At 33.2% G+C, this 59525-nt stretch overlaps 4 protein-coding genes across 8 annotated transcripts; 2 read left to right on the top strand and 2 right to left on the bottom strand.

The window, feature by feature from the left end:
- Positions 1-8759: 8759 nt before the first annotated feature.
- LOC18093980 (scarecrow-like protein 22) lies at positions 8760-12912 on the bottom strand. Of its 3 annotated transcripts, XR_002978236.2 has the most exons (3): positions 10043-12912; positions 9283-9360; positions 8760-9150 (listed from the first exon to the last, which is right to left on the bottom strand). XR_002978236.2 is itself a non-coding variant. In XM_024586977.2 (2 exons), exon 1 carries the CDS (start codon positions 12382-12384, stop codon positions 10069-10071), a length of 2316 nt encoding a protein of 771 aa, XP_024442745.2. In that variant the 5' UTR covers positions 12385-12912; the 3' UTR covers positions 8760-9150; positions 10043-10068. The 3 variants fall into 3 exon arrangements, 2 of the variants coding, with proteins under 2 accessions (XP_024442745.2, XP_052312458.1); XM_024586977.2 differs by lacking the exon at positions 9283-9360; XM_052456498.1 differs by lacking the exons at positions 8760-9150; positions 9283-9360 and having other exon boundaries at positions 9699-12366; positions 12602-12911.
- Positions 12913-35243: 22331 nt separating this feature from the next.
- LOC18093979 (autophagy-related protein 8f) lies at positions 35244-38086 on the top strand. 2 transcript variants are annotated; one of them, XM_024605960.2, is made up of 6 exons: positions 35244-35396; positions 36002-36043; positions 36135-36190; positions 36948-37000; positions 37606-37724; positions 37828-38086. In XM_024605960.2, exons 2-6 carry the CDS (start codon positions 36007-36009, stop codon positions 37929-37931), a joined length of 369 nt encoding a protein of 122 aa, XP_024461728.1. In that variant the 5' UTR covers positions 35244-35396; positions 36002-36006; the 3' UTR covers positions 37932-38086. The 2 variants fall into 2 exon arrangements, with proteins under 2 accessions (XP_024461728.1, XP_024461733.1); XM_024605965.2 differs by having other exon boundaries at positions 35278-35443.
- Positions 38087-40895: 2809 nt separating this feature from the next.
- Positions 40896-42781, top strand: LOC18093978 (uncharacterized). The gene is made up of 4 exons (XM_006368139.3): positions 40896-41227; positions 41355-41580; positions 42009-42070; positions 42418-42781. The coding sequence occupies exons 1-4, from the start codon at positions 41120-41122 to the stop codon at positions 42571-42573; spliced, it is 552 nt and encodes a 183-aa protein (XP_006368201.1). The 5' UTR covers positions 40896-41119; the 3' UTR covers positions 42574-42781.
- Positions 42782-43905: 1124 nt separating this feature from the next.
- On the bottom strand, positions 43906-50149 carry LOC18093977 (uncharacterized). Of its 2 annotated transcripts, XR_008057637.1 has the most exons (5): positions 49706-50149; positions 48205-48284; positions 48031-48115; positions 45287-45432; positions 43906-45189 (listed from the first exon to the last, which is right to left on the bottom strand). XR_008057637.1 is itself a non-coding variant. In XM_006368138.3 (4 exons), exons 1-4 carry the CDS (start codon positions 49937-49939, stop codon positions 45397-45399), a joined length of 435 nt encoding a protein of 144 aa, XP_006368200.3. In that variant the 5' UTR covers positions 49940-50149; the 3' UTR covers positions 43906-45396. The 2 variants fall into 2 exon arrangements, 1 of the variants encoding a protein (XP_006368200.3); XM_006368138.3 differs by having other exon boundaries at positions 43906-45432.
- Positions 50150-59525: the final 9376 nt, after the last annotated feature.

The raw sequence follows: 59525 nt of genomic DNA, 5'->3' as shown, positions 1-59525 counted from the left end.
AACCCGGTGACCCGGTCAAAACCCGGGCCTTGGACCGGGCCGGGTCTGAAAACTATGGTCTCAAGTGCTGAGAAACCTTATAAAATACAAAATTACTAGTTGGATGCCCGCGTTACGCAGCGGACTCACCTTTTATTTTTATAAAAAATATTGTAAAAATTTATAATACAAAAAATAATATTTTTTTAATAATAATAATAATAATAATTTTTAAAAATTTATTAATTATTTTGTTAATAATATTAATTATAATAAAAATAATAATATTTATAACACAAATGATAATATTTTTAATATTCGTACTATCAATTATAATAATAATAATAATATGTATAACACAAATAATACTATTTTTTATATGAATATTTAGAATTATAATAAAAATAATTATATTAAGAATTCCAAGGATGATTATAACACAAATAATAATATTTTTTATATGAACACTTTGAATTATAAGAGAAATAATAATATTTATAACACATATTATTATATTAAGACAACCGACGTGGGGTTGGGCATGGACCCGTCCAAACCAATATGGGGATGGCCGAGGACGCGGCCAGACCCAACATGAGGTTGGACACGGACGTGTCCAAACCCAGTGTGGGGTTTGGCCTGGACGCGTCCAGGTCCACCCTGGGGTTGGCACCGATCGCGTCCAGCCCACCATGGGGTTAGGCATGGACGCGTCCAGGTCCACCATGGGGTTGGCTGGGGACGCGTCCAGCCCCACCGTGGGGTTGGGCGTGGACACGTCCAGGCCATCCTGGCTTTGGACGGGGACGCATCCAGACATATCGTGGGGTTGGGCGTGGACGCGTCCAAGTCCACCATGGGGTTGGCTGGGGACGCGTCCAGCCCCACCGTGGGGTTGGGCGTAGTTGCGTCCAGACTCGTCATGGGGTTGGGCGTGGACACGTCCAGGCCATCCTGGCTTTGGATGGGGACGCATCCAGACACATCGTGGGGTTGGGCGTGGACGCGTCCAGGTCCAACATGGGTTAGCCGCGACCGTATCTAGCCCAACGTGGAAGTGGGCGTGGACGCGTCCAGGCCAACATGGGGTTGGTCGCTGTCTCGTCCAACCCAACGTGGGGTTGGGTGTGGACGAGTCCAAATCCAACATGCGTTGGCCACGATCGTGTCCAGCTCCCTAACGTGGGGTTGGGCGTTGATGCGTTCAGACCACCATGAGGTTGGTTGTGGTCGCGTCCAGACCAAGCGTGGGGTTGGGCGTGGACGCGTCCAGACCATCATGGCTTTGGACTGGGACGCGTCCAGACCCACCGTGGGGTTGGGCATGGATGCGTCCAGGTCCAATATGTTATTACCACCAAAGAAAAATCATATAGTTAATTTGAAAGATAAAATTAAAAATTAGTATTATTATTATTATTATTATTTGTGCCATAAATATTATTATTTTTATTATAATTGAAGTTATTAATATTAAGTACTATTATTTGTGTTATAAATATTACTATTTCTATTATAGTTCAAATCATTAATATAAAAAATATTATTATTTGCGGTATAAATATTTTTATTTTTATTATAATTAAACGTAATAATATTCATTTTTTTGTAGTTCAAACTATTAATATCAAAAATATTATTATTTGGGGTACAAAGATTATTATGTTTATTATCGTTGAAAGTATTAATACTAAAAAACATTATTATTTTTGCCCTGGCGCCACGTCAGGTCTGACCCTTAGCCCTAGGAACAAGGCAAGCTGTCCCAACGCCACGTGGAGGCGGGTCTGACCCCGCAAAAGGGCAGGCAGCCCAAGCGCCAGGTGTCCACACATGGGGGCGTGGGCCTGGCTCCCACCCAGGGCAAGGGAAATCAGCACCACTTGGCGCTCGGGCCTGACCCAGCGCATAGGTAGGTAGCCAAGCACCAGGTGTCCCCATGTAGGGGTGCGGGCCTGGCTCCTGCTAGGGCAAGGGAAGTCATCCCCAGCGCCACCTGGCGCTCAGGCCTAACCCAGCGCAATGGCATGCAGCTAAGTGTCAGGTGTCCCCATGTGGGGGCGTGGGCCTGCCTCTCGCTTAGGGCAAAGGCAAGCAGCCCCAGCATCAAGTGGCGCTTGGGTCTGACCCAGCGCAAGGGCAGGGCAGCCCAAGCGCTTGGTGTCCTTACATGGAAGCGCAGGCTGTCTGACGCCCAAGGCAGCCGCACCAAAACTTAAGCCGGTCATTTTCTTCTCATCCATCCATTCAATGTCAAATGCATCCCGGTGAAAAGACATCCTTATCTCTCTCTTGCTATTTTTGCAACTCTTTATAGCAAGGGCTAAGCTATCAATATACTACTCTAATCTACAGTATTTTAAGTCTAGGTAAACAGTAACGAGAAAGTAAATCCTTTCAGTATATTGTATAAAATCACTCAATGTACTGTCAACCAGGGGGCGGATCCGAGAACTATTTTAGGGTGGCAAACTAGGAAAATATTTCTAGTTTTATGAGGGGCGTATTATAAATCTATTTCTTTGCAGGGGAGGGGCGGAGCTCCCACCAGCCCCCCCGTCCCCGCCACTATTGTCAACCCTACCTTGCTGTAGGTTATAAACTAAGCTCGGCGGATCTAAAGTGGAGTCTCGCTGGAAAGTCAAAAAGCAGAGATGAAAAAGTCTTACAGGTGCCAATATGGGAGGGAAGGGAGGTGCATCCCTAACCTGGGTTCGATATAAGAATTCCAATCACCCACTCCAAAACCACTAGGCATAAGATGCGCTCTTAGCCTCGTGACTTTCCTTCCTCTAGTAAGGGTGAGATTCGACAACCCGAGACAAAGGCTCTAGGTCAAGGATAGGTCTAGGATTCCTTGAATTTCCCCGTCTATAGGTCTCTTTGATTCTTTCCTTCTCCATTAAGAAACTTAAATCTTAAGAATATTGTGGTCAATTGTCAACTTTTCTCTATTAATGAAATGTGCAAGATCTATTTTTTCCTTCTTAACTCCAATGAAATATATAATTGATGATTCTTTAAATATCTTTATTGAAACTTTTGGTGTGATTTTATTTGAATCTCTATGTTCTATAAAAGATGATCCTGTAATTAGTAAGAAAAAAATGCATAAAAATCTTAAATTAATATAATGTTAGTCCTCATCAACTTGCTTTTTGTATCCTGCCTTGTTTGTGATCTACAATAATAAGTTTGAGTTTGATGTATTTACTTCACCTAATTTCAACATAATAAAATCTGTGATATAAACATACTAATTGGTTGGATGTCGTTTGTAGAAAAGAACACAGGAGGCCATGAAAGTGACCTTTCTACGAATGCTTGTTGACCATTGTTGAGATCACATAAAGTTTCAAAGACAAGGTTGGAAAACAAAGGAGGGAAGTGGGGATAGAAAGATGGAGGGGAAATCTCAGATTTGGAAGCCGTCCAAGTAAGAGTTTTGTGGAACCAAAGCTCCACTAATAAGTTGTATGGTCCAAAGAAAAAGGAAAATGGACCAATATGGCTGTGAAAATGAGATAAAATGGGAGATGGGAGAGAGATTTGAGGCCTACATTTCAATTACTTTTTGTCATGCATGAGTGCTAACTTTTGTGTTTTAGCATAAAAGAAAGGGAAATCAAGGACCGCGTTTTTATAACGCAGACAAAGACATGCCTAAAGAGAGAAAAACAATGGAGGAAACTTGGAGAGATTGGATGGGAGAAGATATGGTGGCAAAGCATCTACAAAAGCCAAGCAAAAGGTTGTGTCCTGTGTGACAACAACCTGAGCTTTTCTTGCATACGCATAGCAATCAAGCCATGTCTTTTTCCTCCTTCTTGTACTTTAGCCATTCTGCCACTTATTGTTCTATTTTGGCTTCATTGTCATGATTATCTGTTTAATTTAGTCTTATGGTTTGCAAGCTGTGCAATGCAGAGGCAATGAGACGTGACTTTCACAAAAGCCTCGGCCACTTATTTATCTAACCAAAAGTTATCGTCTCAGGTTAGAACGGAATTTGAGAGCCAATATCTGCAGCGGGCTGCTCAGAGTCCATTGACTCTGAAACCTGCTTGCATCCTGGCAAGAAAAGGAGGAATGTTGATTATTTCCATTTGCTTATTTAATGCATGGTTACTGCGATTGTTGGAATGGTTTGTTAAATGTGGGCACGGTTGCTCTGTTTAACCAGGGACACCAATATTGGGTTCAGAAAATGAATAAGGTTTTTATTTGGTAAAGAAAAAGAAGGAAAGATGACAGGTTTGCAGCTTAGTACTAAAGTTTTTGATTGCTAGGTTGGTGGAAGAAAACTGCAGACATGGTTGGCCAAGCAGAGCGTTGATTGAGGGTGACCCACTCTCCATTTCCTTGCTCAACATGATCATAGGAGGAGAGCCAATTTCCAGTTCATGAGCCCGTCCATCTTGTCCAAACCAAACCCTCACTCCTAGGAGGCTTCCTGATCACAAAAGCATTTTGGCACATGAAAATGAAAAGTGATGGATGATTACACTTTACACGAGAAAATGTGTATTAGAGCTTCAAAAATAAAGCTGGAATTGCTAGCTGGCGAGTTGGGTGTCTAGAATTTTGTCTCTCAATCTCTTCCTAGTGCATAACATGTGGAATCTGTATTGTTTATTAGATATGAGCTGATGATGATTTGCCATGAAAGCTGATGGGGTAAGTTTTCAAGAGCCCCTCACAGAGTGGGGTGTTTTTTTTCCTCCCCTTTCTCTCCGGCCGTTGCTTCCCCAAAATGTATTTTCTTCTTAATGGTGATGAATTCGAGTTTTTTCAGCATCGGTCGAAGTTTATATAGTCGTTAACTCTAAAACTCGTAAGATTAATCGAGGTACATCCAAATTGAACCGGGCATTCACATAATTAAAAAAAATATAATATTTTTCCACTTTAGGATATGCAAATGCACTTTAAATTTAGCCGGAACATATTCTTCGATTTGAAGCAAGAGGGAGCCACATTGACACATTATATATTGTAGGGAACTCTGTTTAAAGGCTTACGAGATATTTTAACCAGAATGACAGCGTGATTGATATAGATCTGACATCATTGGGTAATTTTTTTTTATCTAAGTTCTGTAGTTTTAATGAAGTTCCTTCTTTTAACTTGGAACAATCTTCAAACTCCATCTAACAGGTACATTTACGTGGAAAATATTACATGGATCAGATAAATAAGATTAAATATGAAAAGAAATCCGTGAGTGAAGCCTGAATATATCAAGTATAGAGCCTAATAAAAATATTGATAATAAAAAATTAAATATTGAATCAACTTAAATTTGATCAAAAAACAATTATGTTTGTTATACTCGAAAGTTGTTGTTCTTTTTATTTTAGTTATTTTTCTATTTAATTTTGAGTTTTAATTAGTTTTTCGTATTGAACCCTTTAATTAAGGGGTTTTAAGTTTTTTTTATTATTATTCAGATTATTAACAAATATATAAAAAATATCAGGGATCTTTTTTATTATTATGCAGTATTAAGGATTGAGAATCCTAATTTTTATCCAACATTATACGCTACACATCATACATAGACTTAAAGCATACCATGCCATTGATGGGGTTTGCATGCGGCAGGCATGGAGCTATAACAAGCACTTAAATTCTCTTTCCATTCAAGTTACGAAGGATGCATGCATAGAAAGCTTCCTTTTGTTCCATGGCATGGGGATACCTTGCTCTCCTAGTTCCAAGACTTGATACCTTTGTTGTCTCCTGTGTCCATTTATGTTTAAAGGCCTGTTTAGGTTAAGTTGAACTATTTTTTTATTAAATATTTTTAAATTGTTTTAATGTGGTGATGTTAAAAATAAATTTTAAAAAATAAAAAATATATATATTATTTTTAATATACTTCTAAAGTAAACTTTAAAAATCAATATTTATAACAATTACAAACATACCCTCAAAATAAACAGTTTTAGCCACAGGACGACATTTGTTGGCTCTCTATTTTTTGTTATTTATTATTGCAAGTAAATAAAAATTCAACTGAGCCTCGATGAATGGGCCCACCAACCATCTTCAGAATTCATGTAATTATAGTCTATAGACCAGAACAGAATAATCGTGTTAGGGCCCACTTGAACCACCGCGAGATTAAATAATTCTTGTGATCAATTGAAATATTTAAAAAAGAAAACTCTGCTTGACGGAGAGAATCCAACACCATATTGTTACGTAATTAATTTGATAAAAAAATATGATAATTGAATTATGCTTCCATGGAGTACAAGTAATCGTTTCCTTCAGGCAAAACTCCAACAAGAATTCTCAGAATAAATAACAATAATAAGGTATTTTAATTGTTTTTTCACAATAAAATGACTAAAATATTATTTATTTATTTTTTTTAAAAAAAAAACATGAACTGTCATGCATGCTGACATTGTTTCGAATTTTCTCTTTCAATAACACAGTAAAAAGACTATATTAGCAAATATCACGAGACACCAATCTATTAAAATAATATTTTGAATGGCTCGCATCGACGAGTCGACACGTCTCTGTCAATCGAGGCAGACGCGTACAAACCCGTAAAGGTTGCTGGACGCTTTGGCTGGGCTAAAGGTCCGGGCCTTGGATTCTCCGTGAACTCTTTTCCCTTCAATCCTAAAATTAATGTCTCTTTCAGCCAGCCTAGGTCAAATGTTTAAAGAAGACAAACTTTTGATTCGCTTGTATCCCTTCATTTAATTCACGTTCTCTAAGACGAACAAGGTTTCTTGGATTTTCTTTTTTACTGTATTCTTTAGGGTTTCAGTTCAGCTGATTCTTACTTCTATTTAGCACTCTAACGAATGATTAACAGATTATAGACACACAAACACACACACACAATCGAGCCTAAACCCTAACATATTTTATGATGTTATTTACAAAACTGTGAGCCTCCATTTGGTTGATTGGCTCATCCTTGACCATGGAGCCAAGAGACAATTATTACAGGCAGGTGGACGAAAAATCATTTCAAGAAAGCGACTGGAGCTTAGGAAAGGGCACGAAGAATTCTCGCCTTTATTTATGTTAAATTAATGGAAGTTTTCAATCTTCTCTTCAGCGGATCTTGAGCCCCTGTGGATTGATGGAAGTGATGACGAAGGCATCGACCTATTACACCAACAAGAGACTTAGTGGAGCTACAAGACCCCCACAGCCCCTTATTATTATATTGAGAAACTCAAGATTGTATCTGTTTGATTAGATAAAGTTTGCTTTATCAAATTAAATAAATCTCTAACCCGTATCGAGGATTTCTTTAGGAGCGAGCTCGTTTCGAAGAAGCCGACGATTCAGTAAACAATCAAAATTTATTTACTTTGTAAAATTGGTGAAGGAACAGAGAAGGCATCTTCTCTTATTGCTATGGTTTGCTTTACTCCCCTCCTATTCAATTATTAATGTCCATATGATTTAGAATCCAGAATTAAGTGGGTCATGTTGCTGTTTTACCATAAGGTTGCTTTAGAGAGCAGAAACAACCTTTTTCATTTTTTTTACTATTATTATTATTGTTATCAATGGTTAATTGGGGTATCTTCGTGCTAATATCTTCTGACGAAAACCAAGAATCCACACCCAAATTAATTTATCCGCAGAGAACTCGCCTGCAGAGACCTGACTCTTCTCATTGTGGTAAAAAAAGAAAAGAAAACTCCTTTGAGCTATGCTTTTGAATGATAAAAAGACGAGGACTACATGGATGGCAAGAGGGCATTCACCAGACACCCAGCCTGCTGTCCATGTCTAACCACCACAAAGCATATGCGACTGGACAAGGCAAAACGTATAGAAAATATGGGATTAAACAAAGCGCCTACAAGCTGAAATACAGAACAAGGATATGAGTATAGTAAGCAAGCAGAGCTTCAATTATTAGATGTACTCTTTTAAAAATAGCAAATTCATTGACAATGAATTTGTAACACTTGGGAACTCAATAATAATAATAATAATAATAATGTAGCATTTTGATTAAGAAAGAAATGAGAAAGACGCGTTACGTGTTGTTGGGTGCAATACATGCAAAGGTTTCAGACACGACCAGATTCTACAAAGCCATGTGTTGTTATTTTAAATGGTCATGATTGCTTCAGAATGCTATGCTAATCTTAGGTGTCTTTGTTTTTTTATTTTTTATTTTTTTGCCGCTCAAGGTTATGGCATACAATCGCCTCTGTTAATTTATTTATTATCATTGAAAACACAGAAGTCAGCTAATCGAATAGCATGCTTTTCTAGCTTTACTTCTCTAAAGCATGAAGGCAATGAAGGAACCCTAGCCAGTTCCAGTGACAGAGAGAGAGCAGAAATTACAATGTAAAGATGTCCTTCCAGTAGGGATTTCCAGATCTATCCTCGGCCATCATATACTAATCAGACATCAACGCAGCCAACCAAGGGATTCAACAATTATAAAGAGTAACTTATCTAGGAAAGGATTCATTTCCTATAACTTGTGATTCAGATAAGGCATAAACGTTGTGGTTTTTGGATCGTGCTGCTACCATAGAAAACATTCAAAAAGCAGAGCCAAGAGATTGCAATCACATGAGATTCTAACATCTAAAACTACCAATAAACACAGATCACACCTGAGTAGAAAACCCAGAAACAAGCAAGCATGGTTTTTAACCACGATCTTCTTTGCAATGCAAGGAATCCAGTGAGGCCAGAAGTTATGTATGAAGGTGCAGAAACTAGTTTCAGGTTTCTAAAGTTGTAATTTGCAGCTAGCTATGAGATATCGATCATGATTTCAAAAGCATCCAAGGCAGCCATAAAATGTATTTCATTAAGTTGCATCATGAACTAAACAACACCAGAGTATATATATTGATTCACTGGAAGGATAGATAAGTGGGTGTAGATCCTGATGTGCAAGGTCCTTATATCGATCATGATTTCAAAAGCATCCAAGGCAGCCATAAAATGTATTTCATTAAGTTGCATTATGAACTAAACAACACCAGAGTATATATATTGATTCACTGGAAGGACAGATAAGTGGTGTAGATCCTGCTGTGCAAGGTCCTTCGCTGCTTCAGACCTTCGCTACACCATTATCAAATTTGACAGGAACAGACTAAAATTCAGGGCATCGCAACAAGAAGGAAATGGGCTCAACCTAGATACATGGGAAATCTGCAAGAGTTGAGGCGGGCAGAAATTAGAGAGTGCTTCTAAACAGTAAACGATGAAAGCTCTCGAGAGTGAATTTGCTGTAGCCTAATTAGACAAAATTACAGTAATTTGAGTTTACAACATTTCACTCACCCCTCCAGCGAAAATAAACTCTTATGCCATCCACCTTTAGTGAAGGACGACTGAACAATCGACAGCACACGAGCGCACCTTAATTGATAACAATGATCACAAGAACTTTAAATTATAGTATATTTCTCTGCCCGTAAATGCTCAATTTACTTATTAATGGTGAAGCAACCCAAGACACAAAAGTGGATATCTTGAGACTCAAATGATAACAGCACTGGATGTGTATTTCCTTGGTTTCTGGCTTGGTTTATCACCTTATCTCTCTTATCATGCTCTAATGAAACCTCTACATCATCTCTATTACTTCCTTAAATGCAATGTCAGTAACAGTAGTGACAACGGGGAAAACACAAGAGTACCAAATCGGTACACATTAGGAAACATAATGCCATATTGTTCACTTAAAAACGTTAGAATTCTGGTAAGTTCACTTTCCATTTCGAATTCTCATCTGTTGTCAAGTACACAACAAAATACAACCATCTTAACAGACACAAAAGAACCATTTTGCCATAATAACATCAAATTACTATGCAGCAGATATCCATTTCCGAAACAAATCATACCCTAGATTGTCTAGTTAGATGTTTTGTTCTACTGGGACGAGATAAACACAAGCAGAGGAGACTCACAAGCTAGACAATTCATATCAAGTCATTAACAGAGGGACCAACAATAGTACAAAATTTATTGACACAAAACCACATTTGTAAATCGAGTTGGAACCTCTAACAAACTGTGAGCTGATAAAAAAACCAACCTCCTTGCTTGTCATAATGTTACTGCTCAGCATCTCCATGCTGAAGCTGACATAAGCTCTCTACGCTGCCAACAAAGCACAAGCAATGCCTGCCGCTTCTCCACATGAAATCCCCTCACTGGAGTCCTCTTCACCACACATTCTGCCTGAGTTTCGGTGAAGTTACTGAAAGTTACAGGAGAAAAGCCAACAGACGCAAAGATTGTCTTCCAATTTGGCATCTTTTCTGGTGCACGAAGACGCCCCAACACAGTACTTTCAATCCTAGGCTGGAGCAAAAACCTCTCAATCTTGTTCACTGCATCCGTAGTTGCATTAACAGCATCCAATGATTCCAATAGGTGTACATAAGATTGGAGGGCATGGAGAATATGTTGTGGGAACGGAAGATCACTTCTGTCACACCCTCGGTCCAAAGACACCACGATCTTCGGTGAAAGTTGCTTTATAAAGCGCAGCAGTGACGGTAATGCAGATGGTTGATTTGAAGAGCACCAAATAGGGAAATTCACCACAACAGCCTCATTTTCATTTGTTCGGAAAAAGGGAAGAGAATAACAGTTTTGCTCCAAGGAATCAAAGTTAATCACATCAAGTTCAAAACTCAGACCAATCTCATTAGCAAATTGAGTTAAGTTATCACGCATAAGACCAAGTTCAACAGGATGGTGAGTCGAAGGAGAGGCAAAAGCAGTGGTTTTCAACGACCGGACACCTCTATTTCGCGGAAGTTCCTGCATGAAAGAGGCCCATTGAGCGCCAAATCCAATATCAAAGTCCACTATGTGAATACTATCTGCATCATCAACTGCTTCAAGGAGAGCCTGATTGCAAGTGAAGTTGACAAATTGGATAAGTGGAGAAACCTCAGATAAGACTTTGTAAGCACTCATTTTGAAGATGACATCAAATGGGGTGGGGCTCCTAGGCGGTGGGGCAGTGACTGAGTTATTATTCATGAGAAGGAGCAATTGAAGAGCCTCCTTGAAGTAGAAAGCTGCCCTGTGGAAAGGCTTTCCAGTGGGGGAGAGCTGTTGATTGAGCCGCGCCAATATCCCTTGCGCGTGTAAGAAGTTCCCAGTCCCTACCAACTCTGCTGCCTTGCAGAGCTGGTCCAACAAAGCATGCTGTTGCTGTTGCTGTTGCTGTTGCTGGACTCCTAAATCTTCCTTCTTCACCATCAATGGCTTCTGTTGAAGTTGTTGGTGAAGAAATTGAACTCCCTGTGGAAACCCCAGTTGCTGTTGTTGGTGTTTTCTTAGCAAAAACTCTTGCCCAGGAACAGAGAATGGTGCTTTAGGGATTACATGAGAGATTGGGTCTATACCACCAGAATTGTGGCGCTTGAGTTGGGAATGGAGGGGCCGATTTTCTTGCTGGGAAAATGGTAGTGGCAAGAAAAGGTTGGGATTTTGAGCGTGCGGATTATGAGACTGTTGCTGGTTCATCAATACCTGTGGATCTAGTATATGCGGCTTCTCCTCCGAGGCCTCGATTTGTTGCTGCTGATTATGATGATAAACCATACCCGGAGGCAAAGAAAGTGGAAGTGATACACTGTTAGATGAAGAACTAAAAACTGGGCTTTGCACGCTAGAGTTGTTGTTTCCGAATCCAACATTTTTGTAATTGACCAACCCAGAAAAAGAACCAGGAGCAACTAAACCAGACCCAACATTTGAAACCCCAGGACCAGGAAAAGGAGCCAAATTAGTACCAATGCTTGACACCCCACATGGAATTCCACTTAAGGACTCAAATCCATGTCCTTGATCAACAATCCCCAATCCACCACCACCGGCACCAGCATCAGCATTGCCATCATATTCCAGCTGATTGTTTCCACTTTGCAACAGCTGCTTTAGCCCAAACTGTGTGTCATCCACATCCCCAGCTATCCACCTCAAAAAGGATTGTTCTTGGCTCGGCTCTGACAGCATATTCTCCCAATCTTCTAGTCCAAGTCCACATCTTGCTCCTGATGAAACAAACTCTAGTCCACTTGGGATTGGCTGCAACTCTGTAGCCCATTCATCTTTCCTTTCATTGCTCACTGGGTTCACTGCTTTATCTGTTGCCGTGATGTTGGTGGTGTTTCCACCGGCGCCGCCGTTTGAGGAGGAAGAGAGAGTCGAAACAGATGTGGGTGGGCTTTGACTTCTTCTCATATGAAGAACTGAGGTAGATTCTTTGCTTGCAAAGCTATTAACTTGAAGAGGTTGTTGTTGTTGTTGTTGTTGCTGCTGCTGCTGCTGCCTGTGCGTCCAGGCTTCTTGTTGAGAACAAATTGAAGCAAAACCAGCAATATCTACACCCCCTTTGGCCTGCAAATGAAAGGGCATCCCTTTAATAAAATACCTAAGAAGCCAAAAGAATTTGAAGAGAGATCAAGAAAAGGCCCTAGATTTGTTGGGGTGAAGTAAAGGATTATCAATGGCGTTGGCTCTCAAGAGGGCTAACACTCAGATTTGAAAGATTTGTTGTTGTTATTAAACTCAGATTTCTTTAACCCAATATCATATCTCATTGCATGCCATGAATCTCTCTTCTTTAACTCACCCATTACAACAAAACATCTTTTTTCGCTAGTTCTTGACCACCCACCAATCCTCTCTTTCTCTTGGTGAGCTCCATGATTTTTATCTAATTTTCTCCTTTCTTCAACTCCATACGAATTTCTCTTTTTTTTTCTCTCTGTGTACTTGTTGTGTGGCTGTGGTTGTGGTTAATTGCTCTTTGTTTCTTCACTTCTTCTAGCCCTTCTGTCTCAACAGTACTAATGTACCATCATTCTGTGTCCTGCCATTGATGCGTGCATCATAAAAAAGGCAATAAAGTGTTCCTCTCCCCTCCTCTCATTCTCTTTCTATTTTATTTTTTTTATATTTTTCTATTTTTTACCCTTTAATATAAAGTTATCAATATTGTTCTGTTTCGATATTCGTTTTGAGTTTTCAACAGATATGAAAATTCTCAACACCGGCTTATTTCCACGTTTCATTTTAAAATTATTATTAAAATATACAAAATATTTTTTTATCAATTTAAAAATATTTATTTCTAATATATCTATTGTTCCAAGGTTTTATAACACTTAACTACTTGATCAAACAAATATTTATCATAATACTTTAAAAACATTCAAGATAACTTAAAAATAAAAATAAAAATAATTGTTATTATTTAACCAATAGATTAAATTTTCATAAATATCAAACAATGAGATTTAATATATATATATATATATATATATATATATATATATATATAATTAAATTAATTTTAATGTAATTAATGTTATGAGTGAAGTAAAGAATAGTTTTAATAAAAAATAAAAAAAAATATTTCTTTAATTATTGGAGTGGAACAATTGATATACACCCCGTTTATTTTAACCATTTTCAACTCATCTATATAAAATAGAATATTAAATAATATGAAACAAATAAATATTTATTTGATTTTTTTAAAATGTTATCTTGATTACCATAACTTTTTGATCTGATCGTTAGATTAAGTTAAAAAATTATTAAAAAATTCTCAAGGTTTATTTTCAAGTGGAATACACTTTGTTGATCTATTTTCTAGATAGATTTCATGTTTGGGTCAATTTTTCTTCTTTTTCATGGATTTCTTATTTTCTTTTGGATTATATGTTATTTTTCTTTATGTTTTAGGATTTTGATTGTATTATCTATTACAAGTCAGTTTTCTAGTCTATTTAAAGGGATTGTAAATCTCTTTAAGAGGCAAACTTTATTTTAACTATATTTTAGAAAATAAAACTATGAATTTAAGGTTCGAGTTAACAATCTTTTTCACCCATCAATTATCTCTTTATATGCTTATTTATTATTCTTTGTGCTTTCGTCTGCATCATTTTTTCTATATGATTATCTTGATCTCACAAACTAGGTCATGGGTTACTTGGACTAACTCGAGTCTTTTATTTAAAAATTAAAAAAAATTATTTCATCCTTTAATATTGGATTGAGTCGAGAATCGGGCTTTGTAATTTTTCATGTTTCTCTTTCTATTAGGTTATATCGTTAACATAATCCAGGTTATAGGGTTCAGTGGACTTACCAAGCTTTGCTGGTGTTTCTTTTTTTAGTACATTTGTGTAATTGAGGCTTTTTTCCAGCCCTTCACATTGGGTTTGTTGGGAATTAAGCATCATGATTTTTTTATTTAATTTTTATAAGGTTATATTGGCATCACGATCCGGGACATGGGTTCGACATACTAACTCATGTTCAATCGGTAATTTTTTTGTTTTTATTTTTTTCAATTTTATTATTCAGAATTAGTTTGGATAGGAATTGAGCTTCATAGTTTTCTTTATTTTGGCAAGCTTTTTCTTCCAAGCCATCATGGTTATTTTCTTTTTAATTCGATCCATTTACTTTTTTGTCTTTGTTTATCATGTAATTAAATGAAATCAAGTTATTGAACCAGCTGGGTTTATGATATAAATCGTGAATTTCTCTTACTTCTTTAAAACATACTTTTAGCACTTGAACATTTTTGTTTACGTTAGGAAAAGATTTCAGTAAAGCCAAGGATTAGCATATTAACTAATAGAGATGATCACAATAAATGAAGACCTCTTCAAACTAAGAATAAGCAAATGGCATGTAAGTTTTCAGGGTAATTACAGCGAGCAAAGAAAACTAGTTGAAATTGGTGAATCCATACTCTGAGATAAAGGTAAGGATGGTGCTCCTAAAACAATCTTGCAATTGTTTACCATTATCTATTTCACTTTATTGTTTTATAGAGTAATAATAAATGTAAATTTCTTTCCATATTAAAAAAAATACATATAAATTTGTTTACCTTTATCTATTTCACCTCATTGTTTTATCCTGTTTGGAAGACGAATGTAAAAGTAGAGAAAAAGATGGAGAGATATTTTATTCTTAATTGTTTATCATTCAAATAATTATCGAACAATTATACAATTTGTTCTTTGTTTCTTCCTTTCATTAAGGAGAAACTATAATTAGAAAATGAATCTTGAATTAAGATAAATAACAACTTTATAATTCAAACGAAGTGTACGATTCTCTACTTGATTTTAATAGATTAAAAAAATATGGATAAACTAATCTAGGAAAAAACATAAGAAAGCGATAAAAGAAAGATAAAAGTTCTAAATAAAAAGGAAAAATAATTTGCAAAATAAAGGTAAATTCTAGAAACAAAATTGTGTATATTGGAGTAACCATCATTTCTAGTAAATGGATACCATTTTTATAATGTTACAAAGTTTAAATCCTATATGAACTATAATTTCTAACCCTATACAAATTGTTCGTGATGGGTAAAGATTTATATAATGAATTCTAATACAATTTGAATTCATGTCCAAGTACATCTCCTTCCTAACAATCATAAGAATCATAACTAGATTGTATTTCTTGTTAGTTTAATTTGTTGAGGACTCTTGTTCCGAATAAGACTTGATTTTTTGGCCAATCATGTGAATTATCATATTTGTGATTATATGTCTTTTCTTGATTAATCATGACTTCTAGCTCTCTCTTAGACTATCATAACTTCTAATTTCATTTATCGATCGTTTTCTAACTTTCTTGATCGATTTGAATTCTTCTTATACCTAATTGATTTTACTATTGATTATTGATTTTAGCCTTTCTTTTTCTGTTTGGTAGTGAACAACTATTGTTCTTACTTAGTCGACACGTGAATGTTTATTTTTTTATGTAAATAATGTCCATTCATGCTCCTTTATTTTAGAACAAATGAAAAAATATCTCTTGTCATTTAAATGCTAAAACTGATCAAACCAATTGATCATAAATGATGTGAAAAAAAGTAATGTCACCCAAAAATATCATTTATTCTCCTCTATATGACATTATTGTTAATAAAATCATTTTAAACAAGTATGATCTAGCTATTCTAGGCACGATGTTTTGGTTTTAACAAACTATGTTGTAGTTCTTTTATTAATTCTCAATGATACTCAATTCTTCGCTTAACATAAAATCCCTAATATTTATTTCAAAACATATAGATTTCGAGAAAAAATTTAGCAATAATTTTGATATCAATATCTTGTGCATTTTCAACCACGAGAATTTTACTGCTTTCCTTTTCATTATACCCTTGTTACATATTAGTAATATCTAGTAATCCTCACAAATATGACATTATAATGATCAAAGATCATTTTATACCATCATCCATGTTGAGCCTCATCATTGGCTTTTGTATCATTTCATCTCACTGAAAAATAAAAATTAAATTAGTAAACCTTTTAATAAGGTTTTTGGTCACTACATGGTATAGAGTTAGTGTAAGATGTTCACATTTATATTCGATAACTAATTGGTTATAATAAGCACAAAATCTCCTATTACTTTGATTGATTATGCCTCTAACTTCAATAGTATTTTTAGACTTATGATTAAAACCTTACATTTAGCTTTATTATTAGTGTAGAGAAAATCAAGCCAAAATGATAAAATCACATTATTACCTATTAGGGAAATCACCACTACACCTGTCTTATTCTAAATTTTCATTCCAACAAATCATAAATGTCATGAAACAAGTTCTTCCATAACAATGTCAGTATCTCGTTCCAATTCATAGTTGATATGATAAAAAAAAGATGATCAACTAAAAAATCAACCAAGACTTGGTCTGTAATTGCTCTTTATGATGTGCAATGTAAATTGAACTCAAGCAATGTTAATGTATATTTATTAATATGACCTCATAAAAAAGGTTTAGATAACATGTACTTTATGAAAATTTTCTTGTAATTTATCAACTAACAATATGTACCAATGAAGATTTACATATGTAAAATATAAGGATAAATAAAGTTTTTATATTAAACTATAACAATCTCTAATATTAGTATAAACATGACAAATAATAAACAACCTACTCATGTCCAACTTTATTTTTCTATGGTAACATGCTACCAATTGATCCTTAAATAGTAGAAATGTGTAGCTTTAAAGGCTAAACAAGTTTTGGTGAGGCCAACACTAGATGTTTATCCAAATAAGTCTTTGTATTATCAAAGATAGTTTGTTTCTTTTCAATCCATTGAAATTCTTTTGCGTTATTTCCTTTCAATGCTTCTTTAAGAGATTTCAGTCTGGCATATACATTAGAGAATGAGAAGATATTTTGTAAAGAGCCAGAGGTTGAGTGCAATGACAATATGGAAGTGTTTAGTTAAAAAAAAAAATTGATTAAGGTTATGTTGACCCTTTTGATTATAAGATTAATATTATTGCATAGGTAGATTTGTTTAAAGATTATATGAATATAACACATATTGATAAATAAAGTTTAAAAAATTAAAAGGGGCTAGAGAGAGCATTGATTAGACATTTATAAGATCGATACAAAAATAATTTGAACTCGAGGATAAGTTTTTTTCAACATAGGGAGACTGATGCAAGAGATTTTGGTCAAACACGTAGCCTTATGATAATAAACATAAACTTTAATCTGATTTTTGAATCGAGTTAATTTTTTTTTCTAAAATATTCTAGAAACCATGTTCCTTGTAGGGTAGAATTTCTATGGTCATCTGAGATCGAGAAGGCCTTCAAATTAGGCTAAAACTATTCTACTTTTATCAGTTTATTATTTTCCTAGTTAATTTTGAATTTTTAACTTATTTTTTAGGTTTTCTTTTCTTCCTTTTTTTATTTGAATGAGAGTTTTGATTATTCATATCTTGAAAAGTTTAGTTGAAGACCTATTTGAAATGTTGTTATCCTTGTTTTGAGGGCAGATTATTAAAAGAGAATTATTTATTAATAAAATTATTAATTACAATTTCTATGTGATTTCTTAAAATATTATATCTTCCTTATTTTTAATTTTTTAGTTCTTAGGTTTGACAGCGTATTAAATTCTTATCACACAAGTAAATCCTTACCTTTTTTAGTAGTTCTTTGTATTATCATCTTGTGTATAAAATATAAAAGACATGGTAACTAATAAGAAATAAAATGTCAACAATCCAATAAAAATAAAGATTTGTCTCAATTATGATTATTAAATATTACTAACAATATGTTACGTTATATGGTATGAATGATGGAAGAGGGAAAATTGGTAATTTATAGTCAAAGTTCAAATGATTTGATGCTATTCCTAGTACCTTAAAATTGAGCTCAATAGGATTTTTTTTTTGTTAAAAATAGCACAATAAATCAAGAAATTTACTGAAATAGCATGGTTTGAGTTTGTCATGATTTGAAAGCACGAGATTTCATGCATGTCACGCTTCACAATCACAACAACTTACCTTATCTCATTTCACAATTGTGAGAACTTACCATGTCGCAATTGTGAATCGTAACAAACTGTGAAATTTAACCCAGCCCTCTTATTCTCCCCCTACAGAACCAGAAACCCTACCCCCTTTCTCTCTATAAAAAAACCCAAGAACTAACCCTTTTCTTCTATAAAAAAAAACCACAAAACTCCTCTATTTTGCTTTAAAGCACCCATAAATCACATCCATCGTTGTCTTCAAGCCTCCAGTCAAGTTTTTATCATAAAAAATTATCATCGCTAACATTGTCACCACTCTTTAGCAGCTATCACCATGTTGCCACCACTTTCCGATAAAAAAGCAAGGTAAACATTCTAAATTGCTATTAATTTTGTGGGTTTTATATTGAAGTTATGATTGGAATAGTTATTATTAAATTATTATTTAGGGTTATTTTTAAATTAAGGTTTGTTGATTTTTTGATAAATTGTCTATCAATTAAGTCAATCGGGGTTGATTTCATGCAATTGAGCATGAAAATAACACAAGTTAGGTTGGATTTGATGATTTTACATTGCATTGAATGTTTGTGTAAGTTGTTAATTTTAAGGATTTTGTATGGATTGGTTGGGATTATCTATAAATTAAATCAATCAAGGCTGGTAATGCAATTCATCATGAAAATAACATGAATTAGGTTAGATTTTAATGAATTTTACATGGCATTGAATGTTTGGAAAAGTTGCTGAATTTGGAGATTCTATATGGATTGTTTGAGAATAGCTATAAATTCATGCAATTGAGCATGAAAATAACCTGAATTAGGTTAGATTTTTTTATGAATTTTACGTTGTGTTGAATGTTTGGATAAGTTGTTGAATTTGAGGATTTTGTATGGATTGTTTGAAATTAGCTATGAATTCATACAATTATGGTTGATTTTATGCATCTGAGCATGAAATGACAAGAATTATATTGGACTTTGATAAATTTTACGTGACGTTAAATATTTGGATAAGTTAATGAATTCAAGGGTTTTGTATGGATTGATTGAAATTAGCTATGAATTCATGCAATGAAGGTTGATTTCATGCAATTTTGTTTGAATTTTGTTAAATTGATCAGGTTTGGTTTTATTATTATTTTTTACATAATGTCTTATAACAACTTTATGTTATGTTATTATGGTTGTAGTGTTGCTCTTGATGTGAATAATAATATCACTTATAACAGTGAAAGTAGTGTGCTATTACATGTCATTTGTAAAAAAAAAAAAAAAAACAAGTTGTGTGTCATGAATTTATGTGGAATTATAATGATATTAAAGTTGATATAACTTGGAGGTGTCAGATTGAACAACATTAGTATTATCTTGTACCGATTGCACATGATGACATTTTTAAGACAATGATTGATTCTTTTGTTCGAAATGGATTGAACATGATGGTATTGTATGTGGGTAGTTGACCAACTCTTTTTTTGTCCTGATTTTTTGTCAAATTGGTAAAAAAAAAACATCATAATTTGTTGGTCTTTCTATGTCAGTTAGGAGTGGTCACAACATATCATTGATGAAAGATTTGCTCAAAAGGGGTGTTGAATGTATGTTTGACAATCCATTCACTGATTAACATAAATATGACTCATTTGAGCCTAGTAAAAATGAAAATTATAATACATTGGGCTTTAGTATAACAATATATATTGATGGTGATGTTAGTAATGAAATAATTCTTCTTGATCCTGAATTTGAAGATACTTCTAGATCTACATTTATTGTTTGTTATGATTGGGCACTTAGTCATAAATATTCGGTTAGATATTCTGATTTGATGGTTAGATAAACATTTAACAGTAAAAGTAAATTAGTTAATGCAGTTAAATAATGACACATTATATATTCGCTGAGATTCTGATTTGATGGTTAGATAATCATTCAATAATAAAAGTAAATTAGTTAACACAATTAAATAATAACACATTATATATTCGGTAAAATTAAGATGACACAAGGAGGAATATATTTACTAGTTATTTGAACCAATTATAGACTTATTGAGATAGGTAAATTAGGAAAACTCCCCTTCCAAGAGAACCGTATATGAGAATTTTATCCTGTACAGCACAAGTAGAAACACCCAAATACTATATATATTATAGGTACCTTTTAAAATGATTTTTCGGTCCATGTGAATGTAATCAAGAGAGCTGCCAGTAAAATAAATAGACCAGTTCACGTAAAATTTAATGACAACAACACATTAGCAGGCAAAATTAAATGGCATTGCATGGTGAACATGTTCATTAGTCTTTTCACTGATTATGACCAAGATCAGACTAAATTCATGCTTAAGTATTTGGTGGGGTGTGCGAGTAGGTCGGGAGGCATTTTCATGGGGAAGTAAATTCGTCCTCGCATTTTTTCTTTTTCCGTCTTTCACTTTCTTTATGTTGGAAAATGTTACAATTAGTAGGATCCACACCACAATAATTGTTAACTAAGTCGTAATTTTGAGATTATTATCATCACCAAGTGCCTTTTTGTTTTAACCTTTAATTAATCCGTACCTTACGTCTAGAGGGATAGATTTTATCGTTTTATCAGATTTTGAAATTTTTTTTTTTTATTAATGTGGATATTTGGATTAGTTTACGCGTACCTCGACTAATTTCATAGACCTTGAAGTTAACCTTGAAGTTAACGACCATGTAAGTCTTCAATAACACTAAAATTTGTGAGACTCAAACTAATAACCTCTAGACAATAAATTTAGAGACTGACTAATTAGCTACAACTCTCATAATTAAAATGTTAAATTCTTAATGTTATGACATTGTAATTTTTTTTACCAATTTACCTTTATCATTTATATGAAGAAAAAAAAAAAACACAGTCAGGACTCCCATGGAAAACTGAGGGATTATCGTGCCACCATGGAATACGGGCCCTTTTGTTTGCCCCCGTCTTCTTGAGAGACGGCTATTTATCATCATCATATGCATCTGCGTTCCACTATTTATTACCCACAATGATGCCCTATAAAACGACATTGTACATGTCATTGTCCAGGCCACTGCTCTGTAGAATGTTTTCTCTTTTGTTTTGTTTTGTTTTGTTTTGTTTTTTGTTCAAACTGAGATGGATGATTATTAAAGCCGATCGAGCCACATATATACCGAGTTTCAACTTTCAACAAGATCACACGTACCAGGCTAAGGATTTTTTCTTCGCTAGATTTCGTCAGCTTCTAAGTATGACAGATTACATGATTACATTAATCCCTCCCTCCAATGTTGCTGTCGCTCCCCTCTGTTTCTCACTGGGGGCCAATCGAGGGCTATAACGATAGGTTGAATGCATTAATGAGGACCCGTTGCAGACTTTGTAGTTATCTGCGCCTGATCTTTCAGTCATTCTCAATGTGGCTTCCTTCATCATGCGCAGAGACAGCGAGCTCCAATTGCATGGTAGCAGGTTTTTAGTTGGTGGTAGGAATTCCGGTCAAACTACATCTCTTAAAAATTAATTAATTTTCTTTTCATTTTTATTTTTTTATTATTCTGAGTTGCGTTGTTAAAAATAAATTAAAAAAATACAAATATTATTTTAATACAATTCAAACAAAAAAATATTTTGAAAAAAATACACCTAACACAATTAAAAAAAACCTTGCTGCTTGTAGTGTTATTGTGTTTTTATCATTATTGTTATTAATTCCATGGAAGCAAATTAGAATTACTAGAATTTAAGAAGACCTATGAAGTTTCCTTGTGATAATAAATAGTTGAAAGGACCACACAACCTCCACCAAATGCAAAATCTACAAATGTAAGAGATGCATAAATGCCCAGATATGTGTACTGCAGGCATGCATATAATCGATGTTTTCCACTGAAAAATCGGACATCAACTTCGAAGGTACAATCCTAGTTTGATTGCACATGTCTTTAACGGACATCCACACTGTCTCTTTTCCTTTTATCACTGTCCAAGTGAAGAAACAATACTAGGAGGAACCCAAAGGGCTCACACAATATATTAAAGCAACGAATTTATTTATTTATTTTGGGCGGGGGAACATGTTAGGGATGAAAGCTTAGATTTAAAAAAAAAATAGAATTATTTTATTTTATTATTTACTAAGAATATATATTTTTTTATTTTCTTTGTTTAGTTTATATATAGTCTCTTTATATTTAGGTTAAACTTATTACTTTTAATTATTTTAATTGCATTATGCAATATCAATGAGACCCTAATTTTTTTCTTTTTTATTTTTGTGTTTCTCTTCTTCTTCTTTTTATTGTTTAACATGGTATCATAGCCAGATTTCATGGAACGAGACTTAATGTCAAACACAACTTTCATGATTCTAACTCCATTGTGAGTTGGTTGGGGTTTGCAAGGGGCAGCGCGCTAGTTGACTGGGGGTTTTGCTTTTAGTTTTCTCTTTTTTTGAGTGACCATACAATTTTAAGAGATTGTTCGTTCAATTTCTGCAATCTGGTATTTTGTTTTTTTTTTTTTTGCGTTCTGGTTTTCTTTGTTTGTTGATTATGACTGCTAAAAGAAACGAATGTTGATTATGACTACTAAAAGAAACGATTCGCTTTAGTTTCTGAGTGTGAGGTTGGATGTAAAGAATTATTCGTATTAGAGTTATGTAATGAGAAATTTTCTTAAGGGTAAAAGGATGTGGGGATATGTTAGTGGAACTTATGTGAAACCTTTAAATATTGATAAGGGTTATACTACTTTGATAGATGTTTGGGAAGCAAACAATGCAAAAATTATTATTTGGATTAATAATTTTGTTAAGCATTCCATAGTTACATGGTTGGTGAAGTATGAGACAACAAACGAGATTTGAAATCATCTGCAAATGTTATTTACTCAATCAAATCTTGCAAAGCAGTGTCAATTAGAGAATGACATGCAAGCTTTTCACTAGAAGAATATAAGTATTCAAGAATTTTATTCTGCTATGACAAAATTTTTAGATCAATTAGCTCTTACAGAATTAAAGGCATTTGGTACCTATATTGCTTGTAGAGAGCATCAATGATTGGTATAATTTTTAACAACACTTCACATTGATTTTGAAGGGCTAAGAGGTTTAATTTTGCATCGTTCTCCACTTCCTTTTATTGACTCAGTTGTTAGTGAGTTGTTGGCTAAAGAAATACGTTTTCAGCCTTATTCTGAAAAAGAAATTATTTCTACTTCTAATTATTATGTGCTAGCAGTACTTTCTAAATCACTCTCTAATAATCAGAATAAGCATTATGCAAAGGTTGCCTTCAACGAGTGCAGTTTCTGTAAGCAAAAAGGTCATTGAATAACAGAACCAATCGCAACAGTAATCTCAAGCTTGGAAGCATGACAACCAGTCACAATCTAATACTCATAATCCATCTTAGGGTTATAAACCACTACAATTTAATACTGCAGTAGTAGTTTCATCAGGTCCTTTCACCGATCCTAGTACTTTGACTTAGAAATTTTAGAAGTTTCTCTCCTTACAGCCATAAGTCATGTATGCTTCTTCTTTTGTATGTTAGTTGCCTCATAGTTCTTCAGATATGTTACATTTTGAATAAGTCTTGGATTTTGGTGCTTCACATCATGTCTCTAGATTCTTCATCTTTTGTTTATGTGTCTCATTTGTCTTCTATTCATGTCATGATTGTTGATGACACTCTTATACATTTAACAGGTGTTGGTTTTGTTATCACACCTCACTTGTCTCTCCTTAATATTTATCTTATTCTGAAACTCACATTGAATATTGCTTCTATTGGTCAGTTATGTCATTCTAGTAATTATTTAGTCATTTTTTTCCTCTTTTTTTTTTATTATGTGCAGAATATACGGTCTCAGAAGCTGATTAGGACAGGTCGTAGGAAGGGGGAACTATATATTTTAGATGAGTTAAAAGTGCTAGTTTTTTCTACTAGTAGTGTGTTAGTTGTTGCTACTATTGGTGTTAAATTGTCTTCTTTTCGTTTAAGTCCTTATTCTAGTTTTTATTTATGGCATTCTCATCTAGGTCATGTTTCATCTTCTCGTTTTTTATTTTTAGCATCCACGTAAGCTTTAAAAAATTTACGAACTTGTGATATTTTTTATTGTAGTGGATATAAACTGACAAAATTTTTCATTTTACCTTTTAATCAAAGTATTTTAGTTTCTTCTTCTCCATTTGATTTGATTTGATTTATTCTGATGTATAAGAACTTTCTCTTGTTGCCACAAAAAAAGGGATCTTGATATTATATTTCTTTTATTGATGATCATACTCATTATTATTGGTTTTATTTAATAAAACATTATTTTGAATTTTTTAAGATATATACAGTCTTTCGTGCTCTTGTCAAAACTCAACATTCTGCTGTTATTAAATGTTTTAGGTGTGATTTGAGTGGGGAATACAACTCTAATAAATTTTATGCGTTATTTGTCCTAAATAGAACTATTCATCAAACTTTGTGTACAAATACTCTTGAGCAAAATGGCATTGCTAAAAGAAAATATAAGCACATTGTTGAAAATGTTTGTTCTTTCTTATTGTTTATTTCTGTTCCTAATATGTTTTGGGGTGAAGTTATTCTTACTGCAATAGGTTTGATTAATACAATTTTATCTTCTTATACTTTATGTTTTTCTCCTTTTGAAAAGTTATATGGGTATACCCTTGATTATTCTTTCTTTAGAGTTTTTAGTTATACTTATTTCATTCTTCTTCCTCATATAGAATGTAACAAGTTATCCTCTCGATCTAATATTTATATCTTTCTTGGTTATGGTGAAGGTAAAAAACGATATCATTATTTTAATCCAATAACTTGAAAACTTTATATGTCTCAATATTATAAGGAAACATAGTTTGACTAGATCTGATTTTATTCGTATAGATCTATTTTTTAGAATTCTGATAGTTTATCATCTCAAGTTCCTAGTACTTCAAATCTCCCTTCTCATGTTTTTACCCCGTTATCTTTACATTCTACTCGACCAATTCATACTGATAATTATACAGGTATTGACACTTTACTCTTTGTTACACCTGAATCTCTTTTTTCTTCTATGGCCCCTCAAGCTCTATCTGAGATTATGGATCACCTTTATGTCAATCCATACGCATTTATAAGTCCACAAAGTTACCAGATTTTGTCTATTTTTGTTATTCTTCATCTTTTATTTTATTTTTAGCTTTTATTCATTGTCTCTCTGAGCCCTCTTTCTATAAAGAGGTGATTCTCGTTTTTTTCCTTGTAAGCAAGCTATAGATGAGAAACTTTCAGCTTTGCATAAGACAGATACTTGAGATTTGGTTCCTCTACCTCCTGGTAAGAGTGTTGTTGGTTGTCGTTAAGTGTATAAAATTAAGACTACTTCTGATGAATCTATTGAGTGATACAAAGATAAGTTGGTTGCAAAAGGATACTCTCATCAGTGGTATGAATTATGATGAGACATTTGCTCATGTTGCAAAAATGACTATTATTTGTACTCTCATTGCATTAGCTTTGGTTCATCAATGACATATCTCTCAACTTGATGTTAAAAGTATCTTCTTGAATGAAGATTTTCAAGAAAAAATTTATATGGCGCCCCCTCTTGGTGTTTCACATGATTTTGGATATGTTTGCAAGCTCAAGAAAGCATTATACAATCTCAAACAAGCACTTCATGCTTGGTTTAAGAAATTTTTTGTTGTAATCTCTTTTTTTAAATTTATTTCTAATAGTTATGATTCTACTCTTTTTATTAAATACATCAATGCAAGTCTAAATTCCTCCAAGGTTCTATATTGATATCCATTGATAAATAGATCGATGGGGAGCTCTTTGCTTTCACGACCTGTCCTGCTCACACAGATGTTTACATCTTCGTAAAAGAAAATAAAAAAAGAAGGGGCGGAAAGGAAATAAAAACAAGTCAAAGTTTGAACGGTCCAAATTATGTGACTCACGTTTTCCTTTATATTTATGATCATCATCTGTTGGCTCATAGCCTTGCGTCTGGGAAGGATAGTCCATGTTCTTTCCTCCACCTCCAAGAAACTATAGCTCAAAAACAACTGTGAGGTATATTAATTGCTTCTTGCAATAGGAATCACATTCCTTAATTATTTTTCAATCTCGAGCATAAACGGGGATTAGTCCCACATTGTGAGCTTGAAATGATACCAAACTAAGCTAACTATCCACAAACGAAAATAATGTATAAATAAACTCTTAATTCTAAATTATTTGAAGTGGTAATCTATGAGTAGCTAGTAAAGTGAGTTTTATGAATTTTAATTAATTAATTGATTGGTTTGCTATGAAAAAAAGCAACCGCAGCCTATATTTATATAAAAAGTTTGTTTATATAGTATTGAATGAAATAATATTGCATATTATATAATTAAATGAAAACAACTGTCGCAATAATTGAACAGAGAAAGTGAGAACGGAGGAAAATGAATGAACAGCACAATCACGACACAAACAGTCAAAACTCTCAATTTTCAAGCTTTTAGAGGAAAGAAAAGGCAAAAGGTTGGTTGCATTCATCCGCATCATATGTATCAAGCGAATGGAACATTCCTACAGCATACAAACGACGAGAAAAATGTGGAGATTATGATAAACATGAATACAAAAACCACTTAGGAAGAATGGTAACTTACATGCACGGAGGATGGAAAATTTCAGACCGGATCTATCTTGTAGGACACGATCAGATTTCTAGACTGAATCGAACGTATTGGTCAGAATAAGTTATCATATTATATATATATATATATATATATATCCTTCCCATCCCCAGTCCAATCCCATGAAAATGAGGTTTGTTCAAACGTAATGACTCCTCTAATTCTGATTGGAGGGAAGGCGTGAGAATTAAGACAAGGCCGAGAAGAACAGGAAATAAAAGGTGGCTGGTGGTTTTCATGTCATGTGGGCATGGTTACTGAAATGATGGCCTACAGACATGTCGTCTGACAACTGGGGAAGCTGTTCACTTTAGTTGATTGGGCAGGGTTGTTCTGTATCTCATCGCTGTTGCCTGTTGGGGGCGTTATCAGTCTTCGGTGATTTTAGAAATTCACTCTGGTACGCGTCTCATCCTTTTTGGAGATTTTGTAGCGTGGTTCTTAAACCGCTTCAGGTTGAACCGGTAAAAATTTTTTTAAAAAAAATGATTATCTGATAAAAAATTTGGGTTGATTTGATGATTTGGTTAACCTGATAATACTTGGTTAAAAACTTGATTATAACTCATTGACTATTTATTTTTTAATAAAAAAAATATTATTTTGATGTATAAAAAAAATATTGTTGATCTGGGTGACCCAGTTAAAAATCTGTGACCTGAATCTTAGATCGAGTCAACTACCGAGTTGAATTTAAAAACTATGTCCTGTTTTTGTGCTGTCATATTTGTTTCTTTACCCTTTGTTAGCACCATTAAAAAAAAAAAACTCACATTGCATTTGTCCTTCATTACAACAAATAAATGATCTTTTCATGAGATAAATTGATTCATTTGATATTATGAAATCAAAAAAGAAAAAAAAAACTAAACCCCACCATTCTTTAACTGCAGGGCAAGACATGTTGTAGTGTGGATTACAACAATAATATCTTTACCCTTCATTACAACAAATAAATGATCTTTATACGTGGGTAAGATGATCTTTTCTAGGATTCATTTTATATTATAAAATTAATTGAGGATATAATGATCTATTAACTTATTTCACACAATTAAATTAAATAAATACCCTTAACATGTTAACAAAAAAAAATTAAGGATGAGAGGGCTTTTTGCATCATTTTTTATTTTAAAAAAAGAAAACAAATACTTTATTGTCCCTCCAGTAAAAAAAAATAAATAAAGAAAGGGTGAAAGGATGTTTTAGTATTTTTATCATGGTTTCCTGTTATAATTTATTTGAATTATGAGCAAATCAATCTTTTAAATATATATTAAAAAAAAGTGATCAGGGTGTGCGTAATATGCTCTATCGAATGGTTACTGCCCATACCTTTTAGACGACACATGTAACGTCTTTCGGCAGCCAAAAAGATCCAACCGCTGTGTCATTCAAAGCGTCCAGTGGTGGCAAGACTGATGGAGTGATGCATGTAGTCCAATTCACGGTGGTTCGACGCTGACCCCCCCTTCTCTCCTTGAAATTTATGTTGAGTCCGTCAAATTGTAGAGTTGTCCTTCCATTTGGTTTTTCTTTCAATTATGGTCCTTTTTTTATTGATCTTTATTTGTTTTTGATTATTTTTTTAAATTTTTTTTTCAATTTCATCTCTTTTCATTTGGTTTTATTTAATTTTTATATCAAACATGATACTTATCCATTTTATTATTGTTTTTTTAATCCTTTTCTTGATTTATTTATTTTTTCAGTTCTGATCCTCATTCTTTTAGTCTTTTCTTAGTATTTTTTTTTAATTTTATCCCTTAACATTTGATTTAACTTAGTTTTTTATCCAATTTTGGACCTCGTTCATTTAGTTGCTCTTTTTTTTTTATCATTTCTTAATTTATTTATTTTTTGAATTTTATCCTTGAACATTTTATTTTATTTATTTTTTTAATCCAAATTTGGTTTTCATTCTTTTTTTTTTCATTTTCTTATTTTATGAGGTTATCCCTGGTTGCAGGTTAGCCAAGTTAGCCTGAGTTGTTTTAGATTTTTTTTTAATTTTTTTTTAAATTCATTTTCTTCCCTTGATATTAGGCCTTGAGCTTTCGTATTTTTTATGTTTTTCCTTTATATGATGTCAGACTTTTTTTTTAATTTTTTATTCATCAACCTCTCCCCTTCTCCCTTCAGTATTAAAATATTTTTTTATATTTTTAATTTTAGTTCTTTAAAGTCTTAAAAAAAACATTAATTTAATATTTTTTAAATAATAAAAAACAGATAAATTAAATCACGTTATCCAATAAAGTTTTATGTGTTGGTCTTATTTTATTTAACGTAGCATAGTATATTTGCAACTCAGTTATAAAATCCAGTTCAAATTAGTGGATCGATATACAGGAAAGATTCATATGGTCATTTTAGTGAGTCAACTCATGCTTTGTTTAAACCTAGTTCGATTTTTTTTTTAAAAAAAAAAACTCTCTAAATTCTTCTCTTTTTTTTTCCTGCTTTCCCTAGAATAATTATAAATTTTACCCTCTCTCTAAATTTTTATTTATAATTTTTACCCCAAACCTAATATCCTGCCTGTAACCATCCTCCAAAATTTGTACACCTTTTCACTTTTGGGCTATTTAAAGTCTAAGGGACCAGCGTAAGCCTTGGGGCTTGGGGAAAATCACTCTGGATTAAGCCCGGCTCATCAAAATGCAGCAATGGCTTGGACCTTACCTTGCTAGACACGAGCCATTTAGCAGGGATTTATTTCACTTTTCTTAAAGAAAAGCCTTCGCTGTATGTAATAAAAGGGTTAATTTCAAACCATTTAATAGATAATTAAAAGTTTGGCATGAAAATGATTGCTTTTCATGTGATCTCAAGTTTAAGCTTTGTAGTTGCTAATATGATGGTCACCGGAGACTTACATGGTTGTTAACTACAGGGCCCGTAGAATTAGTCGAGATACGCGCAAGTTGGTCCGCACATCTATATTAATAATAAAAAAATTAATTTCATTTTACAAGTATATGGTTCTCTATCGATTTCTACACAAATATTTTCTCTTTGTCAATATTTCAACCACAAGGCCTTTTCGTCCATCTCCGTTAACAAAACTAAATTGGAAATAAACTTTTATGAGGTAAATTTCAACCCGCTAAGAATATAAATAGTTTATCAATTAAGTTTCTTTAAAAAACTTCTCACATGATTGATTTTAAAATACATATACAAAATTTTATTTTATATCAAATCCACTTTGAAATAAAAAAAAATCATGGAAATATAATTAATATGAATTGTAATCAATAAGAAAAACAAAATTCATATGAGTTTTTTTAAAAAAATTGAACATTGAAATCATTAAAAAAAATTCTTCTCTCTACATGGAACAAATGGCAGAGAAAATAAAATAACAAAAAATCTTGAAAAAAATAAAAACAACAAATGCTACACATTAAAAATTTAAAGACCTTTCACCAAATTTGGATTTAAATCATCTCTTAGTCACCAGAATTAGTCTCAAACCTTGTCCTAGAGTTAGAGCGGTTGTAGCATTGGCATGATTAAGAGAAATTAGCAGATGTGTTTTTCAGAGATGTGAAAAAAAGAAAGAAGGAGAAGGTTGAATAATTTTGCTACATAGGAAAGAGAGAAGGGGAGAGGTTGATGAAAAAGAAAGATTGTCTGTGAATGTGAATATGATTGTGATTGTTTTTCAAAGTATTTTTAATTTGAAAATGTATTAAAATGATATTTTTTTTATTTTTAAAAATTATTTTTGATATTACTGTATGAAAATGATATAAAAACATTAAAAAAATATTAATTTAAAATAAAAAAATAAAAAAATTTAAATATTTTTAAAATTACTTCTAAAATATAAAATTAAAAATGTTTGATAGATAAAAATAATGTTGTTCGAGAAGAAAAGAGGGTAGGGTCGGCTTAGGTGAGAAAGAAGGAAGATTTTAGGTGAAAAGTGCTCCAGGACAATAAATGAGATAAAAAAAAAAAAAAGCTGTCACATCATCATTAAGAGCTAAGCTAAATTAAGTGGATGAAGCCTGGTGATCTATGACAGGGAGGGCCAATCACTTGCCATTTGCCAAACTAAATTAATGGTGTCTGATTCCTCTTGTCGGGTATGTTGGGAAACGCGGCTGCGATTATGTTTTAAAAAAATTAAATTTTTTTTTATTAAAATTTAATATGATTTATATGTTTTGGATTGTTTTGATGTGCTAATGTCAAAAATAATTTTTAAAAAATGGAAAAATATCATTGATATGCATTTTGGCACGAAAAGTTATTTAAAAAGCACCCACAATCACACTGTCAAACACGCTCGTCTTGAAGAGGAAAAGAAAGAAGAAGTTTGGCTTGTAGATGAGCTTGCTTGTTGACACTTGAATAAGCTAATTTCTTTTTTAACTTCAGCAAGATGTAAAAAAAAAAAATAGAAAAAAAAAGGACACCATGAAGTCATGAACACCATAGCCTGAATGGCAAGAACATCCATCTATATCCGAAAACCTCATTTAATACCTCACATTAAAAAGTAATTAATTACCTCACAATTGGACTAATCTAATTTGATGAAACTTTCTAGCAAACTTTAACAGACTCAGGCACTTTAAATGAAAGGAAATCTCAAACAAAAATAAAAAATAATAATATCTTCATAGTTTTCATGTGGCTATATGAAAAAATAAAAGAATAATTAATTCATAAAATCCATATAAAAAATAAAAAATTATCTAGTTTCCGTTGAACATTCATGTGATTTTTTTACAATTTATAACATACTAGGCTCGCGTATAATTGTTAAAAAAGTTATTGAAAATATAATTAAAAAAAAAGGTTTCGTCTCATTTAAAAAGTATGGTATAGTTTTTAAATAGCATAGTAATTATTAATTTAAATGATAATTTATTTTAAATTAAAAAGAAAGTTTGAAGGACATCTGAGGCCAAGCTTAGACGGTTGGTCTTCAAAGAGGAAAGGCGTGTTTGCCTATAACCTATTTACCATTTGTCTGCTCAATGTAAAAAAATCTTACAACCACCCGCATCATCTGCTACAGTAGTTTTCTGACCATCTCCCCCAGCTAAAAATCAAGTTCAAGATTTTTGCCTCTCAAAGTTCAATTTTTTTTGGAATATAACATATCTTTAAAATATTTAATGTCATTTGATTTCTCTTGATAAGATGAGTATTATTGAAGTGTTTTTGGACTTTCATCTAACAAAAATAAAAGTAGATTGGAGCTTATAAGATGTTTTTTTATTCATTTTGTTTTAGTTTTTTGAGGTTGTAAATTGATTTATTAAGATGCTTGGATTGTTTTTTATATATTTTCCAAAAGGAGTAAAAGGTTAATGTGAGTATCCTAAGAGTTTATTTTGTGTGTGTGTGTGTAATGTATAAAACAATTAAATGTAAGGGATCATAATTAAAATTATAAAAATAGAACCGAATAAATAGACAGGTCAAATAAGCTTGCGTGTGCAATACACGTGTCAACATGTGAAAGATGTTTGCAAGATTCAAGCAACACATGAGACGTCGTTAGATGATCAAATGTTAGCTTTTGCATCATCGTTGGAAGTGTCACACTGAGCTTGTGACAATTGGGCTCTAATGGGTTTTTTTTCCTTTCTCCTCATTCTTATCATCAAGATTCTTGTTGGCTACCAAAATTAAAAGGTGTTACGTTATTTGTTTTTTGTATTAAATTTGGTTTTTAATTTTTTATTGTTATTTCTTCTATTTTGAATCTTTTTTTCTTTGATTTGTTTTTTGAATTTTTTCCCTTAGCATTTAATGTTATTTGTTTCTTTAATTATTTTTTAAAAATTTATCAATCAACATTTAGTTTCATTTTATTTTTATTTTAGACTTGGTCTTTATTATTATGATTGCTATTTATCTTGTTTTTAATCCTTTTTATTGACTTTTTCTTTCTTCAATTCTATCCATCAATATTTTGTTAGTTAGAGATTTAGCTTTGTGACTTTTTTGGATTCGCTTTTTATGGAGTTAGTCTTGACCTTGTAACACATGTCATCAATTCTAGGTTGATTTTGGTATTTTAAAAAAATATTTTAAAATTGATTTTTATTTTCAATTGATTCCTTCAATATTCGTTAGTTGAGAATTGAGTTTCATAATTTTCTGAACTTTTTTTTTGTATGGAATTATCCCATTCTTATGTCCAGGTCATGGGCTTAATGAGTTATCTAGGTTGATTATGATTTTTTTGTAGTTATTTTTTTAATTGAATTTTTTTACTTTCACTATTAAATATTGTGTTGTCTGGGATTTAGACTTCATTGTTTTATTCAATAGTTTATCATGATCTCATAATCATGTTATGTATTTAACAGGTTTACTCAAGTGAACTCGAGTTAATTTTTTTTATTAATATTTAAATTATTGAGAATTAAACTTATTTTGGATTCATTAACAAATAATATCATTGAAATATTTTAATAATATTAAAAGAATATCTTTCTATAATATTAAAAAACATTATTTTTTAAATTGATAATTGTATATTTTTTTTAGTTCGAATTGTTTATCATTATTACCTTTTTTTATTATTATATTAATAAATTAATCAAGTCATGCTCCTCCGAGCATAGTTTTGAAACCCGACCCGGTCATTGACCCGATCAAGTGATCGGGTCACGGGTCAGATGGGTTGACCCGAGTCAAAAACCTATAAAAAAAAACACATTACTAATTATAATGCAACACTTACATAAATTATAAAATATAAACCAAAAATAAATGTCAATCATTTTAAGAGCATACACAAATTGTTAGACACCTATTTAACTGAAAAACATCAAATATTACATGAAAAGTCTCTGTGCCAGAAAAACAGGCCATTGCCAAATTATTAGGCATGCTTCAAACACAGAAATCCTTGATGTCTGAATTTGTAATAATCTATTTGGGTGATAGGCCAACGCATATCATGAAAATTAGAGGCCCTTAATTTTTGCTGGTCAGTCATAGAAGCTCTAGAAGGCAGGTATTCCATTCTGGATAAATTACAATATCAAAGCAACACGTTCATACAGTTCGCAAAATTTCTTCTCGAGTCAACTCAAGTTCTATAAACCTTACTTGACATGGCAACAGGACAAGGTACGTAATGCATTGCTAAATTCTTTCTCATGGCTTAAACCCTAAATTGCGGTTCTATAGTTTGAAAAGGTTAAATATACTTGTAAACCGACAATCATAGTTTTCCCCTGGCATTGCACTACCTGTTCTATCAACAATCAATGAAGTTGACACATCGATTCCAGTCTACCAGCATGAATAGAAGTCCCCTACTATCAGTTACAATTGAGCTGCTGGTTTTTTAGGAATTTTTTTGAAGTTCTACTTCAGAATTTTTCATTGTTTTAGATTCTTATCATCGATTCCCTTCTTTACATTCTTATATAAGAGATCAGTTCCTCCCACCTTAATATCTAAAAAAGCCAGTCTTAATCCATGATAGTACTGTCGAAAATGAACTAAAAGAACCAGCAAATAACGAAGGATCATAATACGGTGGGAAGAACATGTATTCTCGATGGGTCAATCGAACATAAAAATAAAAGAGGAGAGATACATACCTGTGGGAAGAATCGATGGGTCAATCGGTGGGAAGAACCGATGGGTCAACAGAGGGAACAGAGGGAAGAACCGATGGGTCAACAAACTGAACAGAGGGAAGAATCGATGCCACTGTTATACTCTCCTGCAATTTCAACAGAGGGAAGAAGATGAAACAGAGGATAGCGAAAGGCGAAAGAAGATAGAAACAATTAAAAACTCATCTAACCTTATGCTCAGAATTGAAACGGCGATCAAGGATTCAAGATTCTTCTGCTCATCTGCTCTTCTTCGCGACTGAGAGTGAAATGGGTTTGACAAATTCTTGAAATTAATTAGGTCTTCTTCTCACTTCTCTGCTCTGCAATGCATTCGTGATTCGTCTCTCTGGTCTTGTTGTTTTGGCCTTTTAATTGTAAAAGGCCAAAACGACGTCGTTTCAAGCATGAGAATATAAAAAAAAAAAAATCCGGGTCTCAGCCGGGTTTGGCCGGGCCGGTCGGGTCCTGGGTCGACCCGGTCTGGCCGGGCCAATTCCTGACCTGTTTTTTGCGTAGACCCGGCCCGGCCACAGGCCCGGGTCGACCCGCTGGGCCGGGCCCGGTCTTAAAACACTGCCTCTGAGTCTCAAATTTTTCTCCTCAAGAATCTTTTTTTACGTTGGGACGCGCGGGAAGCAATGTGGTAAAATACCAAACTAAAGCAGCTTGTACTTTATCTGCAACCAAACCAAACACCCACGAGTTTTTCATCTTCGTCAACAAAAGCAGCTCTTTTTTCTCTTTTGGCTTCGTATTCATAGGTTCGCACCTATTGATTCACTGTACTTGATTTTCCTAACTTAGCATTGTAATTTCTTCGTCTCCTTCTTGAATTATGCAGTTGGGTTTGATTTTTCTTTTATTCTTTTCAAGTGGCGGGTTATTGATGTTGACAAGATGGCTCAGTTAAAAGTTTGTTCTTTTTGTTTCAGTGAAGTCTTAGATTATTGTTGTTTAGGTTTAAACATGGGCTTTTGATGTTTTTGAATAGATGGTTGTTATTGTTGTCTGAAACTATTAGTTTAGGGTTCGTGTTGTTTAATTTTGGGTTTTTTTTTTTAATTTACTTTTGGGGTTTATTTTTGGATAATTCATTTTTGTTAATAGTATGTCATGTACCGTGATCATTTAGCGCCCCCCCCCCCTGTTTTTTTACTTGGGAAATGAAAGGGGAAAAGTTAAATATTGTGTAAGTTTAGTTATTGATTGAAGCTGATATTCTCATGGACCTTACATTTTGAAGAATTGAAAAAAGGGCTTTAGTTGCTATGTTGTTGATCGGATTAATGGATGCAAGTTCTCATTTTCTTAGAGGGGTGATGAGCAAAGACTAAGATTGTTTACTTAATCCTTGTGCTGTTTTCAGGAGGAATGGCGAAGAGTTACTTCAAGCAAGAGCATGGTCTTGGTATATACTTTGAATTTTGTAGGATTTTTTGGTTTTGATCATGGCAAATTGACGAAAAGTTTTGACTTTTTTGTTCTTTTATTTTCTTCAGAGAAGAGGAGGGCAGAGGCTGCCAGGATCAGGGAGAAGTACCCAGATAGGATTCCCGTGAGTGACCAATGATAATTTCCTCTCTCAATTGTTGGTTATTGATTCTCATGCGTGAAATCTTTTGCATTAGAACTAATAATGAGATTATTATTCTTCTGTTTGTAAATTGTTGTCTTGTATCTCCATTTGTTACCAAGGTTGAATATATGGTGGAAAGTTGACTGCAGAATGGTGCATTACTTTCCATGTGGACAATATATTTGCTGAATTTATTTTAAAAAATCTTTCGGGGTTTATGAATATGATGAAAGCCTTGAACAGTAGTCTTTTGTCCAAATGATCTAGCAACAAACTGCTTCTGCTTTTCTATGGAATCAGGTTGTGCAATGGGTTAATTCTGTTTGCAATTATCATTCATAGGGATGCCTCATGGGTGTTATTTACAATAATTGGTGGGAAAGGTTTAAAAACGAGGAAACGCAGTCGATGATGAATGCATGGTGCATTGCAGAGAAAGTAAAAAAATGGATCTGCTGCATGCTCTGGATACTTCTCTTTTCTCTGGGTTGTATTGAAAAGTGCCTTATATTTATGATCTGGCTTTGTTCTACCATGTAAATAATATTACTAGTCAGTTGGATTGGGTTTCTTTTTTTTGCAGGATACAGAACTTGATTAAAATGTCTCTCACTTCAGAAAATATTTCATGTTTTTATCTCTGACATTACTTTGTAGTTGCTGTCTACAATTGCATGGGTTGTGTTTGTTTGTTTTTAAGGTGACCTGTCTCTAATTGTGCTTGTTTGTTTTTAAGGTGATCGTGGAGAAGGCAGAAAGAAGTGATATACCAAACATAGACAAGAAAAAGTGAGTAGAGTGGATAGCTTTCTGATTTTCTTCATATCTCAACTTTGCCACCACTCACATGAAGGGGAACCCAACACAAATGGTTTCTAGTTTCTTTGACAACCTTTGAGTACGCATGTGGGAACACACACCCATTCCTGCAGGTTGCACAAAGCTAAAATATAACCTAATGCTCGTAACCTGCTAGAACTTAAAGATGATTAGAAAACGAACGATTGTAAAATTGTTTTTGCATGAAAGGGAAACACCATATAACCTACAGTTTCTATCTTCGTTATTTCCATTTCATGATTGTCAGAATATACCAGCGGTATCTCAATAAATTTTTCTCTTGCACTTGATCCCCCCCCCCCCTTTTTTTTTTTTTCTTTCCCGGACCGGCCCTATAACACCTGAGCACCTTTATATCTGTGTCACTGGAATAGTTTATCTTATATCTTTTTTTTATCACTGTGGAATGGTCTACCTTTCCATCTTTTAATTATGGCCTTTTCTTAAGTGGTTTAGCCCTAGAAAATATGTATTTTTTTTTATAACTGGGATTTTGATAAGCTGCTATGATTAATGGTATTGAGCTTTCTATAAGCTGAACCTGAAAAATGCAGGTACCTTGTTCCAGCTGACCTGACTGTAGGACAGTTTGTCTATGTTATCCGCAAAAGAATCAAGTTGAGTGCAGAAAAGGCAATCTTTATATTTGTGGATAATGTCCTCCCACCCACAGGTAAGCTCTTGCATATATATAAATAGTCTTTCTCACAAGATCTTGTCATCAGCCTCTGGATCGGTAAAGGTGCATGACATGGTCATCTGTTTGCTGTTTGCAGGTGCTATCATGTCTGCAATATATGAGGATAAAAAGGATGAAGACGGGTTTCTCTATGTGACCTACAGCGGAGAGAACACTTTTGGGTCTCAGATTCCACTGTAGACATCTGTGGTTGCCTCGTTTATTTCCTGGTTCCACTAAATTATTTATCATAACTATTGTCTTCACCCCCTCGTGTCAATAGTTCTTTATTCTGCCTATTTGTAAAGATATTTACAGTCATGTATATAAGCTTGACGAACCCTTTCATTCCCAAATCATCTTTTAATACTTCACAAAGGGCTTTTTAATCGACTGGTTTCGATTTCAGCCTTTATCTTGAAAATAAAGCAAATATTAATCAAATTGAAATGTCAAAACGAGGTCAAGTTGGGTTGACTCCAGAAGACGGTGAAAATATCGAGGCCTTATTGACAGTCCGATGCCAGGTAATTCAGGAGGGACGGCCTTTCGATGATGGCTTATGTGCTGTCACTTGAAAAATCTCTGGTGTGTTGCCGTTCACACTACTGTTAGTGTTGTGGGTCTTGCTAATGGCTCGCACGGTTGTAACAATGGAGTACTGGGCTTCCATTGTCGTGGGATTTTGTCCTCTTGTAAAATCAGTATAGACTATGCAGTGTAGAACCCCTTGTTATATAAAATAAATCTGTGCAAGGTGATAAAACAAAAAATTATCAACAAATTAAAACCTGAAATTGTTTAAAAAATCATAGAAAATCCTATTTTCCTTGCATTATTTCCTTTCTTTTGACAAAGCCCTTATCGTTCTTTATTCAGTGTAGCTTTAATTGTCCTTCCCTCAACTTGCAACCGAATACAGTGTCATTCATCTGTAAGCTGGGAAGAAAAAGAACTAGCCACCATGTAAATTCTATCTTTACTCAATTTAAGAATCGTGGAAAGCAACAGAATGATGAATGCTAAACATTAAGAGTGAATTCTTCAACAGTTTTGTTGTGTATATTGTCATAAAACGAACTCAGAAATTAGGTTTAGCCGTTTACATGTAGTATTGATCAAGCATAAAGGATTTAACTGTGACCTTCAATATTTTTATTTGTTTTTCAAAACGAAATGGAAAGTGTACGAGCGAGCAACTTGCAACGTTAGGATCATATTCTTCAGAATGCATTGCAGATGTTAAACAGCTCCATTTGCAAAATTGTTTGGCAGGTTTCTCCATGTCAATTGGATGTCCACATCCTTCCCAGTTGTTTAGGTCAGAGCTCCCTCTCCCTGCTCCTAGTTAAATTGACCCTTAAGAAAACCAGGAAACCAAGAGATCACCACAACATGATTAAAACACATTGCCTTGCTTGGGCTACAAATGGGAGGCCCAAGATTCTGACATGGTAATGCCATGTTTATGTGAATAGCACATGGTTTACCTGCCTAGTTGATGCTCGTTGTAGACGGTGAGAGGGGGCTTCCGACCCTTTCATGTCCCAAAGAGGAGGTGCAAGTTATGGTTTAGTCATGCACCTTTGTCTCTCCAATTTTCTGTCCCTACATCCCCACTCTTTTCCATGTCCCCGTGTCCCTAGTGTTTCAACTTGCTCTTGAAAAGATTTAAGACACCGCTCTCTGATCAGGCCAGGTTTCACTTGGTTTTATATGTACGTACCATATCCATATATACTGCATAATTAACTCTTTTTACCATTGCAGTATAGATTAATCTCCAGGAAAAAAAAGAGAGAAAAAACAATCACTAACACTTAAGCATGGATAATTAATGATATTAAGAATCAGAGCTATATATCAATATTACTGAAAATTAAAGAAATCGATGTGAGAAAAAAAAAACCTTAGTCTGATCAAGTCGGTGACAGGACATTGCCAACTTAAATGGTGATATATATGAAACAACATCTGTTACATATACGATGTTTCTGTTTGCTTCTGTGAGTTCCAAACAATGCCATGAGCTGGGTTTTCTTTTATCTAGAAATGTCATGAGAAGTCAGCAGCAATTGGTAAACAAGAACAGAAAGCATACATTTTAAGGACGATCATGTTCTATCGATGCCTCCCCGTCACCGCCCTTCTTCTCCTTCCATTCCTTTCTTTATGTTTTTTTTTTTGGTATTCTAGCAAGTGATATGAGGTCTATGCACATATATCCTTCACGAAATCGTGTTCTGTTTCGTGCATCGGCGCAGAAAATCGTTATATTATGCTTGTTTATCAATTAATTAATTATTATCAGCTAAATTAATTCAGAAATGTTCATGAATAAAATCGAAATGAAAATGAAACTAATGAAAGACCGCTGCATTGTTAATATCATGCAATGTTTGGCCTAATAAAAAGGGAGTAATAATTATGCACAGTAAATCGAAATATTGAACATTGACTGGTCACCCCTTTCACAGGTTAGATTAAATTCTCCATGAAAATAATGTCAACAAAGATCAAAAACGTTTGTCTCAACTGACAAGCCCATATGCAGTTAGTAAATCCCATGCACAAACTAAGACAAGGAATGGAATTCCTCTGTAGAAACACATGGGTCGGACCTATATATTTTTTTTTATATTGCTGTATAGAGCCTCACGTGTATCATGTACTAGCAGTTCTTAATTTACCATGGTGGATCCTATACATGCTGATAGAAAATAGAATCGCCCAACTTGTTTTCTGGTAAGAAAAAAACAAGAAGAAGAAGACATCTTATAGCTTCAGATGGATGCAAGAAGGCATGCAAAATAACTTGATTGTCTGCAATGTCAACCTGTTTAAATTATTTTCCTTGGAATATTGTTCCTGCAGATCAGCAGAAATTAACATTACTCATGTGCTAAGAAACGATTAGACTAGCTAACTGGTTGTCTTTGAGTTACAACATAAAGAGACTGAGAGATACTGTTGGTATATACATTAAACATACATTTTAAAATTCAAATTTCCAATAAACTACCACCACCACCACCATGCACATTTTCATTATGTGGCTCTATAATGATGTTATCTATTTTCTTGGTTCTCCACGGTTGATTTTAAATGGGTGTGTGTGTGTGTGTGTGAGAGAGAGAGAGAGAGAGAGAGAGAGAGAGAGAGAGAGACAAAGGAGGCCCCCGAATATCTTCGATTTCGTTTTCAAGGTTCATCACCCAAACATTTGCATGTTCTCTTGTAGAACGTCTCCCAGACCATACAAAACCTGCATTAAATGCTCTTGCTACTCCAAGCATTACAAATACTTATGAGCCCTGACGGTGAACTCACCAAACAAACCTTAACAGTCATTCATTCTGTGACATCGATTTCCAAGATCATCTCTCGCCATGTCTACTCTCTTTCTTTTGCTTCTCATCTGTCTTTCTTTGCATGCATGCAATGCTCGCTTTCTTCGCCTTACTGACAAGGAAACCAAAAAACAAGTCCTGAACAAGGTTATAGATATATAAAAAATAAAAGTGAATGTATACATTTAAGTAATTCATTTTGCTTTTATAAAACATTTCAGTTTTGGTCTATACTTTTTTACGTCCACGATAATTGATGCAGTCTGATTTTCAGGTTTTGGTGCAAGATGTCGATAAACTGAATATCAATAGAACTACTTTAGCTCCATCGGAGATGATGCCTCCAGTTTCAGAGGAGCAAGGAGCACAAGGACAAGAAGTAGTTGGAAGAGATGAAACAATTACTCGTAAGATCAGTTTACTTAGTGCAACCACTATGAAAAAGAAAGATGAAGAAGCTTTTATGAAGCAAGAAGAAGGCACAAAAGGAGCAACTTCAGGTAATTTTCCAACTCAGAATGCAACCTACCATAAATAAAACATATACAAACAAACCCTTACTATAACAAACGCGATAACTCGGCCTAGAGGATCCTAAGTTACTCTTCAATATTGAACTAGTACCGCTTGCATTTTCGAAAATCAATCATGCAATTCAACTTCTATAATCTAATTATTCAGCTTATCTAGGGTTCCATATATTTAATACGGTATTGAGTCTCTTCAAGTACCCCTAACTAGATCTTAAGATACCCATGTCTTTGCAAAAAGAAAAACTAAATCTTCTACTCCATAATCTATGGAAATGGAGAAATGATGTCTAGCCTTTGTCTTATAAATATTTGTTCAATGCTTACATGTTAAAAGAAAGTAATATGCTCTATAAAACTGCTTTCCTATGTGATAGTAATTAATGTTTTACCTGCAGGAAATAAAGTTATCGTATCTTCACAGGCTGATTTGCAACAGTCGTCTAAAATAATAATAGAGGTGAGTTAAATACTCCATGATCATTGATTTATTAAAGGATATTGGTTTTTATGGTTGCTAGGCTGTTATGTTCTTGGTGTGGTACTGACCAAGACTCATGGCCCATCTTCCTCGCCATGTCCTCCATCAGGATGGCAAAGCAGATTGGTTTGCTCATGCATGCACCATACAAGCAATGAGATCATGAGTAGCATATAGTACGAATTTGCTTAATTACATGCCGTAGCTGATCATCAATAAATTTTGTATGAACATGCATTTATATATATTTACATATAATAAATGTCAAGGACATTCAATTAAATGGATGTTTATAGAGATGTTAATTTGGTTGATTGTTTGCCCAGGGATTGAAGGGGCGAGGACGATCTATGCTAGGATCAACAGCGAATGATACCGAGGAAGCTGTGCGATCTGAGGAAAATGACATTGCCGAGGATGTAGCTGTCATGGATTATGCACAACCCCATCGGAAACCACCCATCCACAATAAAAAACCCTAGACCAGTATATATATTGTGATAATACATGTACTTATAAACCCAGCTCCTCCAAATTTCTGTTTAATGGAAGATGATCATATTTTCAAGATTTGCATGCAATAATAATGTAAAAATGATCAGAACAAGGTAAAAAAACAATTTTCAAGAACACTTTTTCATATTTTCTGTCAGAAATAAGAGTGATACTTGTGATCGATATTGTTAAGCATTTTCGTTAACAGAATATTCGTCTTCTCTACTGGTTTAAAAGCATCACTAAAGCCTTCATTATACAACGAGCTAGGGGCAGCAAACTCTCTCAATTTAAAAACCCTTTCAATATTCATTCCAACCGAGTTCTAAAGCCTTTCAAAACATCGAGATAAGTCTTAGAGACATACCATAATTTCAATTTTTAGATGGTGGCTTCTTCGATCTGTGACTGGACAACAAGGATGCCCTAAGAAGTCTAAATTTCTGACATGCACAATATCAGCTCGCTCCCAACTGTGTAATGTTTCAGTGGCTAGCTACTTTAAATGAGGTGGTTAAGTGATAAATGATGTGAAAAGATGGATGGAGGCCCCATTCACTGTATTTTACGCTTTTGTATTAATGACATTTGTGAATAAAAGGGACAAACTTGACATGGATTTCTCGCCATTGTTGACATTGTGTTGGTTGGTTGGTGTTTCTAAAATGAAAGCAATCGTATCTGCCGCAGTTTGATTTTTCAGTTCTCTCTCCGTAGACAGCTGCAATAAGGTGAAAACGATAATACGCAAACATCAAGTGATATCAATTGCACCGAGGCATGGGAACAAAAGGAAATTCAGCTAACCTCTAGGAGATACCATGAAGAATCATGACTGAGAACCGTCACCTCCAGGCTCCATGGATACTACAAGGACCCGTGCAGTAATGCTCCTCTCATCATTCTTGTAAAACCTATTAGGATTGGTGTTCTACAAATTGTGAAAGATGATGATAACACCTAGTGGGCGAAGTTGCCAGTACTGCTCCATAAAAGATGCCCCTCTATAAAAATAATGCGCTCCATTTACCAAGATTTTAAAGGGATTAAGCATTCGCATTCAAAACAACATTGGATCATGTTATAGTTATAGCTTTCACCAGGATTAAACGGAAAGAAGGTTGAGAAAAAATACAGGATATTGAACAGCTACACATACATAGTACCAAGGATAATGGAATTTATTGGTATATCTTAATTAGTCATATTCTAGGTTTGTTTTCTAGAGATTACCAGTTTGAGTCCTATAAACCTTAAAATCACTGAAAGTTTACATGGTCGTTAACTTCAAAGTCCGTAAAATTAATCAAATCGAGATATGTACAAAGCTATCTCAAACATCCATATTAATAATTAAAAAATAAATTACGCAGTTGCTGTCATATTGGCAAAAGTAGACTTTTCCCTGCCATATCATTAGCAAAAAAACAAAAATTAATATATTCGCTACAGATCTAAAGATCTTCCAACAGAATTTCAATCCCAAGAACCCATGAAGTGCACAGCAAAAGTTTCTACTTCAAATATCATTACTGTCCTTAAATAAATCTCTGTAAAAACTTGATGGAAATGTCTGTTCTTCATGTCCTGAATAAATTCCAAGGTCCTTATCGCCAGCTTCAGAGAAACCTCTCCACCATCAAACAAGAAATCAGGAATGAGTCTTACAATTGCTTCATCCAAATCACCTGAGATCAAAACTCTTCAATCCAATTAGTAAGACTGCAATGATAGGCATAATTCTCTCACCTCATGTATATATATCCATACGCTTGTGTGTCAATCTTTCAGGATCGTCCCCTGCTAATCTCAAATATTTTTGAAAGACTTCATCTTTCCCTGTCACATTTTACGATGTTCCCTATACAAATGTATGTGCAAAATCACAGAGACAGATATGCATCTCTACAGCTGTTTGCAGTAAATATTCCCAGCTAGCTCAGGCCTATATCTATGCGAGCAACTCAACGTTAAGTGTCAACCCAAAGTTTATTTTAGTGTCAGTCGACTGGCAGAAAATCATTGATCTTGACCACCATTACAGTGGACCACTACGTTACATCCCAATTTGACAGTATGATGTTTAGAACCATGGACCACTTGAATACTCAATAGCTGGCACAGCAGTTGACGATTTGATTAATGAAAAAATAGTTCCATGTTAGCATTCATGATACGAATAACAAATCAAAAGTACAGTTTACTTTTCTTTTTTACCAAAATTTCCATGCCGTGTATACAAAACAGCCACACCACCCATACGCAAAACAGGGATAAGTATCTACCTCAGCCATTAATCCTTGGGACAAACTGTCGAAGTGTTCATGCTGCATCAAGCAAGACAGAACACTGAAGCGTGTACTGTCTGGAAAACATGTACATGTGCACATCAAGAAGACCTTAGGTAAGCTTTACACCACAGGAAGTGAAAAGGCGTTCAAGTGAAGAATTTGGTTCAAAACCAACAAATCTTGATAGAGATTGATCCTAAATTCTCGAACTCTGGGAATTGCATTAAACTGTACAGCTTAGCAATTAATCTTCCTTCCAAAGATTACCAACATATTTGCAAGCCAGGACGAAGCTTGAAGAGGCATTGAACGCTAAAAGTTGCAACATGAGATTGGTTATAATCCAATCTTCTAAGTCAGAATGAGGTGAAATAAAACACATAATAGAAGAGAATATCAAGATACTTACTAAATAGTGAAAGAACACTTTCCATCTCTTGATTTCATAGAAAAAAGAAGAGTATTTATCGGAATGTCTGTTTTCAAGCTAACACGTCACTGCATTATGCTCACGTCCCATCAGCTTAGCTGATGTCTCCTCAGGGGCAAGCCTCGCTGCATGTTAAAAATAAGAAAGAAAGAAAACGACATTGCATTGCCTTCTCACTTAAGAATCACATAAAGGTTGATGAAACTGCACTTGTGTTACAAGCCTACCAGGGGAAAGAGAAAAAAACCGACAAAAAAGAAACAGAATAGGGGAGTAAAATTTACAGCAAAACTTGCATTTTCTATGGTGCAGTCTTACATAAATAAGTAATCATCAAACTTACTAGTTCCCAGATGATCTTAACTATGTCCAGTCCTACAGATTTATTAGTCAAAGAAACAAAAGGGCATTCAAACATAACACAACATCCATCACTGAAATATTTCTATCGTGAAGATATTATTCAACACTTCTTGGGTTCTCAATGACGCAATTCTTTCAGCATTTCCTGTGGTATCTTATGTTTGTTTTATGTTCCCTGTTCAACAAAGTCATCATGCAAATGACAATTCTTGTGACAACCATCATTTTCTCAATTTTTCACGATGCTGTATAATTCTTCAAGTATTTTCTTCATAGCCATACTTGTAGTTTTTAATAGTGCATGCATATAACCACTTAAGCTATAACTTTTGTATGAATACAAGAGCAGACAAGAAAAGGTGTCAATGAAACCCGACATGTCATGTTCATTTTTCATACAAGCCATGTCCTCCACAAATCTTGTCTATGTGTTCTATTTTTTACTGACAATAGGCAAATCATGACTACTTATGCGTCTATGAAAGGGAACAACATTCTTATCAGTCAAATCAATTGACTTATGATTGTTGTTCACAAGCCATTCACTTGGACACGCGCACAAAGTCAAATGGGAATCGAAATTCTTCAAACAATATTTCCACAATCTTGATATAAAAGAATATTGGAGGGTATATGTAAATTTTAAACAAGAGGAGATATCGGCGATGCTGATAAAAGATATTGAAATATTTATGCAATCATGATATCTGGGATAAATTGAATAATTAGCATATAAAAAGAAAAGAAATGTTGAATAACTACATAAGCAAAAAGTTTTAGTGAAAAAATACACTTTTAAATGTTGCGGTTTTGAACCGCGGCATCAATCAAATATCGCGATTAGGAACCGCAATAAAATTTTAATTAATATCACAATTTATGACAATAACATCAATTAAATTTAGAACAAATCAGTCAATCCGTTCATAAAAGAAATCACAAAACTACCAAAATCAGGGTGTCAGAGACCAAATTTTTGAAATCTAAAAACCTGATGGTCAGAGTAGCAATTCCATAAGAAAAATGACCTCAAGAAACTTCTGTTAAAATTTAAACACAATCCAACAATCAAATAAAAAATTATAGCCTTTTCGAACCATCATTGTAGTCTGGTACGACCAGACCTTCTCTTGGGCTTAGACTTGTCCCATTAGTCATAAATACATCTGCTGGGTCATCCACATAATTTGTTTGAGACAGATCTTCATCTAGCTATGGTAAACTCACAACTGACTGCTCAAAATCACTCGTTATCGCAAGTCCGACTACATCATTGACCTTGAAAAACAAAGGACAACTGTTGTGTGAAAAATAATTTTTTAAGATTTTAATTGGAGTCTGTTTTTGAATCTACAGATTGGAAAGAAAAAACAAATGTATATTTTGACTTATAAAACATATTTGGAAGAAACAATTTATAAAATTATAGTTTTTATATGAAACGATCGACCGGTTTACACAACTGGTTCAATTGGTTGACCAATTGGGCCAAAAAATTGGTAGTAAGACTACATGTTAAATTGTCACATTTTAGAAGCGCGACATGTTTAAATATTACTATATTGAAGCGTGACAAAATAAAATTATGCTATTTTATCCAAAAAAAAATTAAATGGTGTTATTTTAACAAAATTTTTAATTTACTGTGCTAATTTTAAAAATAATCCTGATATCTTCATGTGAGGAAACATGAGGTGAGTCAGTGTCCCATCTTGGTACTCCATTCCACGGATATACAAAGGCATGCAAACTCTTTATTTATTTATTGTCAATTAACCATTGGAAACTGATCTTTACCTTTTTCTTCATATTGCATGATTTAGGAAACTACGAGAGTATATTCAAGTTATTTATGCATAAGAAGCAAAGGGTAATGGAAATAGTAAAACATTAAGAAAGACGTATCACTAGCACAATGGATGTGCCATGGCACAGCTCTGTTGGAAACTATGATATACTAGAACAACAACCCAAAAGCTTGGGTAGATGGTGACTTCCACAGATCCAAGAGCCATCAATATTATTACTTTGCATCAATTAAATTGAATTAACTATCCAGTCTCCAGTACCAAATGCAATATCCACCCACTTCTAATACATAACCAAATAGTTAATGGACAGTGTTTTTAATTGTTACCCACCTCTTATGCGCAATAATAACTATTGAATTGTATTGCAATCGTTACTGACTGCTGACATTATTTGTTCACAAAGGCATAAGAGAATTCACAGAAAATGTATTCATAATGACTTGAAAAACACTTGCAACCTATATCAATAAACCACTCCTTTCCATTTGAAGAATGATTATTTAAGTTGTTATATGAGCCTTTATGATCATCAAGAGGATAACAACTTACAATTGATTTTCTTTTTAGATACCTTCCCATCGTTGAGTGCAAACAAATAGTTTTTAACCGCTTCAGCATTGAATCAAACAGTGTGCTGAAATAAAGGAGGTGTCCACATGTAAGATGTCCAGGCATCACATAAATGGAAAATTGTAAATATGGATTATGGAAACAGCAATGTACCAGAACAACAACAATGCAATACTTTGAATTATTGTGATCACTGCGCAGTCAATGATTTGGGATGGGGCCTGTGTATTAACCTGAGGAAATGAATGAACTTAACCCATCATTCAGTAAGTCAAAGGATAAATCTCTTGGTTAGGAACTCATACATTAAGAAAAAGAAGATAGTTCAATACTGAATTTAGATACTCCATAGTATGATTCCATTCAAAGTTATACAGAAGGCAAATGATGAATTGTGGCTTATAAGATGAGTTTTACATACAAGAAAATGATAATACTTTGATACTAATTGCCAAAACATACAGTTCTATTCAGTAACCATCCTAATATCGACGACTGATGAAAAATATTAAATTGACACTACTAGAAGAAGCAGGTTAGTGCTGTTATTGCTAATGGATATTTCCAGATGAGTGCTCGTTTTGCAACAACTTTCCAGCAGTCTCAAGGAGAGATTATTGTAAGAATTACACTTTATCATGAGAGACCAGGTTACATCTACATTGAGTAATGTCAAACTTTTAAGTTTTTGAAAACTAAAACATAGCTAGTTTTCAGATCCACAAAATGCCACTTAATTATTGTTAATTGATAAATGCATGCTCCAAATAGGTATAGTAATATTTTTCACCAACTTTTGTGAGGTGGTGCACGTGCAGTTAACCTTTTGAATCCTCCAAAGTCCAAATCCCTTACCCCCTCTCCCATCTCTTACTTCTAGAGCAAAAATAAATAAGATGCTCATACTCCTTTCCTAATCATAGATATAGACTATGGAATGCGGGACATGATATTTGTATTAGAATACCAAGCAAAACCAAATTGTCTGTAATTGTTTGTACCCATAACTCAGAACTTTGAACTCCTAACTAGTTAGCACCAAGGAATCTAATATCTAACAAAGAATATCCCCATTGAATCTTCAGTGACGATCCCCGCATTCTCCTCTCGCCTGCCCTCTCCTTTCCCATGTTTCCCTAAACCTAAGCCATGTGAACAGTACTAAAAGCACAAAAATAGCTACCCATTCCATCATTATCTATAATGAATCAAAAAAACAATCATTAACTTCCAAAGATTGCATTCATTTCATTCTATCGGTAAAACACACGGGGCATCCTAATTTCATTTGCATAGGAAACAAATTCAACAATGTGTAGATTACTGCAAACAAATTTTTGACATATCCAATGGAGCGAATGCATTTATGCACCATCTTCTTAATCTCTCTTTGATGAATAATCAATCAAATGCATAAAATTTAGTCATTAATTCACACTCAATCCTCACTTAATTCCACGAGGGTAACCATATTATAAGCACTTTCGCTGAGTCAAAACTTCCTTTAACTATAAAGGTCAGCGTCCAATTAAATTTAAGCCTCGGAAACTTTTTAACATCCAAAAACCTCATTACAGCTTAATAAAGCTATAAATTTGACCAAATTAAGATGGTAAATGAAAAAATATAGCGAATGTGTTAAATAACAATATACCAAGACGATCCTTTTACAGCGGTGATGAATAGAGGCGGCACCGAGATTGTCGAGTCGGGACTCGATAGACCGGTCGTAGTAATCGGTGGGAGCTTTTACGAAGACGAAGTCAGTGACACCCGTTTGATCGGATAATGGCGGAGAGACGAGCTTCGGTGGCCCCATGACGTCGTTGGCGGCGGCGGAGAGATCGTTGTTTGGAGAGGAGAGTGAGATCCAGGTTTGATATTCCATTGAGGATTCCGGTTTGGACTCGCTCCAGCTCTGCTAGCTGCAGTAGTTCCATTTGCGGCTCTCGTCAGAGTGTGGCTCTCTCGGTAGAACGGTGATGCTCCGTTTTATGTTGTGATCTTCTGTGAGCTTGACGAGGATGAGAATGCAAGGCCTGAGTCGTATGACAGTTTGTGCAGATCGTGCAGATCGTGGCCGTTCGTATCTCTCAAGATAATGTAGATATAAAATATGATAATGTATAAAAACAATTAAAAAATAGATATCACGGGTTAGAATTTTTAAACTGACTGTATATTATATATATTTTTTTATCTTTATATTTTATTATTTGTAAATTGAATATTTATTTTTATTTTATTTAAAAATATTTTAACTTTAAAGTTTTTGTCGGTGACTTCTTATAGCTTATGTTTTTATTGAAGAAAAAAAAAGGTAACTAGAATTTAGTAATGGTACAAGATATGAAAATTATATCTAATATTGATGAGTGTTATGACACCTAAAGTTGATGCTATAAATCCATCTTTAAATATAAACTCATGAAAATAAGAAATATAAATCCAACTCATTAATATTGTAATATTCATGAAAAAATTAATTCAACTCTATATTTCTAACTCGCTTGAGTTCATAAGAAATTGAATGTGTTAAGTTTACAATTTGTATACTATTAGAAGTTAGGTTGGATATAATTTTGTGCCCAAACCCAACCCAATTATACCCAAGAATAACCCTACCCAAGATGATCGGGCTAAATAATTTTTTATCTAAATTATTGTTGTTATTGTTGTAATTCTGTCGATAATTCTCTCAATATAATTTAGCATATCACCGACAGTTGAACCATATGCAATTCCATCGGTAAAATTACATATCATCAATAGAATACCATCAATAATTTCATTGGTGAGTTAACAATAGCAGTGATATTTATAGTAATTCCTTTTTAACTCTCTGAAATGTACCGATAGACTTATTTCGTCAGTAAGTTAACAGTAGCAATGACATTTACTATAATTCTTTTATAACTTTGTGGAATATACCGACGAACTTATTTCGTTGGTAATACCATCTTTAATTATTTTAAAAGATATTTTGAAAAATATTGAACAGAAGTAGAAAAATAATTAAAATAATATAAAAATAAAATATATAAAAATAAATTATCTTAATATAAAAATACATATTTTTATTATAAATTTAAAATTTGTATGTTCAAATACAATAAAACTAAAATAGAGACAACGCTGGAGGAGAAAAAGGTTGGTCTTTGCAAGGACTGTGAAGCCAAGTAGGGGGTGCATATGTATTATTCATTTGTGATCTCATCTCCATTGCCACTTGATAAATTTATTTATAATCCACAATGAGTCGTTCATATTTTTTATTGAGATGGGTCGTTCAATCTTGCACTCGTTGGTCCAACATCACCTCAAACTCCAGAGTTTGAGTGCTCGGGACCGATTGCAAATATCCAATGGTCGAAACACTACGAGACCTATATAGGAGTATTATAATCGTATGGTTATTTTTTAAAACCTGGTTTGGTTGAGATAAAAAGTGTAATATTTAGAAATATAGTTGCAAAATAAAAAAATAAAAGACCAAATCTTGGATTACTCAGTGTATTTTTTCCTTATTATTATTATTATTATTATTTAAGTTTTAACGGTCAATAATTTACAGCCAACTTTTAGGCACCTAGATTTGCCCTTTATCGGTTTTTAGATAAAATCTTCCACATTACAATAAATAAATAAATAAGGATTAGGGATTCATTATGGATTAAGAGTGTTTTTACCTTGGATTCAAGCAATGTTTTTTATCAGAAAATTTGTTCGATCTCACTATAATTTTATTCAATTTATTCTCCTGCTTTGTATGTCCTTTCTTTTGTTGAGAGCATGGCTAGTTTAACACCTTTCTTCATTTTTTTCTCCCTTTTATTGAGAGACATGGTTGCCTGGAGATCATAGTTTTCCCTTTGCATTTGGACTTTTTGGCGGCTAAAATCTCATCTTTTACTTCACTTGCTTCTTCTTTTTTAAACCAAACAAATAGAAGAAAAACATGTGAAAGAGGTCGCGGTGGAGAAGAAAAGGATGCAGCGGGAAGGCTTTTCTATCTCGCCCATGACGATGAAGATGGTGGTATAGGCGATGACGCTTCCAGGATAAGCTGGAGGCTATGAAAAAAAAACAAAAAACAGGTATATCCTTTGAATCTTGATTTTTTCTTTTATGGGATTTTATTTCTTCAGTTTGGGTGTTATTTCTGAGTTATTGTCATGCATAGATGCAAGGCAAGACAAGATTTGATGAAGATTATGAAATGATTTATTGAGAGGATTTAATTATTAAAATGATCGAGCTTTCATTTCTTTTTAATTAACATGGGTGTCCGGATCAGCTTGCGCGCACCTCAACTAATCTCACGGGCCCTGAAGTTAACGACCATGTAAGCCTTCAGTGGTCCTGAGATTTGTGGGACTCGAATTGGTAACCTCTAGAAAGTAGACTTAGAACCTGATCAATTAAGCTACACCCCTCATGATTTGAGCTTTCATTTCTTTCCCTTACTATTTCAAGGTTATATATGGGGGCATGTTTTGTGTTTTTCTCGGATTTTTTTCCATCTATGGTAGGACTGTGCATATTATAAGTCTTTCCTTTTTATTTTATTGATACATGTATGCTTGATTATTGTTGTCCTGCCAACAATTCAATGTCTAGTTCTGATTATTGCTCTACTTTCTACTATTTTGTGTGATTTTCAAGTTGTTTTATATTCATTGTTGCTTTTATTTATTTATTTATTTATTATGAGCTTTTCTTTGACTTGTTTAATGTTTGTGTCTATTTTTTTTTGTCGCCGTCATAGTGCTTTGCTTGGTCTTATATTTGCTTGCATGTTCTGGCTTTCAAACTTATAGGTTGTCAATGCATTTCGCACTTGTTTTATCTGTCATGGATTGATGTTTCTTTGTGTTATATTTTTTTTTCAAACATGGTGGTTTACATGTTGTTTTCTAACTTTCTTTACTGTTATGATTTGCTTTTTGGTCTTTTATTATTTGTTTTTGCATTTGTAGGTAGGGATTCCTACTACGTTGATCTTTCTGTGTTTTCTTTTTTTTTTTCACTCCTTAATTTTCCCTATAGTTTTATGCTTGTAACTTGATATCATCTGTTATTTAGTTTTTTAATTAACGTGGGTGTTGGGCTAACTTGCGCGCACCTCGACTAATCTTATGGACCTTGAAGTTAATGACCATAAAAACTTCTCGTAGTTATATTTGTTTAGGCTTTTAAATGCTTGTATATGTTCTTAACACTTAATATTTATTTATTTTCTTTCTTTCTTTCTTTTTGATAAAGTTGATGTTTACATCTTTGAAAAAAGTAATATGACTTTCAATAGGTTTTTTCTCAATAGATTTTGTATTGCATGATAGGAATGATTTACTAATAAATTTTTTATCCTAACTTTATATATAAAATGATTTGTGTGTGTGTGTATCATTACTCTTACAAAATTCACCAATATAATCATTTTTTTATGTTACAATTTAGGAAATTATCATTATTACTAAAATTGTATTTTTTTTATTTATTATTCGAGCCAACAATATTTCCAAGACACACTTATTTTTATTTTTTGACATCATGAATGACTCTTTTTGTTATATTATTTTTGAAGTAATATGAGAAATCTTTTTTAGAGTTTTTGAAATTTCAGAGAAAAACAGATATTTTTAATACTGAGTTAGTATCTTACAGTATAAATTTACAACCCAATATTAAGTGAAAAGATTAGAAAAATATGTGAGGGACCTATAAATAACTTTAAAATAGTCCCTGAATTTTTTCATAATTTCTGAAAATTATTTGAGGGTTTGTTTGACAAAAACACAAAAAATGATGATATAAACATTGTTGGAAAATCAATAGGGCGTGTTTTTGACTAAAAGTCAAAGGCTTAAAAAAATACCTTAAGCATGTGTTTGGCAAACGTTTCTTAAAGACAAAATATCATGTTTTTTCTTTGATAAAAATTGGTAATGCCAAACACTGCTCTATTGAAAAATAGGCTCATCCCAGCCACGTGGGTTGGGCTTTCTAGCCCAAAGACCTAAGCTCATAAATATGACTTGAAACCAAAAGGAAGAGAATGAAGATCAAATGGAAAAAAAAAACATTTGAATTTGCTCAAGAACACCAATAACTTGTGAAGAAACCCAGAAATGCTTATTCAAAAAGAGACCAGATCAAATCGAAATGAAGGCACAAAGACATGTAAACACATTATTCAAACAAAAATTTGAGGTTGAATCATCATGATAATCAAGAAAATATTATGATTATTTGATTTTCTGCAAAAAATAAAACAAAAGAAACGAAGATAAAAAAACCCTTAAATCGGTGTTTTTAAGCCATACAAATCTTAGATTAAATATCAACAAATATGTACGCACATATAAGAACCATTAATTGATCGAAATGACTTGGAAAACAACGACCTAAGACAAAGTTCAATGGATGAATGTCAACCCAGAAAAGTTAGCAAACCTAGAATCCCAACAAAAAGGTCTAAACCCAGAAAAATACAATAAAACTCAGAAAAGCAACCTAAACCTCGCAACCTAAGCTTACGCATGCTTACTATGAATTGTTGGAATAATCAAAATAATAAGAAACAAAAGATTAAAGGTAAAAATAGCAAACATGAACCATAATGACAAAGCCTCTCCCTATTTATAAACATTGTTTCATTGATCATAAACATTGTCTTCAAGCTTAAACAACATGTCTATAACTTCAACAAAACCAGCAAACCAAACTAAAACAAGCTAAACCACTACAAAAATCAAAACCTAAAACATATTATCATAACTTCCAACAAGATTAGCCTAACATTAAAGCATGCAATAACAACATTCTATACTAACATTTTTCATTCCATAATCATATTCTAACATATCAAAACAAAGCAATAAACAAAACTTGAGCATATACAAGCTATATTCAAATCATATTTAAACATCCCAAAACAATAATCATGGCCTTCAAAATAATAAATGACTTCAAATGATATATAACAAATATTATAAACAGTAATATAAAAGATAAAAATAAAGAGGGAGGGTGTGTCCTCATTAAGCTTCACCTTCTCATCAAAGTTTTGAAGGTTTACCTAGCAATGAAAAAGTTGATTCCATCTCTAGATTCCTTGCTTTTTTTTTCCTTTTGATCTCCAGTTTCTTTTGAATCTCATATTGATACCCTTATTGCTTTTAAAACACATCTTTGTTACTTTTCTTTTCCTTCTATTCTAAATATTCTTTTGACTTTTTCGCATTTTTTCTCCTTTTTTTTCTATGATTTTCTCTCCAATTTCTTTTCAGATCCTCCTTCTATGGTGTGCTCAAGAATAACCTTTTTATAAGCTAAACCAAACCAGAAATGCCAAAACCATAGTGGTTTTGCTAAGAGTTTGTTAGAGAAGATTCTTGCTCATTCTCTCATCTAATCTTTCTAGAAAGGTGTATTCTGGTTCTTTTTATCTTTTTGTGAGTTTAAACCTTTCAAGAGAAGGTATCCACAAAGTTTAAGCAATCATGGTGATTTTCTTCTTCAATCATGGATGATCGAGTGAGCTACTTTGGAGAGATCATTGTGACAAACTGGATGTAAATTTGGAATAGGAGTAGTTGATCCTTGTAGAGAAAATGTATACCTACAATGGGGATCAAATCTCATATGATTTGGAGATTTATAACTCTACATTCATTAATTAAGATGTGGGCTCTTGATCAACTTAAAACTGTTAAATGCAAGAGAAGTTGATCAGGGATAAGATGTTGTTGAGTTTATTAAGCCAAAATAGTTATAAAATGTGTGATGATGATAACTAATCCTTATAGAGGAGGTGTTTCCATGTCCATTAGTGGTGGTTAGAGCCCTTAAGGTGGTTGGAGATGTTACGTTCATTCGCCTGAAGTTGATAACCCGATCAACCTTCTCGGGCTGAAAAAGATGGCAAACAAAGACTAGACGATATGTCACTTATTTTCTTTATTAAAGATAAGTGGCATGTTGTTCAAATTAAACCCTAGAAATTAAAATTTTATAATTAGGAGTTTGCAAAATTTAATTTGGTCCTTGTTGTTTCAATTCTAGTATATGAACCCTTAATTGATTATGAAACTTCTAATTTTATGCAATTGCACCCTTGGAAACTTTGATTTGACTCCTCTAATTTGAGTGCCTTTTTTCAAATTAGTCATTGGTTTCTAATTTGTTCAATTTGACCCCTATTAACCATCAAACTTTTATTTTTTTTCAAATTGACCCCTGATTTTGACTGATTTCAGTCCCCAAACTTACGCGCTTTTTGCAACTTCACTCTTGATTTCATCTAAATAAACTTGTAAAAAATAAATCTGACCCTTTAAAATTCTAATCTTATCAATTAAGCCCAAATTAGGCTTCAAAACTTAATTTTTAAACAATTAAATTCTTAGTAAAATTAATTTGACCCATTAAAAGTCTAATTAAATCCTTAATTATGCCCATGATGAAATCAAATTAACCCATTAAAAATCCAATTGAGTCCTAAGACTTAATTTTTATGTAAGTTCGTCCAAAATTCATCTTAAACTTGCATTGTCTTTAACATTTGGGTTTTTTAAATGTGTATTTGAATTTCCAAAGTTGCCACAAACTCGGTTTGGTCACTCTAGCTCATATTTATGCATATAGATCCTTCTTCAGCTTGTTTTTGTCAACTAAGTTGCTTGTTCATTTTTATTTTTGGGGAATTCAAAATTGAGTTGCCATATTATACATGATCATTGTAAAAAATAAAATCTAAATGGCTCATCCCCATAGCCAAAGAAGAAACATTGTTTTTTTGGATTTAACATCAATTTTACTATGAGCATTAGAATCACTATGACCATGAAAATATAATTAAAAAAATTTAAATTAGAAAAAACAAAAAATTATATAAAGGATATGTTTAGTTAAAACAAAGATATCAGAAAATTGAGAACATCTCGGCAAAAACAAGGATATCTTAGACCGAGAAATTTCATCCTAGACCAAAAGGTTTTATTTTAATTTTTCAAGTTCTTATTAAAAAGTCATATTGTTAATATAAAAGATATGTTGGGTTAAAAAAATATATGTGAATAAAAAAACTAGCTAAAAAATATTTTTTCAGAATTTAAATCGTTGTACTTTTATTATTTATTATAAGTGTATCGGAATCAAATAAAAAAAATTTAAAACACCCCTTGACCAGTAACAGTTTCCATGTAAACGCCGGTGGTTTTGAAATACTAGAAAATCTTCTGAGCAAGAATATTAATACGGCCCACAGATTTGGCTATTTTTTCCACGATTCTGGAAACTCCACCCAAAAAAGTATGCACGGAATCAATAAAAAAACCGCTGCCAACAGATTTGTTTCTCTTTAGAGTTTAGACCATTCCATTCCTTCGTTGTAATAAAATGAAAAGGTACGGACACGTTAACTTGGAGCGGACATCAAGTCTTCAAAATCTCTCGTCTCACGACATGCTTGTATTTTTTTAAGGAAAAAGCAGCCAACCCCACGTGATCTGACGATACTTCGATGTACCTAATTAAAGTAGGCTTTGTTATTGTCAATTATTGTTGTGACATAGTTCAAATTTTATTTTTTAAGATATATTAAAATAATATTTTTTTAATTTTTAATATCACTTAAGAAGATTTAAAATTAGAAAAAAATTAATTTAAATTAATATTTTAAAAAAAAAACATATCGTGGCTGCATAAACAAACAAGATGATGACATGGTTTAATTTGCCACATCACCGTTCATACGGGCTCAACTTTGTTGGGCCATGAGCATAGTAGTATATAATTTCTTCCGAAAGTGACGACACCTGGCAAGAATTGAACGAAACCTTGAAGTTCCAAGCGCAGTTGAAGCGCGTGATATATGTCCTCTCGAGTAACCCAAGGTGGAGCAAAGGTATTGGTTTTTGCTCATGGCTCGTTTGCCCAAATTCGTGCACTTGCAGCATGTTTGGTACCATTTTCCTATTAAAATTAATTTCATTTATAGTATTTAAATTGCATTCAATACGTTAAAATCATGTATTTAAAAGAGATATATTTTCATTGAATTTATTTTATTTTATTTTATTTTTTACAATACCATATCTTTTATTGTATTCATTCAAAAATCTCTTAATTTTTAATTTTTTTCAAATACCATAACCCTCTTTTTTTCTGCATCTAATTCCTCTCTACTATTATCATCTTAAATAATCCATTAAATCAAAATTAAATACCTCATGAAAATAATGTTTTATTGTGATACATATTTACTCTTGATAATAAAGAGAAGAGTGATACAAAAAAAGATGGGTATTTTGAAAACAAAAAACTAATTTTAAACATCCATCTCTCCTATTTATTTCTAATTTATTTTTATATAATTTTCTAATCAAGGATAGTGATGTTATCCTTGATGGTTGACATCAAGTGTGATAATTGACTCTCTTTTTTAAAAGTATAAGGTATTATTTTAATTATGTCAATTAATTTAATTGTTTCATTATCAAGAATCTTTCTTAAGTCGTGTTTGGTTTTAAATTAAAAAAGGTTGTCTTGAGAGTACCTTTCCTTTTATGTGTCATGCTATTTTGTTTGAGCTTTCCTCCACTTATTTTCGCTAGTTTCAAACGACATTTCTGTTATGTATCATGCTATTTTGTTTTATTGTTTTTTTTTTTTTTCTAACTTAGACTGCAATATTTTTGTGTTGTCGAGAACTTATTGCTTCATTTATCTTTTATGTTATTTTATGTCAACCTTCCCACTTTCTATTTTGTTTTTTTTTTACTCTTGCCTAAACAACACTTCTTTAATCCCATCGTTGTATAATATAAAATAATTTTTTATTAATACTTCCTAAATTTTTTATTCATTCATACTTTCTATATCACATTTAAAGTTGGCATGGCTATTAATTATGATTTAAATGCAGTTTAATTCTCAAGGTTATCTTAAAAATATGTTAAGTGATCAGATTTTGAGTTTGTTCTTTAATAATCATGAGTTTAAGTCTTATTAGGACCACTGAAAACTTACATGGTTATTAATTTCAAAACTTGTGGAATTAGTCGAGGTACATGTAAGATGACCCGAATAATCACATTAATAATAATTAAAAAAAATTAAATGCAGTTTGTTTTTTATATTATCATTTTGTATTAAAATCAAAGAGTTGCAATATAAAAAGTTTCATGGATATACTAAATTTTAGATATTAATGACTCCACAAATATTGTTTCAAGATTTCAACGTTAATAATAGAAAGCTTAGCTTGTCTTTAATGATTAATTACTTTGTTTTAATTATATTATTCGAATAATACTTCTTTTTCTCTCTCCTGTTTTATCCCAAATGTATTTTAATTTTTTTAATGCGAGGATATTCTCAAATTAACTTTTAAATATTAAAATTGTATAATTTTCTATTTACATATTTCAATGTAATTCCATGCATTAATATAAATTATGTTTTGCAAC

This window comes from Populus trichocarpa, chromosome 1, assembly GCF_000002775.5.
Source record: "Populus trichocarpa isolate Nisqually-1 chromosome 1, P.trichocarpa_v4.1, whole genome shotgun sequence".
In the NCBI taxonomy this organism is placed as follows: domain Eukaryota; kingdom Viridiplantae; phylum Streptophyta; class Magnoliopsida; order Malpighiales; family Salicaceae; genus Populus; species Populus trichocarpa.
The sequence above is the reverse complement of the archived record's forward strand: the minus strand, read 5'-3'. Positions and strand labels throughout refer to the sequence as shown.

What these genes read in the sequence shown, in the direction of transcription:
- LOC18093980 (XM_024586977.2), bottom strand. Translation starts at nt 12,384, where the DNA reads ATGCCCTTTCATTTGCAGGCCAAAGGGGGTGTAGATATTGCTGGTTTT.
- LOC18093979 (XM_024605960.2), top strand. Translation starts at nt 36,007, where the DNA reads ATGGCGAAGAGTTACTTCAAGCAAGAGCATGGTCTTG. An exon ending in AGTACCCAGATAGGATTCCC is followed by an intron (nt 36,191 to 36,947) that starts GTGAGTGACCAA and finishes TTTGTTTTTAAG; the next exon opens with GTGATCGTGGAGAAGGCAGA. An exon ending in TAATGTCCTCCCACCCACAG is followed by an intron (nt 37,725 to 37,827) that starts GTAAGCTCTTGC and finishes TGCTGTTTGCAG; the next exon opens with GTGCTATCATGTCTGCAATA.
- LOC18093978 (XM_006368139.3), top strand. Translation starts at nt 41,120, where the DNA reads ATGTCTACTCTCTTTCTTTTGCTTCTCATCTGTCTTTCTTTGCATGCA. An exon ending in CACAAAAGGAGCAACTTCAG is followed by an intron (nt 41,581 to 42,008) that starts GTAATTTTCCAA and finishes TTTTACCTGCAG; the next exon opens with GAAATAAAGTTATCGTATCT. An exon ending in CGTCTAAAATAATAATAGAG is followed by an intron (nt 42,071 to 42,417) that starts GTGAGTTAAATA and finishes TTGTTTGCCCAG; the next exon opens with GGATTGAAGGGGCGAGGACG.
- LOC18093977 (XM_006368138.3), bottom strand. Translation starts at nt 49,939, where the DNA reads ATGGAATATCAAACCTGGATCTCACTCTCCTCTCCAAACAACGATCTC. An exon ending in ATTGCATTGTTGTTGTTCTG is followed by an intron (nt 48,116 to 48,204) that starts GTACATTGCTGT and finishes CCTTTATTTCAG; the next exon opens with CACACTGTTTGATTCAATGC. An exon ending in ATCTAAAAAGAAAATCAATT is followed by an intron (nt 45,433 to 48,030) that starts GTAAGTTGTTAT and finishes TTTAACATGCAG; the next exon opens with CGAGGCTTGCCCCTGAGGAG.